General features: G+C 33.1%; 3 protein-coding genes across 19 annotated transcripts in view; 1 reads left to right on the top strand and 2 right to left on the bottom strand.

Annotated features, from left to right (window-relative positions):
• The first annotated feature begins 1,470 nt into the window (after positions 1-1,470).
• Positions 1,471-26,767, top strand: LOC148606647 (uncharacterized). Of its 7 annotated transcripts, XM_088545899.1 has the most exons (5): positions 1,471-1,589; positions 5,225-6,111; positions 22,661-22,783; positions 24,734-24,884; positions 25,957-26,767. In XM_088545899.1, exons 2-5 carry the CDS (start codon positions 5,230-5,232, stop codon positions 26,193-26,195), a joined length of 1,395 nt encoding a protein of 464 aa, XP_088402025.1. In that variant the 5' UTR covers positions 1,471-1,589; positions 5,225-5,229; the 3' UTR covers positions 26,196-26,767. The 7 variants fall into 7 exon arrangements, with proteins under 7 accessions (XP_088402025.1, XP_088402026.1, XP_088402020.1 ...); XM_088545900.1 differs by lacking the exons at positions 22,661-22,783; positions 24,734-24,884; positions 25,957-26,767 and adding exons at positions 6,963-7,011; positions 17,444-17,610; XM_088545894.1 differs by lacking the exons at positions 22,661-22,783; positions 24,734-24,884; positions 25,957-26,767 and adding exons at positions 6,963-7,011; positions 9,473-12,617.
• A 2,487-nt stretch (positions 26,768-29,254) lies between these two features.
• LOC148606648 (uncharacterized) lies at positions 29,255-46,237 on the bottom strand. 3 transcript variants are annotated; one of them, XM_088545891.1, is made up of 12 exons: positions 46,134-46,237; positions 42,984-43,101; positions 40,298-40,399; positions 39,347-39,445; positions 38,018-38,226; positions 37,102-37,456; positions 35,440-35,625; positions 34,621-34,892; positions 33,331-33,580; positions 32,502-32,853; positions 31,465-31,512; positions 29,255-30,583 (listed from the first exon to the last, which is right to left on the bottom strand). In XM_088545891.1, exons 2-12 carry the CDS (start codon positions 43,080-43,082, stop codon positions 30,294-30,296), a joined length of 2,262 nt encoding a protein of 753 aa, XP_088402017.1. In that variant the 5' UTR covers positions 43,083-43,101; positions 46,134-46,237; the 3' UTR covers positions 29,255-30,293. The 3 variants fall into 3 exon arrangements, with proteins under 3 accessions (XP_088402017.1, XP_088402018.1, XP_088402019.1); XM_088545892.1 differs by having other exon boundaries at positions 42,984-43,113; positions 46,134-46,217; XM_088545893.1 differs by lacking the exons at positions 40,298-40,399; positions 42,984-43,101; positions 46,134-46,237 and having other exon boundaries at positions 38,018-38,135; positions 39,347-39,446.
• Positions 46,238-69,608: 23,371 nt separating this feature from the next.
• LOC148606649 (uncharacterized) overlaps positions 69,609-72,089 on the bottom strand; it is a 20,134-nt gene continuing 17,653 nt past the window's right edge. For all 9 annotated transcript variants that reach the window (XM_088545889.1, XM_088545887.1, XM_088545882.1 and 6 more), the window contains one exon: positions 69,609-72,089. This exon is cut by the window's right edge and continues 390 nt beyond it. In XM_088545889.1, coding sequence (XP_088402015.1) covers positions 70,402-72,089 — 1,688 coding nt within the window. In that variant the 3' untranslated portion in view covers positions 69,609-70,401.

Here is a 72,089-nt window from a genome sequence, read left to right on the forward strand (position 1 = left end):
GTATATTTTTCATGTAAGGAATACAATATGATTGGTCAATATTCAGCCTCTTTGTCAAAAAGAAATTACCAAAGTTATATGCTTGAATAAGGTAACACCGTACTAAATCATTAAAACAGTCCATTTACTATGTTACATTACTTGAATAGGATAACTCCATATTATAAACTACCATGGTGTATTTAAAGTGTTACATTATTTGTAGAGAGTAACCCCATAACTTGTGTTAACATGGTATACCATATAGTCTATTGAGAAACATAACCCCACTAACATAAGTCTTTTTAATAGGATAACACGGGTTGCATCGGGTGGAAATTTAAGTAAAAAAATAGTTTTGTATATCTCATACATAGACATATTACCTTTTATCTACCGCTTTGAATATGAGCGAAATTTATATAAAATCTGACTTATATCAGTAGATTTGAAAGAAAATAGTTAGTTTTTATAAATGAAGTCTGAAATCTCTGAGTTTTTTAATACTGAAAAATTAGAGAGAAATTTTGGACGATTTCGGAAGCTGTAAATGTATCTTTCCGGTCAAGATTTGGATTGTTACCAATACTTCACATGACAAACTTTGATATCATCTGATAGAAAATTTAGATGTTTTTTTTTATTTTTCGAATGCGTAAATTATTTTTGACCGAACATTTTTTAATTTGTAAAATTTGAGGACAAAGAAAATTTTTTGCCGACGCCGTACTCTGATAGGGCACCCTTCCGGTCAAGATTGTGTTTTAAGCCAATAATTTTGTAAAAATAAATTTTTTCAAGGAGATAGAATATAAAATTATCTTTCAGGATTTTTAAATGGTTGTTGACCAGGGCTTTTATAAAATTGTGAAAATTGAGATCGTATTAAAAAAAATTACCAACGCTGGACTCTGATAGGACACTTTCCCTTGAAGATTGTGGTTTACGCCAATAAATCTGTAATATAAACTTAAAACAGTCAGATAGGGAACAATATGGTCTTTCAGAATATGTAAATGTTTATTGACTGGGGCGTATGAATTTTAATAAGATAAAGATCAAAGTCAAAATTTTGTTCGCCGTCCGAGCGAAATTCAAACCCTTTTGGTCAACCTTTTAGTATACTCTTATATTTGTTACACGATAGATATATATACATATATGACCAAATCATATGCGAATTCGTTTCAATTTTGATTCCAGGTATAGCACTTTTTAGTCTTTGAAATGACAAAAAAAAAAAACTTCCGCGTTATTAACTCCTCCGTGTTTTAGGCCTTCCCACTTTTTAGTATCTTTTTAAAGCATGTTAAGGATATTTATTTCTAATCATTTAGACATGCACATATAAATACTCTTCCGATTCCGTTTAGATTTTGGTTCTAGGTACAGTGCTTTTTTTTTTAGATATAACCTAAAAAACCTTCCGTGTTGTTAACCCGGTAGGACCCTCTCTCGAATAAACGTATTTAAATTGGAACTTTCAAAAGTTCTGAGGAATATTACCTCCCTTGTTTTCAATGCCCATTGATTTTTTTCTTACCTCAATCGGCTTAGGCAGCGAAAAGCAAGAAGAACAAGACACATATATGTTATAAAAGACTCCCATTGTATGTATTAGGTGCATATATACAGGGAGTGTATTTTCCCGGGATGCAGATTAAGAATATTATATACCTTCAATATTTGTTTTGTGATATGTGCCATAATGTGGTCCGAAAGTAGAAGGTCCGTTAATACGGTAATATGCTCTTAAATCATTAAGTGTTTAAAGATTGAATTGTGAATTTGAATCCATAAAAACTGAGAAAACATTAGAACTTTTGAAAATACTTGCATTAAAAAGGTAAAGTAATCACATTTATTTTACGTAAAAGTTATATACTTATAGATATATTCTGTTCAATTTGTACTTAATGAAAGAGTAATGAAGGGAACCGAGATTCTAGTGAAATCTAAAGAATGTAATCCAGGGACAAAAACCAGACATGGAAAACAGACAAACACATATAACATAAAACATACAAATAAAATAAAAACGAAAAACTGGGAGCATGGACCAGAGGTGCACCACTAGGATAAGCATCATCATGTTTGTCGTATAGTTTGGTCAATAGTTTTCCTTCACCATTTATCATCTGAATATGGCTGAAATACTGGTGCTCAGACGTTAAACCCCAACAATCAATCCTATACTATCAATCTCAAAGTTTAGGTCCAGATATGAGGCCGACTTAACAGTGTCTAAAAATACATACGGGAAAGTGTTACCCGTGCCAGGACGTACCAACTTTCCACATACTCAAGTACTATTTTGCCAATTTCTTCATTATTATGTGATATTTCCAGCAGATAAGTTGTACACATTAACAAAATGATATGATGGCTATAGGTTAGAATCAATGAATTGTTTTTCGAAATTTTGATTTTTTTTCCAGATTTTCAGTTTTCAAAAGTACTGAAAATGTGTAACCCAAAATTTCCATACCCAAAATCAATCTCCGGTATTTTTGCTGTTGGTACAATTTTATTATATATTTCACATTAGAACACTATATTATTGAAATATTCATGGCAATAAATTAAAATCGCAATAGGTTATATTTATTAGACTCTTTTTCATTCTTGATAATATTGTATCCATTCTTTGCTTGTATGGAGTGGAATTAAAACTTCTACGTTTCTTTTCAAATCAAAATTAAATCTTTCAAATGTCATCCAAAGTCTTAAAGTGAAGTTTTGACCTCTGAATGTTACAGAAAAAGTAGAATTTGGATTGGAAAGTGAGAAATGATCAATCATTGACACCCACTCATTGGTAGAATCATATTGCAGTTTTTGAATGTCTGATATCATACAGAATTTTTTTAATCAGAAAATTTATTTGAACACATTCTAGACCCATCAAAATACAGTGTAAGCCAGACGGCCTGACCTGATGGAATCATATTGCAGTTTTTGAATGTCTGATATCATACAGAATTTTCTTAATCAGAAAATTTATTTGAACACATTCCAAACCCATCAAAATACGCCGGACCGCCTGACCTGTCTGGTGAAAATTCATTCGGTCTAATAGAAAATTTGGGATTCAGCCTGGTGACCCTAAAATGATTTTCAATGGGTCTAATATTCTCAGCGATCAAAATATTTATGGCATCATTGGCATGCATCAATGTTGCAGCAAATATTTATTTCTCATATCCTGGAACTCTTGATATTTATTTTTAAAAAAGTCAAATTTTGGGTGGATATCACTGGAAAGACGAAGGATCATTAATAATACATGTATAATAATTACCGGTAAATTCTTTGTGTATTACCCTCAAACATATCGACATTTATATCGAGATCAGAAATTTTGTTAATTATCCAGTTTTGTGATAAAAACCATCTCCTTATCTAAGCAAAATACATGTAGTTTACAAATAACAATGAACCTACATGTATTTAGAAACTATGGAATTCTCAGATTCCTATTGTTTGTGATGTTCCTGATATGTCAAGATGTATTTTACGAGCAAACTGCGACAGTGCAAGGTTGTTTAAGGATGGAATTTGAATTTCTTAATTGGTCCAATCTCTACAGTTTTTGTTAAATGGTACATAATTGTTGACACCATTACAATGAGCTAATGTCACAAAAAGTTATCCTGAAACTTACATATTTCATTATGGTTTGAACAGTTTTTAAGTTGTTACAATTTGATATGGCCTAATGCCCCTGCACCTTGTGTGTAAAAAGGTTTGTTCCGGCATCTATTTAAGGCTTCAACATATACTGGTACAGTCAAAATGTAATCTTGATACAATCTTAAATTTGATAGGTACAACTAGTTAAGGCAAGCCCAAAAATTAATCATGGTTGTAGTTGATTAGCCTTTATGAACGGTGAGGAATTATTTTTGCAACAAGAGTCTTAAACTGCTCCCAGAAACAACAAATATATGAGATTTCACTTGACCCAAATGGTATAAACATATATATTTAAAGTCAGACAGGAAAAACAATGACTTTATGGTACTGTCTGGGCAGGGGCACGAAAATATGTTCCGTGGTTGAATCACGATTTGATGGGCTCGCTTACTAACTCTCCCCTACATCTAGCAAATTCATGATAACACACAATAATCATGATAATGTACAATTTCAATTTTTAACCACTGAACTGATTGGGATGAAATTTTATTGGAAGGTTAGACATTGTACATGTACATATAATGTAAATGTAAATTGAGAAAGATATGTATTAAAATTCTGAAAATACATGTACATGTTCATATGTCTAAATACATGTATAACTTACATATATATACAATGTACATACATGTATACAGTTGTATTTGCTATTGGCTTTTTCAAATACCCAGTAAGTTTATGGCTGTTGTGTTGTTAGAATGTTTGTTTCTTGATTAGTTTACACACACATGCATTGCATTGCATATCTGATATGGAGTCAGTGATTTTGTTACCCTTTTATTGCAGCCAAATATCAGCTGTTTCCCCTGGAGACTTTTACCATAATATTGAAAAATACTTTTCCCAAAGGGAGGAAAATTCCCAATTGTCAGGCATAGTGTTTTGAAAATCAGGTAAAGAACCCAGTAACATGTTCTTCCAGTACTTCTTTTCTAGGGAAGGTTTTTTTCTGGCAAGTCGTAACCTAATTAATATTGGGAGTACATATTTGTCAACTCGGTGTTAGTTTTCAGTTCTGGATGGACACTTTTCTGTCTTCATAAAATAGTTTTCCCAATGTGTGGAAAATACTACAAAAATTTCTAAAAAATAAAGAGTTGGGGCTGCTTTTAAAACAAGGAACAAAATCACTGGAAGTAGGCATTGCCTATAAATACAAGCATCATGAGTTTCCCCATACTTGAACTTTCATTTTACCTTCATGAGCAGCTATAGCAATATCATTTCCCCACTGAAGGCGGGAATTTTTAACGTATAAACTATGACATAAATAAATACACATCAACAATTTTGGCGCAAGGGATGGTCTATATCAAGAAGATAATAAATGTCTTTCCTATCTTAGAAAAATATATCATGTTTGTGTTAACGAGGGTTAAGTTTTGTAATAGATTATGTAAACAAAAACGGTCAATATTGTTATTTTTTTCAAACAGAGTTTACTAAAACTTCTTTGTTATTGAAGATTAGGACCATTTTGATATGAGGCATGCATACAGTAATTTCTTAAAATTAACCTGTTTATATGTTTTTAAATCATTTTCAGTAACTATGGGAACAATTATCTGGAAAGAAACAAAGTATGGATGTACCTTATTAACGGCTTTGTACCAGCTGCAGCAGGCAAATGTGATGTGTGATTTAGAAATCAAAAGCAAAAATTTAAACATACCTGTTCACAAGTTAGTATTGCAAGCATTCAATGGCACAATCTACTCAAACCAGTTGAACAAACCTAGCAACATTGAGGATTTGGTTGCTAAATGTGGTAAGTTTGATTCAAATACTGTCTTAGCTCTTATTCAATACTTATATACCGGGGAAGTCGTCATAGAGAAAAATGAAGTAGAAAGATTCTTCAAACTTTGTAAAGATTTCCAGTTAGACAATGTTGTTTCCAGTATACAAGAGGAATGTAGCAGATTGGAAAAATGTTTAAATCAAAGGCGATGCATTCCTTCTGCTCCTACCAGTGCTCATGATAGTGTTATAGATACGAAGGTAAATATGCCTGATATATCTGTCCAGTCAGCTGACCCATCACGTAGTTTAGAGGACTCTCTAATGGAACTGAACTCTACCCTTATGATGGTGGTCAAGGAGGAGCCAGTAGACAACTTTCTCTGTGAAAAGGACACGTCTGATAATTCCAATGGATTCATGGAAGAATCAAGTCCAAAGAAATCTAAAACAGAATTGTTAGAAAATGAACAAACACAAAAAGATGGTGCTATTAAACTTCGAATGTGCTGCATTTGTAGTAAGATATTTGAAAATGAAGATGAATATGTCAGTCACATGGAGGCTGAACATGAACTGTATACCTGTTCCAAGTGTGACTTTCAGGACCAGAAGAAATCAAATCTTATTATGCATATTGCAGAGAAGCATTCTGGAAATAGCGAGAGACCTACCAATGATAGCAGAGTTAAGGTAAGGATTAATAATTCATTAAACTTTAATTTTGTCAGACTAGACTACATGTACATGTAAATTGACAAAAGGGTAAAAATAAAAAAAAAAAAAAAAAAGAAAAAAAGAGTTGATTCATTTGTTTGTTTGAAATACACATATTAAATTATTATTTATGAGTAGGCATACATTGTGTACATTGCATGTTTAGTACATGTATGTACCCTACTGTCAACACTACATGTAATTATAATTATTCCACTCTTCATCATAGAAACTTTGCAAGTGAAGTCACAGCGTCTCCACCCAACACAGTGAAGTCACCTTTTTAAGACGTGCTTGTAGTTTAATTGTAGTTTAATTCTTCTGTTTACGTGACCAAATATGTTTGATGATCTAAAAAGTTGAAAAGCATTTGAGTTCTATACAGGAAAAATGAATGATAAGTGTTGGAATGAAGCAAGTTTTCTCGGTTTTAATTTTGATGGAAATATGGTGGAGCAGTGGAGTCCACTGTGAAGAGTGGAGAAATTAATTTGGTTGATGGTAGTGTACATGTACATGTATATTTACTTCTAAATAAATCTAGATATCATGAAAAATAGAAATGTCAAATATGGTTTTTAGATATTATATACATGTAAATGCTGTACATTTGTAATAAATGTTGATTTTTTATTGTACTATATATTTATAATAATTTTTGAGTGTCACGTCATGTACTGTACGATGTTCAGCAAATGTTTTTGTCAACGTGTTAGATTCTGTCGAGTAGTGTATTAATCTGTAAAATTTAACATTAGATTTGGTTGAGAACCATTTGTTTATTTGTAAAAATGAACATTGTACATGAAAATACAACTTATATACAGGTGAAATATAACAGAAATCAAGACATAAAAGAGCCTGTTAAGGTCAAAGGTATGTACATGTAACTTCAATCGAGATGGAAGCAAGCTTTTTGTTTTTCATAGGGGTCCAAGTGCTGCTGCTGTATTCAAATAATTATATTCCTAACAAACAGAATGTATTTATTTAATTTTTTTCTTTCATACCCTGTCACACAAAGTGCATCCTATCCATCTATCCATCCCCAAAAGGTTTCTAGATGAAAACTTTAGAAGATATTAGAGGATCTTTAACAAACTTTATTTGGGTATTATGATAAATAGATCAAGTTTGAATTTCAGTTTGATTCGATCATTTACGAAAAAAGTTACAGCCATTTAAAGTTGTTCCCCTCATCCCCCTTTCCATATTTTGGATGAATTTGAGTTACATGTATCTTTCCTTGAACATCAAAGATTCTTTATGGGTAATATAAATGTACATTTTTTTACATGTAGATTCTAGAAAGAGTATAAATTCATTTTTTAGTTCTTTTTTTCCCTGCCAATAATTATTTGTTTTGAAGATTTAGAATTTCTTTGTTCGAATATAAATATATGAATACATGTACATGTAGGTGAAATTATTTTTTCTCAATTATAAATTGGAGTTACAATATATGTTTCATGGAATGCTACTAGGAAGTGAAAGCTAGTTATTTTGAGGTTTTGGATTCTGGATAACCATTTTAATTTTGAATTTTGAATTTGATCTGTTGTTCCTGCTGTACATGCTTGTGAGGATTTGTAATTAAGCATGTGCCCAAAGATATTTAAAATGCAACACAATGTGACAGGGTTTCATTTAATGTCCAATGAAATTCCATATTTTTTGCAAATAAATTTTCTGCCCTTTCTGTTTTGATATGAACAATTGCATGAATTGTGTGTCATGTCAATATTTTGAAATCTGTCATACGAGTCTTTTTTGTTTCAAATTGGTCTGGATCTCAATAAAAATAAAAAGGTTGCTCCCAAAACAATAAAGCCAGAAACTGAATATTTGTTTTGTGTTTATAGTATTGAAGTGTTTATATACAGATGTGAGAACAGAAAAAGACATACTGTGACTGATCACTGTCATGGTAGTGTATCACTTTTACAGAGTTGTAGAGTGGAAACCAATATGATTTTAGTCTTTGAAGATATTTTATAATTTTTCTGCATTTAAAGTGGTAAATTTTACCACTCACAATACAAGAGAAAGTAACAACAAATCTATTATAAAAAGATATTTTATTTAGAAGGACCAAAAGTGGCACACCGCTATCTCATTGTGCAATCAAAGTATGTCACTTTCAACAAATTGTGTATTGAATCTTAAATACTGCATGTACATGTACAATCCCTGAACCGATCCATGCAGCCATTTAACAGATTGATTATCGATGACACATCTGATTGCAATTTTGTTGTGTTAAATGACAGATGTTCTGTTAAGAATAAAAGTATAATTTTATGTTTAAATCTACTGCATTGTGTAAATATGTGTAAAACTGACAAATAAAACATCAGAATCTATAAAATATATTGTTGCTCTGTGGTCATGTGATGCGTTCAATAGTTTAGTGGATCGGTGATCTATGACCGATCCCAATTTTTGTTGCACAGACCGGTTCAGGTACAATACATCAACCACTATAATATATATATATGTATTGTGGTTATAAAGCAATTTTATAATATGTATTTAAGTTCCAAATTTCCAATCCATTTAAAATTGAGAGGCTGTCTATTGTTAGAGATGATTCATAATGCAAAAAAGCACCAAACAAAATTTTTTTTTCAGTCTACAGATGTTACATTTTTATATGTACATGTATCTATATTCCTTTTTGTAGTAAGATCACGAAACCATAAAAAAACATGTATATTAGTCTTACTATAAATTATTTCTGTGCTGGTCTGGGTGTCCAAAGAATAGGCCTGCAACAGAGCTAAGACCTAGTCTTGGGCTAGGGCCCTCTGCCCACAGAGCAACTGGGTTGTGTGCCCAGGATGGTGGAATGGGATACCCCTGGCATGTTTCATGCTAGGGTCGTGGGGCCATAATACGAAAAACCTGACTGCAAACCATAATGGTCTAACGTGTAAGGAAAGATGCCATGTTCTTAGCAATTAGAGAACCCGTCTGTGGTATTCTCCTGGAGTAAGTACCATTGGGCTCAACCACAGGAGGCTAAATTGCCCTACCCTACCCATATCTCCCAATCAAAATTTGTCAACCCCATTAACCTTGTGTATAAGCTTTTCAAAAATTAGAAGCATTTCTTATGCATGTTATTTAATTTCCAAGGGATGACAGTTCAAATATTAATAATTGATTTATCATCAAATTGTTACATGTATTTTTTTTGGATTATACGATTCACAGAGTGCAGGCCAATCACATCATAGTACCAAGCCAGGTTATACAAAATAACCTGCTTTGCTTAAAGAGAATCAACCCATCAGAAAGCTTGTTACAATTCAAATTAAATTATAATGTCTTTCAGGAACAGCAAAATTGAAAACAACAACATTTTGCTGCTCAATATGTCCAAGGACTTACCAATTTAAAAGCAGCCTTGACAGACATCTCAAGTCACATGATCGCGAGAAATATCCCTTTCACTGTCGTCAGTGCTCTCAATATTTCTCAACAACTGATCAGTTTGACATACACAATAGGGAGTTTCATAGTGCCTTACCTCAGCAGTGTGATGTCTGTGCAAAATTTTTCACGACCTTAGGCGGGCTGAAGCAACATAGACTAATTCATAAAGAAATCAATGATGATGAAAATTATTTAAAGTGTCCTTTCAAGGGTTGTGATAAAAGGTTTTCCAACAAGTTATTGTATGAGGACCATATACATTATCATACTGGTGAGAAACCTCATGCTTGTACAGTTTGTGGGAGAAAATTTTCAAATAGATACAAAAAGACTTCTCATGAAAAGTTATGCCGTGGGGAAGTCACATATTTTTGCAGCTCATGTGCAAGTATGTTCACGGATAGAGGATCACTTAGGAAGCATGAGAAAGCACAACATGAAAAAATAATGCATACATGTACTGAGTGTGGAAAGTCATTTGCTTATCAGTGTTCACTGTACAGACACAAACAGACAAAAGGTCATTGAAGGCAGTCATTTCAGACACTAACAGTCACAAGGTCGTTGGAGACACTAACAGTTGAAAGGTCATTGTAGGCACTAGTAGTGAAAATGACATTGAAAACACTAACAGTCATAAGGACATACAATTCACTATCAGTCATAAGGACATTGAAGACCCGAACAGTCATAAGGACATTGAAGACACTAACAGTCATAAGGACACTGATATTACTAACAGTCAAAAATGCATTGGAGACACAAACAAAAAAAAAAACAGTGTAGAATCATGTGAAAGAATTAAGATGTGTATGGCATTCCTGACTGGGCAGTGTTACAAGGGGTAATGTGGGTCTTGCTAGCAGCTATTTATATACATGTACCGCTACATATCTATCAGTACAAGACTTTCTGAAAATTTTATCTGGAAAAAAAAGCCTAATTTTTAACTCACCTTGCTCAAAGGGCCTAGTTAGCTATTGCCATCACTTAGCATTTGTTGTCCTTTGACATTGACATTGTTGTTGTCGTCCATCATCTTTAACAACTTTTCAAAACTCTTCTCCTATGACAGTACTTGACCAATTAGAACCAAACTTGGTCCTTATGGTTTTTCACATATCACCAAAATCGCAAGGATAAGCCAAATTCTGACTGGGGTAAAAATGTTCAGCATGATGAGATCTATCTGTAGTGAAATTTTCGTTTTAATCTGTTATAAAATGTTGGATTTATTGTCCTTTTAATTTAATGAAGGTTGATATGATTGTTCTTAGGTATGAGCTTGAGGAATTTTTATTCAAGAGATTTTACAAAATAGAATGTTGCTTATCAAACGAGGTTAGCGAATCAGGCTCATTGAAGCCTCTAGTTTATTGTATGGTGCCACATAGAATCTGAAATAGGAAGTTGCAGCTGGTTTTCTTCTAAACTGTTCCATCCAGAGTATTAAATACAGTGAAACCTGTCTTTAGGAGGTTACTTAGGTAAGGGACACAACTCTTACACATCATTGGAATGTTTATATTCAGGCTCTATATCAATCTCATGTAAGCATCAAAGTAACTTTGATTGATTTCATTCTGTTTCAAAAGAAAACTGGAAAGGCGTTTTTGAAATTGAATATTGTACAAGCATATCACAAATTTCAAGAGTTATGTCCCTTACCCTACAGTACTTCTACGACCAAAACCCATTAGAACTTTAAATTGTTTCAGTTTAGTCAGGTTATCACTTTACCTAGGTTCAAAATACTTTTTAGCTGAGATAATGTATTCAGATTTTCATGGTTCGGTTTAGTTGAGTTAAATCTCTGTATTTTGTATTTTGGTGGTTAAAACTCTCCTATTAAGTTTTTATGAAGTATTAATAATAGTTTAATGTAAAAAGTCATGCAGAGAGAGATTCAGTACATGTATTCTATTTATCTAAATATAGCCTAGATGTACAATGTATTAAATAATGAAACCTTGAAATAATTCCTGTAAAGTAAGTTTCCTTTGTGATGTAATATATCATGATACAAGTTTTTACTGCTTATAATATTGTACTCTGTTCTTTTTGCGGCTGGAAATTTTACATTTTTTTCACAGTATAGTTAAGGAGGTAGACCAGGGGTAAGGAACATAACTCTTGAAATCAGTCATATGTTTATATCATATTTAATTTTACCAAAGCCTATCAAGCTTCCTTTTGAAACAGAATGAAATCAATCCAAGTTACTTTGATGCTTACAAGCGTTTTACGAGTTATGTCCCTTATCATTGGTCTACCTCCTGAAACCAAAACCTAGTAGTACATTTTGTAATACAACCCAGCTACAATGTATAACTGCCACATTCATCATTGCAAACATAATGTTGATTGAACATTCAGAAGGGTTCTATTCCAGATTAATTTTTGCTTGAGATTTAATGCATTAAGCACAATTGTATGCTTTTTTCATTATCTTAAGGTAGAACTGTATTTAAAGTACCAATCTATGTAAAATTCACCTTTTTAAAGTACATGAACTTGTATTTAAATCCATTTAACTATGTATGTTTGCCATGCTTGCATAAAAAGATTCTTAAACTATGACTGGATCAAGCGTCCGTACAGCGTTTGATGTTCCGAAGTCACTCAAGATGCTGTAGCCAGCCCTCTCAGAAAATGCAACAATCTTGTAAACTTGGAGAAAAAGTGAATGGTTTTAGGTGGTTAAACAACATTTTAATTTTATCATGTCTGAGAAATTGGAAAGGCCTGTCTGCAGTGGTAAGTACGAAGGGAAATGAATATCAGCCGCTGTGTGGAACTTGTAAGTGGATATTAAAAAAGGAACTTTGTCTTAAGAAATCAGGATTTACTTGTGATAAGTCTAGTCTGACAAAAGTGACATTGTTTATTATCATTACTTTAAATTCAATAATTTATGCATATGATTACATTATACATGTATTAATTAATTTGAAATAAATGCTGTAATCTGATTGGGTAAAATAATTTTGTTATATCTCAATGGATAAAAAATATTGACACACCCCTATTCAGTTAAATTTAGAGCTACTTTTCTCATGTTTAAAGATAAAAATATGTTTTAAAATTAATCTATAAGAATTGGCTATGATAAAAATTTTGTCTGTTGAAAAATAACATAAATTGTCCATGTGTTTATTTTGATTATTCCACTTCATATGGAAAATTTATGTTATTTTTCAATAGACAAAATTTTTATTATTGCCAATTCATAAAATAGATGTGAAATTGCAATCGATTTAATTATCATATCAAAACATTTGATTGGTGTTCTGTGGCACAATTTTGCAGTTTTTATTATATGGCTGCACAAAAATTGTGGTCAAATTATGATGTTATTGTTGTTGTTGTTATTTTGTTACTGTCTTATGTAAATCTACTCTACCGCCAACAATTTCTTAAATATTGGATACAAAATTATCCTTGAAAGCATCCTGAAAGCAGATCTTTGTACTGAAATTGAATTTCCAAATATTAGGCAACACTGTACCCAAACCAGTTGTTGAGTCCATAATGGACTGTATTTTAATTTATAAGTCCCTACAAGTATGTTTAAGTGTGTCAAATAGGATGCTTTCTCTAATTGAAAAGACCATTATTTGATGTATGCATGCCTGGCTTTGCTCAGAAATCTTTCAATATAAGGTTAGAAAATGAGGTTTTTGACAGAGTTATCTGCCCTTGAAATGATCAGTTTCAGTTCATTGCAATGAAATTGTAACTCAAAAGTCCAACATGGTATGGAAAATCTTGTCTGTTTTCCTTGATTCTGATGGTGCAAATAATCAAATTACACTATCAAAATGATGTTTTTTTATACCATGTTTCACCTAATGCCAGATTCGTTTTGTATTTCATGTCAAATAGGAAATGTTTTCCTATTTGTAAAGTTGACAAAATCAGGCTAGTGTGTAGTTGATCAATAATTATGTCCCAAATGTGAAGTATAGATGATTTATAAGCTTAAGTTATGCAATTATAGGTTTAACACTTTTTTTCAGCAAGTCAAACATCTATTTCCACGAATCATAGGGGGGGGGGTGCAATTTCACCTGTAAATGTACCTCAACTTTTAAGGCTGGGATATATTTCAACAAATAATTAACGACTAATTATATACAACTCTGTCTTATATTATACCCATACTACGCAGGAGAGTGGTATAATGTTTTACCCCTGTCTGTGTTTCCGTGGGTCCGTGTGTCCGTAACAATTGTTTTCCGTCACAGTTTTTTTCTGAAACTAATCACCGAAGCAGCTTGAATTTTTAACACATTGTTCCTGTATAGGTATCGAAAAAAATTTTACAACAACTTCCTGTTTACCGAGGACTTAGTGTAATTTCCTTATATATAATGATTGATAACGGGGGTATCACTAGTGAGTCATCCTTCACAGATTTCCTGGTCTATCTTGCATTGCATCCAATTGTCAATGTGCAGATTGTGGCAGTAATTTGTTTTACAAAAATGACAAATAATTAGAATGGCCACTTGTTACGAGACATACACTGTAATTATCGGAGTGCCAAGTGTACATTTATATACATGTACATTTTGTAGTCGTGGCTATTATAATGCGCCAAATATACATGTATACTATATTGGTTCAGCCACAGAAAGGTTCCTTTCCTACCATATACCAAATAAAGCAGTCCATATTGTTATTCACGATCCGGCGATTTCCGATGCAAATAAAATAAAATAGCTTTCAGCTTAAATAAGAATTTAGGAATGACCCGGTGAAATGGTAGCTTAAAGAGAATAGATACGTTCTATCATTTTTTGTCTGTAGTTTTATCATATCCAACAAGCAAAGTTTGAAGGCACATTAGAATCATAGAGTGACCGTTTGTATGTTGTAGCATCAGTTGTTTGCATGTTCCTGTACGATATGGATTTGCAGGACTTAGTACATTTATCTACACGTGTCCACATAGTGTATTGTCGAGGTCCTTGTCTGTGTTTGGGCATATATTTTTGAAATATTTTGCACATATACATTTACTAAATGCATGTATATCCTACATTTACCCGTGTATATAATACACGACAGAAGAGACAATAGCTTTTGCTATGGAAGAGTACCACAATACTGTCAGTTCTTTACTGTATCATTATAATGTGAAAAATATATAGACGATAATACACATACAGTAGACTTGCTACAAGTCCCTCTCTTTATAATCAAGAATATATGAAAAGGATTATTAATTGCATGTATCCCTCTGATAGCAAATTTACTAATTATTACAGTTTCACAGAAATTAGTAGTGATGTTATCAGAGAGGTTAATTACATAGATTTTATGTGTCTACACATACAGTAATCTTATGAAATTATAAATTTCAAACTGGTGTTTTCTGGCACTTTCGGCACTTTGTACATGTACATTTTTCGTGACCAGAATTACATGTATTCAAAATGTATGCAAGTTATTTATGCGAAGAAAGCTTGCTTAAATTACTGTTGACACCTGCAAGGCACATGAGGATAAAAAATTAGGATTTAAGATTTGTATTAATTGTTTTCATATACATGTACAACTTGTACTATTATTTTATATTAATTGGAATGGCGAATTAGACAAGAATGTACTGGTAGTATATAGGCTGAGTTATAGTAATCGATTTATTTAAAATTATGAAAAAAGAAACTTTTATTTCACAGTAGAAAACATTGTAAATGTAATACCAAAAGTTCAAACCAATATTCTCATGAACAGGTATACAACTAATGATTCAGAAGTATTAACTTGACTCAGACACCAAAGTTTCTATGACTATGCTTTTCATTTTGATTTGATAGGCATGAATTGCCAAATGACCTGACCTTTTATTGAATTTTAAAAATTAATACGCAAATGGTAATAATTTTGACAAATAACCTTGATTTGGTTGTACAAATTTTCAAAAAATTGTCGAAAAAGTATCACTTGTTCCCAATCCATATCATGCTCGGTTTACGACCAAGCTGCGATATTTTACATGCATTATCAATCTTTTCATGATCATGTGTATGTATGTACTCGCGTTGAATTTGACAAATAAATGTTCAAACGACCGCAACATTGTTTTTCGGTCGTATAATGGTATCGACCTGTCGATGGCGTCTGTTAATTTAAGCTTGCTGTTACTATAAGTGTACATGGCTCATATTCAAAACAATTATTTAATTCGTCGCAATAACCGCCACGTGTATTTCTACGAATATGTGCCAGAACATTCGTATATGTGAAAAAAAGTAATCAAGGGAACCAAGGTTATATCGGTAATCAAAAGAATGTATTTCAGGGACAAAGACCAGACATGGACCACAGACATACACAACAAATAACATAAAGTAACTAAAATCATACATACAAAGTAACAAAAGTAAATGAGCAACTAGGTTTGATGAATATTAGAGTAACAACAACAAATGTGGAATGGTTATAAATCCTCAATACGGACTAGTTATTATATATACAATCTATGTAATTCAACATTGATGACACAGACTAGTACATTGTGTACAATCATAACTTGGGTTGTTTCAATAGAACCGTAAGCACACTTCATACTCGGAAAACAGAAAACTGTATTTTATTGTAATATGTTTTTCGCCTACAGCTTTCAAACAAGGATCCGTATTTTGCTATATAATCACGGGCAGATCCAAGATGATTTTGAAAAGGGGTAACCAGAAAAAAGAGGGTCCCGGCTTTAATTTGCTCATTTATGTAACCAAAGTTGCTAATTAAAACCTAGATTTCTTTCATCAAAAGAGGGTTCAAACCTTAGACCTCCTTCCCCTAGATCCGACACTGCCATTTATTGTCCTTTCCGCCATTAACTTGTCGCACTGTTAAACAAGTGAATTTCTTCAATCAAAGTGAAAGACAATCATATAGTTTTTATATGACCGCAAAAACGTTTGTCTTCGTATGTTACAGCGCAGTCGTCGTCGTCGATGGACACTTCGTTTCTGAGCAATAATTTTAGTTTTGGTTTACCAGTTATTATGAAATTTTGACTTGATTTTAGTAACCAGTAAAGAAATGTTCCTATTTAATTTGGATTTTGTGCCCTACCATTTGAAAATTAGGGGCGAAAAAGTGTTAAAATAGTTTATTTCTACTAAAACACGTGTAGAATGTTTGTTTTTCTTCCGATTTTGATTATTCCTTCCATTGTGTTCCTTATTTGATTCCAATAGACAGGTTTGATGCGTTTTGGACCGGTTTCTAATTATAAGTGGTCATTGTGGCCACACCCCATAAAAATCGACTATTTTGGGTCCGATTTCGAAATTTTCTTAATGGATTCCTAATGAAATTCTCTACCTGCGTTTTTCAATCAGGTTTCAGATATCTCTTATTGTTTCCGAGTTCAAAGGTGTGAAAGGAGCTAAACCCCAAAAATTGACATTTTTTTTTAATTTTTGGTCCGATTTCGAAATTTTTTATTTTTATTAGATTCCATATGAAAATCCCTGTCTGGGTTTTTCAATCAGATTTCAGATATCTCTGGATTCATTAATATAAATAGATATTGCCACACTACCCCAAGAGCATCGATACAGAGAAGGAAGTTGAAGATGATGCAAAATTTGACATGTCGTGTTCATTATATCATATATTTTAACTATACTTCAAGTGAGTTCCGAGTAGGGGTGAGATATAACACTAGGAATGTGATGTTACAATAGAGTATGCGATATAGGTCTAGGAATGTGATCTAGGGTATGCGAAATAGATCTGGGATTATGATATATGATATGCGATATTGGATTTTAAACAGTATAGGGTTATACTGAATAAAACATGATATTCATGACTGTATTTTTATAAAATCAATGTTTGAATGTTTCAGATAAACGAACATTCGTTTGAACTTTCCGGAAAGGAGACAATATTTTATGAAGATACCGCCAAAACAGTATTCAGGTGCAATTTTCCATCATGCAACTTTCACACTGTGCATCCACGCAGTCTTAGGAGACATGCAGATACTATTCATAAATCTATTACCGTACAGTCCGTTTCCAGTACCAATGATAGGCAGAAGTATTACTGCCACCAGTGTTGTCGGTCTTTTTTTACAAAATGTGGTCTGATAAGGCACGAGAAGAGCAAACACCTGTTAGAATTAGCATACAAATGTGCTATTTGCAAGAAAGGTTTTATGGAAAAACGCACGTTCAAGGGTCATATGGCTGGACACATCCCCGATCTGAAACTAAAATGTAACCATTGCAGCAAAAAATACCAACAGAAAAAAGATCTGCAAATCCATATTAAGACAAAACACACCAAGGAACTACATCAATTTGCTTGCAATTTATGTAGTAAAACTTTTATTCAAAAACAATTTCTAGCCCAACACAAGAAAGGGGTTCACGAAGAGAAAAAGCATAACTGCAAATTTTGTGGAAGAGAATTCAAGTGGCGATCAAGTTTAAAGTACCACAGAATGAAATGCAATAAACCAAATTTGTAAGAGTTAGCCATTCTGTTCGATTCCAGCTAATAAAAGCCTATAGCCATTGAAAATAGTTGTTTATATGTCATTATTGCGCAAATAAAACTATGGTAGCTCTAATTACTCGCAGACATGTCACTCTTAACTTTGCATATGCAGTTAACATTGTGAATATGTGTATATCAATTCCCATTCGAATGTGAGGCAGAATTTTGGCTTCGTTGCATTCGTAGTGGTTGTTGGCCTCTACTAGTGTATGGTAATTACACAGTTTTCCTCAAGATAGTTTGTTTAAAGGCTGATCGAAGTCGTAATACTTGCATAATACTTACAAAAGTATAGGGATATAATGTGAATGAAATGTGGTCGAAACACGAGTCCATATTATCATTTATATTTGTTTCATTCATTGACTATTTCGTACGCGTTAATTTTCTTATGTATTCTGAACAGGAAGCAGGAAAGCCATTTTGCTTTGTGTTAATTTCTATAATATATATATTATACTAATTATGTGACTTAAAGGTGGAATGGTTTCTGAATACTCAGTAATTACAGCTGTAATATTTTCAGTCCAGGGGCGGATCCAGATACCTTGAAGGGGAGGGGTGCTAGGACATTATTTGCTTCCAATAAAAAGGGGGTGCTAATCCCTGGATCCGCCACTGCTGTCTATATGGAGAAAAAAACACATAACCACATATACGTGGTTAAGCAGTGTACCACAGGTGGTGGTGTTATTTTGACAACAATTACATTTTATTCAAATACAAAGTACATACAGATAATGACTTTGAACAACAGACGAAATCTGTTGTCGTGCATTTAAATTTTATATGAATGTCTAATATATGGGGACTTTAGTGTGAATCTTTCTTTAATTTCAAGTGCGTTTTCCCCAAAACGCCTCATTCCCATTAGAGTTTTGTTTATATGATCAATTGAAATTGTTTTGAAAAGTACCAAAATTGTTCAGGATTCAACACAGTCAATTCCTCACGATCAAGCTGCACTACAATGTACTTGACATTCTTTATCGCAATCTGCATATTCACACGACCATTAATGTAACTCGACATTAATTTTGTTTCAGCCGTTTTAACGACTTCAGCAATACTAGAGGTTGTTTTGCAATCTTGTTGGTGACTTGGGGTATGGAGGAACGGAACTTCTTACCATGTAGGAGTTCCCTTTAATGAGGTAGACCTTGGTTAAGGGACGTAACTTTTGAAATCATTGATCTTTGTATTGTATTCGATTTCACCAAAGCCTCTTAAACTTTCCTTGAAACAGAATGAAATCAGTACAAGTTACTTTAATGCTTACATGAGATTGATGTAAAAAGGTGAATACAAACGTTTGAATGATTTGTAAGAGTTGTGTCCCTTACCCTAGGTCTACCACCTTAAATATTCATGTTCTATAGACTTCTGTATTCACTTGTTTCTAACGCATCGTAAATTAAAACACGTACTGTCTTTAAAAAATTTTTCTACATTTCATTTAAGAAATAACACATGGCATGCAATTTCAATTTCCGATACAGTTTTTTGAACGTCACTAAGTTACCAGTATTTGGCCAATTCGGAAGCAGAATTTCGATCAGGTGACTTTTGTTTCCATCGAACAGCGTCTTTAAGATAAAAGGGTATAAAGCGAAACTTTACCGACTGTGTCGGAATAACTATCAAGCATGTTGCTCAAAAGTTCATAAAATTAGACCTGTTATGTTGCTTAGACTGACTTGAGGCAGAAACGAAGTTTTACATGTTAAAATCGCAAATAATTCAATGCATTACTGATTTGTAAGTTGTATCTGAAGTATTGTAAGTATACGGTCTATATATTCACATCCAAGATGACATAGTCCACGCAAATACTGAATCTTTAAGTACAAGACTCGTGAAGCACACAATGATGCCCAATCTAATATTCCCCTTGCTACTCAGGAGCAATTATAATTTTAGCCGTCTTATTATCCAGCATAATTGACAATAGTCCAACACGAGGGTAATACCAAAGAAAACAATGCAAAAAGTGGTAATCTTAAAAAAAGTCATTATTGAATAATGATAAAAATATTTACCCTACCGGTACCATTAATTGGTTATATCTAAATAATCGGGCTTATTCGTTATCTTGAATTTTCTAATATTCATTTTAGTCATTCGATATTATGTCTTTCTTTGCTTTGTTTTTGATTGTCACCACGTCTTTCGCGTGTTGCATTGGCGGTTTCGGGGGAGTGAGGGAGATTCCAGAGGACAAGACTCCCTCTTAAATTCGAAAGTTTTATCAATTTCGTGCACTTTAACAAATGAAATTATACAAATGTTATAACCTTGGAGCCCCTTTTAGTACCTTTTTTTCACAGTCTCTGGAACCGGGTCTGTAATCCGCCGCATTAATTTTTTCTTGATTTTGCTTTTATCAATATACTAATAGAAGTTTCAATCATTGATTATGTTTGTGTATTTATAGCAAATGTATATTAAGGGTGAGATTCGGTCATATTCCGATGATTCAGAACCAACAGAACCGAATAATAAAAAGAACCACCCGGTGAAAACTTACGAATGTTCAAAATGCATGTTCACAACCAAGTGGAGATCTGCTTATTTCCGTCATAAGAAATACTGTGAAGGAAACTGTCAGTACGAGTGCGAAGATTGTGGCGCGAAATTCCACGATAGATATTCACGGGAAAAACACCATGAATCTAAGCATGGGCTGGGCCTGTTGTGTAGTCACTGTTCTAGGACCTTCAATAGTAGACAAGGGCTAGAGTACCACATGGAAGTAGTGAGAGGCGATTTCAAATTCCAGCGCGATGAGTGTGGGAAAACCTTCCTTTCAAAACAACATTACGAGGGACATGTCAACAGACATCGCAAAACTTCACCGTACGAATGTGAAGTTTGTGGAAAACGTTTTACTTATAAAGCTAACTTACATCAGCATTCACATTCTTCCGGTTGTGTGTCGACTAAATAATTTAAATGTTTTGAGTGTGGCAAAGTGTTTGATACAAATGCAACATTGAAGAACCACAGAAAAAGAAAACATGGAAACAAAATCTATCACTGTGTGATTTGTAGTAAATGGTACCAGTGGTCCGCTAGCTATTATAGACACTTACGAACGCATAAATAGACGTAGAGCGCATAAACTTTATACAATAACCCGAGAACGCATAAACACACTTAATTAAAAATTTAAATATGAAACGAAAATGTTATATTTAGACTTTATAATTCAACCCAATGACACATAATTAAACTTGAAAAATGTCTTTATTGTGAGAAGTATAATAGAACAAATAGACGGACTTGAGAAAATTTCGCTATTGTATTGTAAAAACAAGTTAAAAATACAAGTTTATGAAAAATTGTTGTGGGGCTTGGCAAATAAATACTTTAAATTTATGTACATCTAGATTGCTATTTGGGAGAATATGTCAGAATGAATATGCCTCATTGCATGATCCATATGTACACTTAGAGATCGATGGTAAAGGAAAACTATTGACCAAACTTTAGGACAAACGTGATGACTTCGCTCATGGCTCATACGTTATGCCAGAGCTTGCCGTAACTACGCAGACTTTTTGTTTTGTATCGAGCTAGACTTCTTACAATAAGGCTTCTGGAACAGAGTTATGTTGCTCCAAGATTGAAGTTATCAATACAGAAGTTTTATGTTCGTCATCATGAAACTCGTTGGTCGTTACGGCGTATTCATCTGCACCATGAAAACTGATTTGTTCAAAGTGTCATAGTTTTCCTTTCTTCTTTCGTCTACCCCAGGCTTGACTTTTTATTACCAACTCGGCGGGTGTTTTTAGAAATGCAGAGGACGCATACCCTACCGGCGCACCTGGTCCATGCTCCCAGTTTTAGTGGGGGAGTCCGAGATGCTCGTTTACTTTTGTTAACTTGTATGTATTAATTTAGGTACTTTATGTTCTATGTTGTGTATGTCTGTTTTCCATGTCTGGTCTTTGCCACTGGAATACATTCTTTTGATTACCTCTATAACCTTGGTTCCCTTGATTACTCTTCAATGTCTGGTCTTTGTCCTTGGAATACATTCTTTTGATTTCCGCTAGAATCTTGGTTCCCTTAATGACAATTTAATTATTAATCGCTCCAGGAATTCTTTTTTTAATGCGTGTTCACTTTCAGGTAGACAATAATTTGGGCTTGTGACCCTCTGCATAACTCTTACTTGGAGCTGTATATAATTCTTAAAACTATCAGTCATATAGAGCGATAAAAAAAAGGCCCATTTCAAAGAAGGGTCATAAAAAGCCTCTTCTACTAGAAGGATCATTATAAAAAAATCCCTTCTCCTGCAAGATACATGACAATGGCATCTTCTATTACTAAAGGATATGTTAAAAGTCCTGCCTAGCACAAGGGTCATGTCAAAAGCAGTTGTTCTACATTAAAAATTAAAAAATGAAGTACATTGTAAAAAAATCTTGATTCAAGAAAAGTGTGGGTTCGCATTTTGAATTCCTCTTTATACGATGTTCAATAATGTATAAATAAAGACGACTTGCATGTCTGCGTGATTTGAAAAATATATTTAAAACTTTTTTTTCAGAGGAATAAACTATACCAATACAAATGCCCTGCTCCAGGATGTCCTGAAATATTCCGATCCAGAAATGGGCTATGGTGCCATAAACGAAGGGTACATCCAGAAAAAGATCAAAAAACGATTCAGGTTTGTACAATTCATCCAGGTTAATAAGATTGCATGACTTACATTTTAGGAACCCAAGTGGTTTTCAATTCAGGGTAAATAACTTTCCTCAGTAAGTACCCTTACAAATGTACATGTATCTCAATTTTTGATTTAATCAGAATGTATGTGAGATGTATTCAATGAAACTAAGCAGTTTGTGATGAAGCAAGCTATAAAATATTTACGTTTCCCACCTTTAGATTGAAATGAAAACAAACACAAAAAAAAAACGCAACATCACTTGACACCAACTTTTATGTGATCGAAAGGTTTAAAAAAGAGTACATCACAAGTTTGATTGATGAAAGATAAAAACTTAGTTATATGTTTTTGGAATTAAAGTATCTGCGAATTCCTGTTTCTTAAAACTACATGTAATTGCTGAAATGAGATCTAGAGGAACAGTAGGTAGCTATATACAAATACTATAAGCTTAGTCCTTGTGTGTTGCTTAACTCTCCATATTTGTATACCCCATTCTACGAGTGGGTGGTATATTGAAATGACCTTGTTTTCGTCCGAATTTGGTCGCAGTTATCTCGTCTCCCAATGGACGGATTGATTTCAAATTTGGTGTGTGGCTTTATTTATATACCCTGTTACCGATGTGGGTGTTGTCCGATATCAACTTCCTTTTTTTATGATACTTTGCCTTTTTGTCTCGTATTGAGTAATAAAAAAAGTCGTTACAAAAATATCGGCTTCTAAATTGTGTATTAAACAAAAAAAAAATGATGTGTGGGTTTATATAGAAATGGCGATTTTTAGTGCTGTTCGGTATCAACTTCCTGTACAAGTAGGGTATATCTAATATCACAACGCGAGCAGCTTTATGTTGGGCATTGACAATGACATATATATAAAGTAAATATATTGATTATCTTTTAAAGGGACAAGCAACACCTAAGGGAAATAACTCAAAGCAATTTAATGCTTGATGAAGGTACTATGTGTTCATTGAAATTATTGTCATGAAATATGTGGATAAATTTCTTGAAATTTATACACTTTGCTTCTTTTATCAAAGTGGAACACTGAATAAACTTTCAAGAAATTTAAACGAGCCAAATAAATTTTAGGGTAGATTTAAGGTATCCCATTAAAAAACCTTTAAAGGGTTGAAAATGAAAGTTGAATTTAAGTTTTTTATCATACATTGAATTTTTAGTAAAGTCACGTCTCTGTATGTATGTACATGTATGATTGATTGATTATTGGGGTTAAAGCCCGGGCAGCAATTAATATTTCAGCTATATATTCAGGCGATGAACATGAAATGGATGATAAAATGAGTGTGAAATGATGATGAAATGAAATAAGGGATGGGACACAAGTATAATAAGGGTCAACAAATTTGGTTGCCACTTGAAAAAGGGAGGGATGGGTAGGATCGGTCAATTTAGCCTCCTGTGGCGGAGCGCAAAGGTTCTTACTCCTATCGAATACCATAGCAGGGTTCCTTAACGTGCTAGGAACGTATCATCTTTCCCAAAACGGTGCACCACTATGGTTTACGGTCAGGTTTTCCGTATTATAGCCTGACAACCCCAGCATGTTACACGCCAGGGGTACCCCATTCCACCACCTGGGGCACACATCCCAGTTGCTCAGAGGGCAGAGCGCCCTAGCCCCCGGCTAGGGTTCTGAGCTCTATTTAGTCGCTTTTTTTTTCGACAAGTTTAGCGCTGCTGCGGGCCTATTCTTTGGCACCCGGGCCTGCATTTAATGGATATTAAAGGAATTTAAGATACACTGCATAATCACATGCGACACCAATATATACTGTAACAATGTAGCAAAGCTAAGATCAAACTACAACTATAAAAATAATACTGGTTTTAACTCACTCATTCATGTACATTTTGAATCTAAAATTGTAATTTTTAAGTTTTGAACACTTTAAATCATATTAATCTTTAATTACTTTAGTGTGAGGAATGTGGTAAGACTTTCGGAATGAAAAGTCACCTGGTTGAGCACATGGCACGCCATAATAATTCACACAACTATACATGTGATAAGTGTGGTAAAGCAATGAAATACAGACACAGTTTAGTTCGCCATTTGCAGATGTGTGTGGGTAAGTATATAATATGTGTATTAAAGACGTATTTTACTGTTTAAAATCAATCCAAAAAAATCATTGCACAGCTAATACTAGATGTGATACTACGGAAAATATGTTTCTCCGGACCACTTAAGCCATAATTTATTTATTAAATGTACATGTATATGTATAATCTTTTCTGTGTACAGATCCGTATTTTATTTTGTATAACCACGCATCAACCAAATCAAGAGCAGTAACTCTTGTAAAATGCCCGCGCAATATTTATATCTTTATTTCGAAAGTGCAACAAAGGGGAGACTAATTAACAGTGGTTACATTTGTAATTTGAAACTATTGAATAGAAAATTAAATAAAGTGAATTTTGAAGATTTTTGGATTCTTTAATTGCATGAATCACCAACTGTCTGATTTTTCGAAAGACTGCCTCTTAAATTATAAGATGCGATTCTAAAATGGGAAGGCAATGTAGCAACTCATACTTGCCGAAAGGAAAAAAAAAGATATATAAAAACGTTATGAGCAAAGACCAGGTGAACTGGTAGTGTAAGCATCCCTGAGAAAACCAGCAAGAGTTGCATATTAATGTATCATATCTCAAGAGGTGAGTGAAATCATTTTACTAAGAGGTTTATGAATATTACGGTTCACTAGTCTTCATTTATTATTAAGTAGCAGTCTTTACAAAAAGCATGCGGAAGGTGATTCATGCATATCAAAAACCCATCGAATTCTTTTATTTCTTGTTCAGAAACAGTTATGGATCACATGACCTGTCTTAGTTTTTCATTTGGCTGTTGCGCTTTTGAGATAAAAAATATATATAGATTGTACATGAAATTGGCATTTTGCAAGAGTTGCCCCACGTTAGGTGATTGAATTTTCTTCTGAATATAACTGAAATATTGCTGCTCGGACGTTAAACCCCAACAAAAAAAACAAACGAACGTTCCTGATTTGGTTTGATTTGGTTGATTTTAGTGGTTGATAAATGTATTAATTGTTTTCTAAAAAGTGCAGATCTGAAAGCAGAAATGAAATCTACTATATATCTTTTGAAAAAAAACTCACTTTCTTATTCCAGGTGTAAAAGTTAAGGAAGCGAAACCGAAAGTGAAATGTTCTGTTTGTGACCTTGAACTTAAAAATGACTATATTTACCGCCAACATTATAAACAGAAGCATGGTGATGCCAAGTGGCTTTGTGCCACATGTGGTGGGGTCTTTAAATGGGGAAGTAGTTTTAGCAGACATGTGAACTCAAATAGATGTAAAAAGAAGAAAGACAACCAAGGAAATGAGCCACAGAAATTAGAGATTTGATATGTTGTCTTTTAAATTTGATAAGTTTTTGTAAGAATTCGACTGAATGGGAAAAATTATTAAACATGCATGACAAAACACACTAATCTGACAATATAATTTCGCCCAAGAATGCTTTCTCTATTTGGTAAGACCATTATTTGATCTCTGCTTCAATCAGTGAATTTGCTCAGGACAATTTTAATAGAATGTTAGAAACAATGATTGTTTTGACAGTGTTATCTGCCCTTGAAATGTTAATTTTCAGTGTATTTCAATGAAATTATCACCAATTTACTAAAATGATAAGGGAAATTTTATCTTTTTTGCTTGATTCTAATGGTGTAATTAGTCAAATTAAACTTTCAAAATATTTCACCCACTGCCTGATTCTTACACAGACTGCCACTTTCACTATTTTTAATGTTGTCTCTTTGTTATTATGTAGCAGAATGTAGTATCTGTTCTCTATCTATACTTTTGTAATATTGAATAAACAATAAATTAACGGAAGAAAAAAGTTTGTCTCAACAGGCGTCTTTTATCCTGTACTTTGCCTTCAGTTGTGGTGGCGTAATCAATGCATTTGCTACCGATTAAAAAAAAACTCCTCTTGAAGTTGTGTTATGGTTTCGATGAGAAACTTTTCTTAAGAATGCAGCTTCAGTATTTTCTGAAACCTGCCAATATAGACATAGTTCTAATATGAAAGGAAAAGATCATGATATTGTGCAAGTCATAAATATCGAAACTAATCTGTTAAATATTCATGAAAATTAAATTGGAACAAATTAATTTCCTTTTCTTAATTAATAAATCGAGATTTATAATTAGGAAATTTGAATTTCCCGCGCCTATGGGCGCCACCATGACCGGTTGAACTGTGACGTCACGAAATCGGTTTGTAAAGTGAAAGTAAATAGGTAATTGATTACGATGTCCGAAGAAATCGCAAATTTGGAACTGTTCCCCTATAATTTCAACCCAAATAAAATAGAAGAAGAGATTGAGGCACAACATGTATAAGCAAATGTCAGACATCATTGACGAACAACTGGATTTGCAGCCAGATGACTAGTATTTGTTAGGAAAATCTTATGGCTACTTCCGAAGAATGTTCGTGTGGCTGGTAAAAACAAACTTTTAGAACATTTCTCTTTTATCATTCGTGCAATCGTAAGCTTGGCAAGTCATCGTGTTTTTTTGGTGATTAGATAAACATGATCCTAGAAATATTTACGGAATATTCTTTCTTTCCATATTGTTTGCCGTACTTGTATGAGTACCAAACCGACTTAGTGACGTCACGAGCCAATCGGAAGCTATCGGTAAAAATGAATAAAATCTGGCTTCCTTCGGATAGGAGAGTTCTGCAAGATGGCGATCCACTTATATTTCAAGGATTTCGAACTTTGCATAGCCTTGAGCATTTTCTAAAAGCGCATTTTGCGTTATTTATTTTTGTTTACGTTGGTATGATTTATCACAAGAGCCTAACTTAATGCAAAGGTGGTCTTTCCTTTTAAGGAATTAATGTTTAACCTGCGAACTTAAATAAGTGTGGGAAAAGAGAGATAATCCTGATGAATTTCATTGAACAAACATAATTTTGGTGTAGTTCATTGAGCTAGCATTTAATGTTAATGTTCGTACGTTACGACAATAAATGGCAATTTTTTAATGAATACATTGCGGTGTTCTTATTTTCATTATTTTTGCGGTGGAAAGAAAACTGCGAATAATTAACACTATGTACAATGTAACACTTAATATTTTTTTGAAACCGCGAAAATAGATACCAGTAAATATGTTCACTTGATACAATCCGCGAAAATTAATACGTTTACAATGTACTAATGACCATGGTTAGTGTTAACTTGAGCCAAAAATGAGATTCAGAGTACTTTGTACTCATACTTAATTTCAGAACGCAATAAACAAAACCATCGACCACCCCACAGTTAGCACAAAAGGATCTTTTAGTATAGACAAGATGAACACAATGCATTGAAATTCTCATCGCCGGCTAAGTTCACACATGGATCACATCAAGCGTTGCACTAGCCCAGATGTTTGCAGTATCTGGTGTTGAATATCAATTTGAGACAAAAATTCTAATATCACATGAAAAAAAAACAAAAAAAAAAAACAGGCTAGTATGTGGTTACATGTGAGCAGTGTGGAAGTTTTTTTCACTACGAAGGTCACGTGAACAAACTTAATTTAAATATCAATATTTGCCGACATGATGGTTTTCTTACCGTGGTTCTCTGGTACCAGACAAACGGCGATAACGAAATGTATTTAACGAAATCGAAACCTAGAGAAAAAAAAGGATTTATTTGTGACCAGGTTTAGGTGACCATCAACAAGCTGATAGATCAAATATCAAAGGAAGAGAACATGTATAGAATGAATAAAAATGCTGAGAATGTAATCGTGTCAATACTCTCAGTATGAAAAGAATGACATGTCAAAATAAGTGTTTTAAATCTATTTAACATGTATAGATTTAATCATGTCAACAAATTGTACACGTGTTTAAACAAGTGTTAAAAAAATTGGTGTTTAGCTTTGTGCTTATAGATTCCAAACACGATTTTTACAGTGTAGAGGCAAAGCATTCTTATAAGGTCTACTCATTACAAGTACGTGACTGTACCCGGCTGTGGGAAAGCGTATTCGTAGAACCCCGACACCGAGTGTAGAATAAGCCATCAGAGCTCACATTAAAAGTGTTAAATCCGCTATACTAGACTCAGTTCTACTACAATCTTGTATTTATCAAATCTCATCCTAAAATTGCTAAATCCCGTATACTACACTCAAGTCGACTGCAATGTATTTATAATATATAATGTTTTATTCTAGTCAATGTTAAAGTTTATTCTCGAAGTTTTAAATACTCCTCCTTATACATGTTTATACATGTGTCAATAGCACTGGTAATCCAATCGAAACTACTCGCCCATTTCCGCTATACTAAAAAAATAACCTCTGATGCAGAAAGGAGAATTTCTTCTTTAACAAGTTGCCGGAATCATACGCGATTCAAAGTAATTCTATCCACCAGGTGGCGCTATTTTTTTTTGTTGGATAGCACGAGAAATAAAGAACAACTCTACCAAGAATTTTGGCGCGAAGCGAGTAGCTAAGAAAAAAGTAATGGTAAAAATTTAACTAGGTTAACTATAATTTTAGAATCGGATCGATCAAATTCCGGACAGATCTATCCGCCTAGTGCCTCGGAGGTTTTTCTTGTATGTAACAAGAAAGGCTGAGGCGTTCTGATTTATTGGTAATCTTGTTTAGATTTTTTTCTAGCTGCTTAACAATATGTAAAAGCTGGTGTTCGACCCTTCAGATTGTAATTAAAGTTTGTTACATCTTTATTAAAAGAAACACCGACCTCATCAGCGATTTCTGTTCTTTGGTTCCGCTGAACAGTACTTATTTATCTCCTACCTAAATCATCCAAATCAGGAAATATAACCTGCAAACATATATAATTTCAAACTCCGATATATTGGTGACGTTGCGATGAAAACTTACACATTGACAAGTCGCAATTAGCCGTTGTTTCGGAGTTTGATATAATCTACTGGATACAAGAGGGCAATTATTCACAATGCAATTTCCGTATGGGGGGTCCTCACTTCAACTAAAATCTAAAAATAGATCCGGATGAAATTTCTCTAATCTAACGCAATGTTGCTAAAATACACCCATATAGCTTTTAAATTTTTAAATAAAAACCACCATGTCATGCGGCGTTTCTGCCCGTAAATTAAGGTTCAAAAGGGGGATACTTTTTCAAACATCAATTTTTCAGTAGCCATCCTAAGCCTTAAGTGTTCCATAAAATACACATATCACATATATGGGCTGCTAGCTTTCAAATTCGATACTTTGGGTTCCTTACTGTTTGTACAATTTTTTCATGAAATGTTTTTTTTATTATCCACCAATCGTGAACGTTTCTGACAGAAATGTTAATCCTGACAGTATGAACAGCAATTCATTTGTTCTGCCACTATTACAAAAATAATAGTTTGTTTTATAATTGTCTAAAGTGTCCACCACTTTACTTAAAAGACCTGCTTCTTTATCCTTGATATTTCAGCCTTCCATGTATTCCTCGTTATATCTAAAACCGTCTTCTACATCGTCAGCTTCATCATCTTTCTGAATGTGGCGCAGGGCGTCTACCAGATGTTTTACTTGGTTCTCGTTGGGCCTTGCTAGCCTCCATTTTCGGTACCAATTCTTCCGGAAAGCCTTTTCGCTTTGTAGAGTTGAAATGACTTGTTCATTCAGTCTCATGAACCTCACTAAAGCCAGACATTCTCCCTCTGATAGACGGCCTGTAAGTCTCTTTAAGGAATTCCAACGTAAAACTGGTATAGTGCCTAAATGAAAAGATTGAATTTACAACAACCTGTACTAATTAAGTATCTATTATGTAGAAGTGTTAAATATATACAAGAAAGCAGTGATTTATCGAATATTCCCTGTGTCAAAAAGTCGATAGTTCACACTGTAAAATAAATTGGTAATTTCTCCCTCCAAAACGTCGTCACGTACGCCGACTAAAAATTTCACTCTTTCCAATAAATTATCCTATTATTAATTTGCGTGCTTAGTCATGTAATGGATTTTTATTTAATCAACATCGATTGTAACGATATATTTTAAACTATTGGAATAAAAACAAAAGAAGCATTCTACATCAGCGGAAAAAAACTTTTTACCGAAAAGAAACGTGAATCCCGGCGTGCCGTGTTTTTACTTTAAAAATTTAACGAGACCTATTCATATCTGACACTGCTTCACAATGTACATCCAGGTATCCCCTAAGCGTAACGCGCGGTCGGATCTGCTATCATCATTGGTGACACGTGCAGGTATTGACCGCGTATTATATAAACGAGAACTACAATTGTGCACTGCAAAATGTAGTATCTGAAGCATGTGTAATCCGAAAACCTGTTTTGGACAAAATCTGAAGTCACTAAAATTATCCTGAACCTCGTAAAAATCAAAACACCTGACTGTACCGAAATGTTCAGTTTGGACACGTAAGCACCGATATCAGATCGGAAGATGAAACATTGATAGATGTATTTCATGTTAAATATAAAACACGTTTTATTTATACATTTTATATTAAGTACGTACAGGTGTAATAAGGGAATAACCTTACAGTTTGTTAATTTTTATTCATGTGAAATGGCAGGTCAAAATTTTATCAGATTTACATGTCTTTGTGGCTTGCTATATAAAATCTTACACTGAGGGTCACTAGGATCAACCTTGGCCTCTGAGACTGTATATGCAGCTGAAAGGAGAAATCTTAAGTTTACAATGGATTTTTTTTTTATCGTAGGACAATAATTACTTCACTTAGAAGTACAATGAAGTTAAAACCAAATAAACTTAAAAAGTGTATTCAATTTTCCTTAACAATTCAGTATAAAGTTCCACATTGAAATCAGAACTTGAAAATTAACTTTTCATGAGGTTGACAGGGGGGATCCAGGTTGTAACGTTAGTGATGCGGGCGTTTCTAGAATTATACGCAGATTAAAACGAGGCAAGAACAATTTTTATTTTGAATTTATGAAAAAAACGAGATTTCGTGCAAACAAAACAATAATAAATAAATGAATTTAATGGTGGGTGTACGTCCGGAACGCTCGTATACTTGAATGCGCGCCTGGTTGAAATGTGTGTCATATTACATATCGTAGAAAGGCACATAGAAACGAACTAGCACAGACAGCTGTTACAACACATCACATTTATTCCTGCTGAAATGCACAAAATATTTACCATACATGTAGGAAGTTCAATCACAATTTATCAATCATATTGTGTACTATTTCATTCCTTTTTCTTTTTGTAGTGATTTTCAAATGTTCTTTAATAATAATTCAGTAGTTTAAAGATCCATAAATAAATTGAATAAAAAGCTTGGAACAGAAATCGACACTTGAAAATAAAATTTCCATGTTTAAAAAAATGAAAAAAAAGTAAGTACTAAAATAAAGAAACCATCGCCAAAATATCTGTGGTAGTAGGCTTGTGTTTAAACGACACTTGAAAAAATAAAAAAAAAATGGTAGCACTTTCCAAATTCATTATTGCTTGACTTCTTTTGCCCGTTTCAATACAAGCTTTTTATATAAATATTGTCTATAATATATTGAAGCACATAACTGTCAATCATGTTCGTGCATACACTGTGGCTTGGAAGGGGATATTTCTGAAGATTACCCATTGACATTTTTATACAGTTGGTAAATATTAAAAATATGATTTACTTACTTGTGGTATCTGTGTCAATTGCTAAAGACACCATTTTTTCAAACTTCAGAGCAACCTGTCCATGTTTCCTGCGAGGAAGAGGTTGTTTTGGTTGGGTAGTAGTACATAAACAAGAGAAACAGTTCCTAACACGGCGAGATGGTTTTACCGCCACTAAGTGATCAGGCTGGTCGTTGGTCGAATTCGGGTTGTTTTCTTGCCTCACATTTTTCCCTATTTTAACCTTGCCTTTTAAAGGTGAATCGGATGTGTTGTTGAGATGAAATGTTCTATAACATTTGGCCTTCCCAAGCGTCTTGAATGTTAAACTCTCTTTTCTTACTTCCGATTCAATGTTTCCGCTAAATTTTATCTAATTTATAAAAGAGCGGTTTTTTTTTCATAGCAAGTACATTTTATCTTAACAGCCTTATTATATGAAGGAATTCCTTATAATTAGAAATTATAATTTAACGTTAAAATCATAAAAAAACAATCATGATGATGTCACTGTCAAATTCTAAAATCTGTATGAGACAAATTCATTCGTCCAATCCGTTAACATGTTAATTCTGAATTCCAATTAACAATTTTTAAACTTGATTTTGCTACGATGAGGAAAAAAAATCGCCCTTGAAAATTTTCAAATATTGTATTTACAATCATGGAAATGGCCCTTAAAATATGCAAAACTGAGATTGTTTCCACTCTTCATAGTTTTTTTTCTGTATATATGTATCACCGGACGTATATGTGTAAAATTACCAAAAGGCCTTCACCAGTCTAAACCAAGTAATTTATCCCCTGCTTACTAATAAAATACTGACATTCGTGAGTGATATATACATACCGTGTACTTTGTATTTTCCTTCATAACGGAGTCATGATACGCTACTGCATGCGAGTCAAATCCTTTCCTTCGCCAATGCCGTCTCCGGTTTTTACCCTTCCTTTTCAGTGCTATCTCTACGACGATCAGATATTTCCCTGCTGAATCAATCTTGGTCATAGCAAAACATTCCACTCTGTGCTCCTTTTTACACGCCTGTGTTGCAAGCTGCTTGGACTTTTTTACATCTCGATTATTCGTTGCAACATATCTACAAGTATTACATATGATGTATATATATTATATAGATGTCACTGTGACAGCGGTACGAGTTCGAGTCTCGCGGAGGAAAAGACCAAAAATTTGCTTCGCACATTTGACAGTTCTAACATCGTTGGAAATTTTTCAGCTTCTATATATGTAAAGATAAGAACTGATATAATCTAATATACATGTACGGTTGTTATTAAGACTGATAAACATTGAAACAAAAGGCCCCCTACATCATTGAAATACACACGACGTGATATTTTCTTCTCTTTATGAAGATACACACTAGGAATGATGCTTATAATATTTTTCATTGGAAAAATTGTATTAAATGAATATCACAATAAATGTAAATATTATAGAGCATATTATTATACATGTACCTTTGGTAATAAGGCATCTGTGTTGAATTTTAGAAAAGAAACACTCTTACATCACAATGACAATTTTCGAAGCGAGGAACCCCCACATTTGGGATCCCTTTTGTATAGGTTATATACTAGTGAAGCTACATACTAGATAATGGGAGCAAACCCTTGTGTTCCCTACTGCAAGTTTTGTTTTACTTCTGTCTAAATTGTTTTGGTATTGTTTAATAAGTTAACAATATGAATTAAATATCTGGTGTTTGTTGTAAAATAGGTTCACCTGTCTTTATTTTAATTTGTTTTATTTTATGTGACATATACTTATATGTATGCACGTTTAACGAATCGTTCGGCATTACTTTGTTTTAGCCCCACACCGATTTCATTGTGCTAGCCCACAGAAGCAAAGCTCGGACACACTCTGCTGTTTCAGAGCTAACCCGTCATTGCTCTTAGACTGTCTTCTTTGAGGGAAATTGTAAATACAATTTTAAAACTTGAAATTGATTGACATGGCCAGGAATCAAACACGCAACCATGACACTTAAAAGGCACCCCTTTATTTAGCATTTAATTTAAGTCTGTACATGCGCACTCGAATTTGAAGTCTCCTTTGACCAGTATCAAACATTATGACAGTAAACGCATAATCTCGGTTATTATCGATACTTACACAGAAAAATGACTTGCGTCGACAACCACGTGATCCGATGTCTTACTTTTTAAATTTAAGACCTCCCAGTCATCATCATTCTCAAAATCATCACCAGCAGCTAAAATAATAACTCCATCACCCTTTTCAACAGGTGTGTGGATTGGCAGCTTTAATGTAACTGCCTGTCCAGGTTGTTGACCATTGGTCATGGTCAAATCCATAGCATTTGTAAATAGATACATGTTACTGTCTTCAATGTCTTCATAGTTCCATTCTTTTGTTTCTGATACCTAAATCATATTTGATATAACGTGTAATGGGCATATACAATCTATGTTTGTTAACAAAAACCTCTTACAAGAAGTTATTGAGCTTTGATAATTTAGTTTAACCCGTACGCTAACAGTGCCACAGGTCGTAAATTTGTACAATGTAGATTATACAACCGATCGAATGTTACTTCAACACCTTACCGAATAGCTAATCGATTGGAAAAATAAAAAACATTAATGATATTCATGATGAGGTTAGATATATTACCTGTTTTACAATACAGATTCAGTTGAGTTCAATTACGCTAAACAATGAAAAATAGTACTGTACACGTTCGTCATTTTTAATGATATCGTCCATTTTAAAAGTGCAGCATTTTTTTTTTTGGAAATATACATTGCTTTGTTTGTTTTTTGTTTGTTTGGTGGTTTGTTAGTTTTTGTTTTGTTTTGTTTTGTTCTTGTTTTGTTTTTGTTTCGTTTGTTTTGTTTTGTAATGCTTAAATCACTCAAGACATGCACAAAGAAAATATTTAAAAAAAAACCATATCTTTCAAGCATTTACATTTATATTAAGCTTTCCTCCACCGGTAAATGCTCCCTTCGGAATGCTGACTTCCGCATTTGGTTCCATTTCCAGTTTTATGTTTAGAGAGTGACTTCCAACATCGAATGTTTCAATTTTTTCCTTCACCCCAATAAAGAACCTTGCATCTGTTTTAAGATTCACATCCATACTCATATACATAGACTGTAATACGAAGAACGATCACATTTCATAAACATATATCTATGTCAACGTATTTTTTCGTAAAATTTTTTTTTGTCTCTTTTAGAGTCTAACGAACTGGGGTTTGGATCCCATAACCCACTTATTCCGCCACTGTAACTTTTTTTGCAAGTACGATAATGATGAAATATTTTATTGTATGAGTGATAATTTATGCACTAATTTATCTACATGTTCCGAAAAAGGGCGATAAATGAGCAAAGAGCGACGAAAAACAGATATTGTTTACACATTAACGATGGCTCCATATGCCGAACACCGGGAAGAAAACATAAGTTTAGCATTAATGTATGTATCATGCTCCGAGTTAAAACTTTTTTTATGATGAATTACAGACGCTTACCCTTCTAGAAAACTCTGTTTCATACTTTTAAAATCTGGTGTAAATCATACACGTATGTGTAACTATTTTCATGCTTTGTTTCAAGTTAAAACATACTTTTTCAAAAAAAAATATCTATATTAGTTGTTTTTTTGTCGGCCGTTTGCATGCTAACTACTTCTTTTTTCCGACCCTACCGATGAACCTGAAAACTGCTCCTAGTTTTTAGCGGAGTCCGGGTAACTCATTTACTTTTGTTTCTTTGTTCGCGCTATTTTATTTTTTTTATTTCAAGTGCTTTGTTGTGTTTCTGGTTTTCCTATCTAGTCTTTATTTTGAAATATTTTCGCTCTAATCTTGGTTTTGATTAACTCTTAGTTGCAAATCTATGAAATAGCGTTTACAGTTTTGGACAGATGTTGGTAACTACCTTAATTATGCAGATCATACAAGAGATCCTTATTTCCAAAAGGGGTGGTGCAAAAACATCCCAAAATTTTATCATATCCCTAGAAACAGTTTGTTAAAGTTTCAAAAAGATCGGATAAGTTTTACTCAAGATATCGTAAATAAACTAATTAGTGGACGCCAAAAAAGACGCCGCCGCCGCCGCCGCCGCCGCCGCCGCCGCCGCCGCCGCCGCCGCTGCCGACGACGACAACGACGACAGGGTGATACATGTACCATTCTACGACCGAAAAAAAAAATTGCGGTGGTATAAAAATTGTTAAGTGTGAGTGTTTTTAAGAATCAGGCAAAATGGGGAAAATCATAATTAAACATGCATGTCAAAACCCCACCGATCTGACAATGTAATATCACTCAAGGATGCTTTTCTTATTTGAAAAGACCATTACTTGATCTCTGCCTCATTGGATTTGCTCAGAATTTTTTCAATAGAATCTTAGAAAAATGAGGTTTTTAAAAATGAGGTTTTGACAAGGGTTATCTGCCCTTGAAATTTTCATTTTCAGTGCATTCCAATGAAATTGTAACTCAATGGTCTAGCGTAATACACTTATCAAAATGATGTTTTTTTTATACCATGTTTCACCTCCTGCCTGATTCTTACAGGGACTGACACTTAAATTCGATTCATATTGCATATAGTGTACCTCCTCCTTTACTTCCGCTGTATTTTGGGACTTTTCTGTAATTTCTTTTCCTTTGACCTCCCCGTCAATTGGTTCTATATATAACTGTTCATTACATCTCAGGCTTCCTTTGATCTTTAATGTAAACTTTATCGTATCGGGAACATTACCCCAAGCGCGGACTTCGTAGACGTCACTGAAATGCTTGACATTGTCCAAATTTTCATTCATTCCTCCTGTGACATCTTTAGACTCTTTGGAAATCGACAGAAAGAAATTAGGCATACCATTGTTAAGTTCCAGTTTTATATCTACTTCCGAAAAATAGTTCCTTTCTTTGTCTGTTTCAATATAATACACAGGATTGACAATGGATCTACAACAGAAAAATACATTTTGCATCTTTTGAAATAGGAAGAATATATCTAAGTTCAGAATATGTTTCAGGGCACAGTAAGGGAAGAGTTAAAATATTTTGAACAACTTACCAAATAAGCTGAAAAAAAAACATCTTAGTGAACCAAAAAAAGGTAAGAAATATAATTTCTTAATGTCGAAAACGTAAAAGCTTCCGAAATAAAAGAAAGACGATTCCTTTCAGCTCGATCACCTAAGAAAACAGAAATTTAACTCAACAGGATAAGTTTCGCTTAGAAAAGAACCTTATATACATCGGAGCTTCCCAAAAAATAAAAAGACAGATGCTCATTTCCTTTTAATTAGCTCATCCAAAGTGATAATAACTTTCACCTCAGCCAGAATCACCAATACGTTTCCGCTTACATATATTCAAAAGAAAATTAAATACATCGTACATGTAGCTTACCAAGAAAGCGTACAGTAAATCAAAGACACCATGCATAAGAGGATAATAATATACATCTTAGATCTTAAAGTGGAAGATATTTTAATGTATTCGGGATAAAAGACAACCTACTCATATTCAATATTAATTAGTCTTTCATTTTGCTGGATGACCATGTTCATTATGTTGTAGTCTTTCTCGCCTAGTGAGAGGAGGTAATCTTCATCCATGGTCGCTATAACCCAATCATCTAAAACAACAGCACAACCAAAGTAACAAAGTAAATCGACTATGTCTTGATCTTTGTTACGTATTGCAGTTTCTAGTGGGCTCATATTATCCTATAATGAGAGAAAATCATAAGTTTGTATTACAAATAATTGATTATCGTGTTAATATATGTACATGCAAGTTTTTTTTCATGACGAGGCTATTTCGAGCAATATCGAAAGTAAAATTTCGAGATATTATTTTGAAAGCCGTTAGTTAATGAAAGACGTCACAGAGCATGACATACAAAATCTCTATAATCTGAAAAGAAATAATTTTCCAAGAAAGATTAAACACATTAACTAAAGGTGTATGTTATATAATAACTGTGGCATCAATTAAAAATGTTCAATCTTATACCCAATCGGTACATTCTCGGCGAATCCCGGGAGTCCTCGGAATCAACGAAATTTGCCGAGAAGTTGCGATTTTCCTATACCTTTGGTAAAACGAAATGACATGTTTTCATATAAGTCATTTTTGTACTAAACGTTGAAAGGGTTTAATATTACAGACCGAAAAAGATAATAATAAAACAAAAACAGCAAATTTAAAAGAACACGTCGACGGAATAAAACTCGATATTGTTGTTCTTAATTACACAATTACTTGGGATCAGGTTTTTTTCCCTCTAAAAAATATCATTAAATCATTTTGTTTCCATATTTGAGTTATTATGCATGTTCTCTGACATGTCCGCTTACTATTTATTGCTGTTTATACTATGCCTAGTTTTCATCTATACGAATTCGGCACGAATAGGAAAAAACGCTCAGCGAGCCTCGCGTTTTAGACCGATTCTAAACCTCGTCCGTATATTGCTTTTATTTCTAGTTAATATACAATTATTTTCTTTCTACTATAATCCTTCTCATTTTTATATATGACGTGTTATTTCTCATTTCTTTCCTACTTGTGGCCCCATAGTGACGCTACGATAAACAGGTATTTCATGCAGAAGTAGAAAGGTTGGCGGGGCCAAAGTGGTATATACTGTCACTGACCGTATATCACAAATAAAAATACAGTAAACCAGAACGATTGCAGTATAAATGTAAACATGTTGGGAACTTGACTGTTCATATTTCTGTTTCTTTATTTTACAGTTCTTTGAAACGTGGAATTATTTACTATGTCTTATAATTTCAATACTTAGCTCATTTCATACCAAGTCTTTCTCACATTACTTACAGCATCTAAAGGGTTCAGATTCGCTTCAAATGTAACCAGAGCAACAAGAGCGTTACGCTTTCCACTTTCTACAGCCCTATGCAAGGCAGTACGTCCTTGCTGTAAGTAATATTATATATATTTTTTTAAACTAATCGATTTTAACGAAACACGGAAGAAAAAAAAAGAATGGGCACAGAGTGTTTAAAACACATAACGTTCAGTTAGTTATCATGGTAGACAGTGGCCTAATATTGCATAAGTGATAACATGAATAAAAAAATCATTACTTCAGACAATTTATGACAGCCATTAGTCTTAGAAATAAAAGCAGGATACATATTTTACCTAGCTATTTCCTTTTTAATCTCTTTCTTTTTTCGTTTCTCCCGGATGTGACATTTTATCAGCAATTCAGTTAGTGTTACTAGCAACACAGAGGAGGCTTACCCTACCGGTGCACCTGGTCCATACTCCTTTTTTTATGGCGGATTCCGGGATGCTAATTTACTTCGTATGTGCTATTTTGGTTATCTCATATTCTTTGTTTTGTGTTTCTGGTTTTCCTGTCTAACCTTAATCGACAGAATATTGTCTTTTGATTTCCGCTCTACTGTTGGTTTTGATTTACTCTTTGTTGCAAATCTATGATATTGTGATTGTAAACTATATATCGCTGTAATACATTATTTTAATGTCCTCTCGATTCTTGGTTCCTTTAAAAACTTTTTCATAGTTTAAGACAGATTTGTAAATTTGTAGATTTGCGGTTTAATGTGGTGTTGTTTCTAATCATTTCGTCTTGGAGCAGGTCATCTAGTTACTGCTTACTTGAGGTAGTTTTTGACGAACGAGGAAGTCGGGGAAAATCTGTAGAATAATAATCGATGGAACATTAAACATGAAAATCGATAAAAGTCACGATTACATGTTCGTTTTAGAAGTTTGCTTTATTCACTTGTGTATCATTACCCCATCGACAAGCTCTAGAACATTTCTGTCTTTCTTCAGAATGGATACAATTAGGTCAACCATATCCTGGTCACATGCCAAATGTAAGGGCGTTGATTGGCTCTAAAATGTAACATTTACATCGATATTGAATATCATATGTTTTTATATCACATTTGAATTATTTAACCAGAGAGCTTTTTCGAGGGTTTATATAGGATTTAGGGGCGTTAATACTGATGCATTTAATATGAAAACAAACATCTTTATCTTATTAAGTTTACCTTACATGGTTGTGTATATGTTTCCAAACTTTCACTGATATAACTCCTACATGCATATGTCTTGTACATATAATTTATGATAATTATGAAATTTATTTTTTTCTACTGATCTTTGGTTTCGATTGTTATGGAGGAGTGATCAAGGGAACCAAGGTTATAGCGGTAATCAAAAGAATGTAATCCAGGGACAAAGACCAGACATGGAAAACAGACATACACAACAAAGAACATAGAGTAACTAAAATCATACATACAAACTAACAAAAGCAAATGAGCAACTCGGACTCCACTAAAAACTGGGAGCGTGGACCAGGTGCATCGGTATGGTAAGCGTCCTCTGCTTTTCTAGAAACCCGCCGAGTTGCCCATAAAAAGTCAAGTCTGGGGTAGACAAACGAGGAAAGGAAAACCATGACCCGTTGAATAAATCAGTTTTCATGGTGCAGATGGATACACCATAACGATCAAGGAGTTCATGGTCATGGGTAGAAACCTGCTTATCTGTCCATGCTGGAAACTTATGAAAATTGGAAACATACATATACAAATATTTTCAACGTAAATTAAAATGTGGATCGAACTTCACATTACATTAACGCGAACTCCACATTCTACTAATGTGATTTTCACGTGAAATTCACTTAACGCGAATTTCATATGAACATTCCATGTGCATTTCACGTGAAGACTCGATTCATCCGAATTTTACGTGAACTCTGAAAAATTATTTGCTCAGTTCAGGTGAAAATTATGATAAATATTTTTGCCTGTGTATCAGTAGTCATTTACTTAAAGTCACTAGTTTGGTCTGTCTAGTAGATATCTGTCCAGTCTAACCTGCTGGATACCAGACAGCTGTTATGGATGCCTGGAGTGTATTTAATCTTCATCAAATCTGAACTTCTGTTAGGGATATGATAAAGTATATATAATGAAACTTGTCTAAAACAAACCTCATGGGGCTGTACAATTTGGTATTATACGGGTGGTCGGTTTACCAAGGTTCAAAATATATTAAATTGATGTAAATGGACTTATAAAATATCTGGTTTAGACAGTTTTTTTTATTTTTCAGGGTTCGGTTTAGGCAGGTTTTACTGCAATGCACTGTCATAGCAAAAGTTGCATGGAATAGTAATTTTGAAACATATTATTCTTTCCGACTTATATGTTACTAAGTCATGGGCGCAGGAACCGATACGGTTGTTACTGCTCCGACCGTACTAATAATTTTGACAGGTACGGTATGCCGTGCCAATAATTTTCACACTTTCGCGGCCTCGTGTCTCTATATAAAAACATCACCAAAAGTTTTTGCTTCCTACGTCTATTTAAGTACAATCATTTACAATGTTCTATTTCGATACATACGATTCCTAACGTTAGCAATTCTCGGTTTTTCGATATAGTCCATGGGCTGGGAGGGTCCACTGTGCACCCCACCCCCTTACTCATCAACACTATGGTAATTTTTAGGTACCTTTATACCTCCCATAACCGAATCAATTTGTCGCCAAAGAATATTCTCGGATTCTTTTTCAGTATAAGCCTATATTTGTACCGCTCTTGGTTAAAAAGACAAGATTTTTGTGACTCAATTGTTTGAGAGTCTTAGCCTTCCTGGGATAGCATGTGTGAATAAACTAAACAAATACAAGTATTATCGTATAGCCCAATGTCTCAGCTTTACGATAGTACCAAGAAAGTTGCAGTAACACTTAGGGTTCTGCGGTAATTGAAACTAAACTTACACTGAATGTATTTTTGCGGGTTAGACACGTATATGTCATACCACTTAGATGGAATGGCAGAATAAAGAAGTTGTAAGTGTATGAAATTATAGTTTATATGTCCTTGTCTCATCCCCTGCACTTATATCATGGTTGACTGTTTTGTTACTTTTTTATTGTTACCATCAATTAATGTTAAATTACGGAACAATGAATTGTGAAGTAGATGTGAGTATTACTCAATACAAAAGGAAAATTGCTCATGCTGTATTGCTGTCTTTATCATTCAATAAAAGCAGCCACTTGACATTACATGTACCATTATTTTCTGCCATTTTCATTTCTGCCATCGTCAGTACTTTATGCAAATATATCAGTTCATCATTAACAGGTCCGATGATTTGCAATGAGAAGTGCTCATGATCAATGAAATAGACCCCTTTGTGGTAAGTTGATGAGCTTGCTCATCATCTTTTCTGCCAGGTAGGGCATGGGTAGAATAACAGAATTTTCCTCGCGGAAGTGTATATTGAGCATGCTCATCGACTACCCGACAGTCAGCACAAAAAAGGTCTATTGCATATTCTGTATTGCAGAGACTACATGTAGATGAGTAATACGTATTTAATCCGGAAGCAGTAATTAGGTTTGCGGACGAGATTTAAATTTTCGCATTTTAACATAAGTACTTACTTCATCAGTTGCTGTTACATCAAAGCCCCCCTCAACTAAACAGATTGCATCCTTTTCCCGCTTCTTTTTAATCGCTGGGAATAACTGTATTCCTTCCATGGCTTTTCTAGTGAATTACCTACAAAAAATTCTACAAGAATATTTCAAAACGATGCACGCTAACTTGATACCCCTCTTCCTCCATTCAATAATATACACCATGTGACCTCGAAATTGATAGATCCAGTTGAAGGACCAGAATCTAAAATAGGAGGTGTGTGACCAAAAAAAAGCCATTTATTTATTAGATATTATTTGCAGATTATCAAAATACTCAAATATGTCACATGATAACCATTTATTTGGTTTGAAGTCGGAAACATCATTGGAAATAACCACTATACACTTGCGGTTGTAACAGTTTCTGGGCGCTTTCGAAGAGGTTCACGCTTTTGGCAGCAATTTATTCTAAACATGGTACTGTCCGTGCGAGACCCGGCAGGGTATCCTATGACGTTAAAAATCCACTTAGTAGTGCTAAATTTGGTCGGGAGGTCTTCTACCCTCAGTTCTAATGACTGTTTCAAAAAGGAACCGATTAATTTTACTTGCTCCTTAGAGGAGGGATTACTTAGTTTAGATACAGTCATGTCTTCAAATTTCCAATTTAAATCTTTCAGAAGTTTACGTCTTAAGTTTTCATATAGATAACATTGTAAAAGGAAGTCTTCCACAGTTTCAATAACATTGCAATGCTTACATAGTCGGTTTTTCATAGGGATTTTTGGATTTTAAAATACCCCCTCACTATTTGAAGATTGTGGTCGCTTAATCGTTAATATCTGTAAAATATTTTCTTAGGTAGAAGTTATGAAAATTTGATTAAATTATATATCAGGGCTTAATGTTATATTTTTATATTGTGAAAGTTTGCTATTTTCATCATAGCTTTTTAATTTATTTCCCATAAGTAAACATGTAATATCACCAGGATTTATTAAAATATCCATTTAAATTCAAAAATAACATATTATTTGCCTACATAAATCATTGCGATTTAAACATTCGTAGCCCCAGTAAGGTTAATCATTTCATAATTTGAATTTTTACTTCCGCATACGTGATTTAAGGTTAATCAAGGTCAAAGTTATAACAACCAACCAAACAAACAAATAAACAAAGGCATATCAAAACAGAAATAAATCAATCTAAATAAGATATAAAATGATAAAAAAGCTTTACTTACTATTCTGCCAAATCAATATTTTTGTTTTCAGTCAATAAACAGCATATAACTCACAAAACTCAAAAAGATAAAACAAATGACAAATTTAACAAAACAACTTCAAATTCCCTGCTTGTTGTAAATTGTTGTAAATGTCTCCATATTAAGATTTAAGTAACCTCAGTCTTTTATGATTTTTATATACACTTAAAAAGCACTCCAGATAAGAATCGTGTAAAATGTGATTATCTAATTCATGGAAAATAGCAGAAAACTCTACCACTATTCAATTAAAAAAGAATGATATTAAGAAAATATATTGATTTATCTTTCCATTGACATATAATACAGCCGTATACCCTCTAGGCCCATTTAAGTTCGAAAAATCCCTAGCCGTCCGCAGCACAATTAAGCATTCAGCTCTACCGAATATTTATGAAACTAAATAAACAATAAATTGACAGTATTTTAAATCAAGATCTGAAAGTTATTTCGAAACACTGAAAATACTGGTTTTTTTTTTTTTTGTTTTGTTTTGTTTTTGTTTATATCTTTATTTTTTTTTTGGTTTTGTTTTGTTTTGTTTTGTTTGTTTCTTTTGTGTGTGTGTGTGTGTGTGTGTGTGTGTTTTGTTTTTTCTCTCTCGAATATTCGGATTTTCATTCTTTCGTGGACATGTTTTAATCCATACATGTATGAACATTCAAAATTCATATCCTTGCATAGATTGTAAAGAAGTACTATCTTTAAAAAATACAGACGACGCAGATGAACTTTTTTTCACTTATTATTTTCTACATTTCATTCAAGAAATAACACATGAAAATGTCAATTTTCGATATAGTTTTTTTTCGTACACCCCTAAGTTATCAGTATTTGACCAATCGGAAAACAGAATTCCGATCAGGTGACTTGCGATTCCATGGAAGAGCGTCTTTAAGGTCAAAGGGTAAAAAGCAATAATATACCGACTGCGTCGATGAAAAAACCTATGTACTATTACTCCTTTAATTGCATTTTAATGTACATTTTCTACTTTTCTTAGATAAAACATATGATATCAAATTCTAAAATGGAAATCATTACTACTAATTAATACATATCATCAAATGAGATCTGAAGTCAGACGCTTAAAAAACTTAATGTCATTACTGATTTTTCGTATATACGTATACACATGCAACAACATTAGATATTATTTAAAATGTCTATTTCCAATCAAGGTAAATAAACTGAAGCTGTCTTGCTTACTGTTGCGTAAAATGGCTTGTTTTAAAGTTGTTATGTTTTTTCTTTTCTATTTAGATATCGATCTGTTGTGGTCGTTATTATTCATTTAGAAATATTTCAACTAGAACTTATATTCCATCTTGCTAGAACACTGGAAATTGACATGTTTTTTTTTCTAGAAACTTAGAGGACGTTTACCCTACCGGTGCACCTGGTCCATGCTTGAAGTTTTTAGTGGACTCTGAGTTGCTCATTTGCTTTTGTTACTTTGTATGTATGATTTTAGTTACTTTATGTTCTTTGTTGTGTATGTCTGTTATCCATGTCTGGTCTTTGTCACTTGATTACATTCTTTTGATTACTGCTATAACATTGGCTCCCTTGGTCACTTTCTCTAATATTTTAAATTCAGCAAACCTTAAAGCAAAATACATCGCTACAAGCTTAGTGTACATCGGGCACTGTGATGATATATGTAAATGTAGTAAAATTAGACGACTACATCGAAAAAGATAAGTTGAATAATGTCTATTAACACAAATGCTGACGTTCTTCCGATCACAACCTGTCAATTAAGCAACACTACTATCAAGCTATAGTTCTCATGTTACGATATAGTCAAAATAATTTATAAAGCATTTCTCCCGGTATGGAACTTCCTTGACTTCCTAACATGAGTTTACGAGAAAGACAATTAAAGAAAAATAAATACTTACTTTTATAATCTCTTGCATTTATCCTACTAACATTTAACGTTTTATGGATGGTTAAATATGCTTAGATGCATGTGTCATAACGTAAATAGTAACATTGAAGAAAAAGTTCAATAACAGTAAATTTATAATTTTACACTCTAATTGACTACAATTTCATTTATGGTATAAAAAGTCAGGGTATTTAAATTTTGCTAAAGGCAATCGATCAGTTGTCAGGTATATATATTTAATCTTTCTGCAGTCACTGTACATTTAAACACCTACAAATCATGTATTTTATTTCTTTATCATTTGAATTAGTTCCAGACGTAGAAATGTCGATATAAATTAATGAAATTCTGACAAAACATTTGTGTCGTTTTAATTCGTACTCAGTGTGAACAGAATTTTAACGTAATTTAATAAATTCAGACTCAAAAAGCCATCGATGCAATCAGGAAGTACAGGTTACTTAACAAATCAATTCTAACAACACAGTTTAATAAAGAACTAAAATCTTTAAAAATAAAAATAGCCAACGCAGTAAAATTTGTTTCTTTCACTTATGATTTTCTACATTTTTTTCCGGAAACAACACATGGCACACAATTTTAAAGCTGCATTAGCTGTCATTTTTGTAAATTTTTGTTTCTGTTGAAATAGGCCTTAGCTTAATTATTATCACTAAATTGTACTTTTCTTGTACAGTTTCATTTGATATTTACAAATAAAATTCATGAAATAGGTGCTTTAATATTTATTGTCTTGCAAGACAAAAAAATCGACCTAGATAAGTTCGTATGCATGTGACTTCTGGTGACCTTAATACGCGCATGTATTATAAGGATCACTTCTTTAACAACAAATATGATTGCAAAGCGAAAGTTGTTATTCAACGGCAAGGAAGACCGACGGACTCAAGCCGTAAGAGGAAAAAAAAGATCGAATATAACGCAAGAATCCTTTTGAAATTTACGTATTGTGATATAATGCAACTCAAATAAGATCATTATTTATTTGAAAAAGAATCAAGAAATAGATGAAATGAAATTGAAAAAAAGACACGTGCTTACCTCTGTATCCGTTATTTTTATATTTTGTCACTGGTCAATGTATTTTTAACCCTGGTGAATGTCCTGTCGGCAATCTTCGGAAGTAATGGCGAAAAATAATTAGGTCAGACCTATCGATCTTCTCTGATTTAAACAAAAACGTTGTTTTCACAATATTCTGTAGGTATTATCAACATTAATTGCTTCAATTGCATTACTACAAACTTATTTCATTTTATCAGCAAAATTCAGTAGAATTAAAACTGAACAAATTTGGCAGCTAATGCAGCTTTAATTTTCGATACAGTTTTTTTCGAACACCACTAAGTAATTAGTATTTGGCCAATCGGGAAACAAAATTGCGATCAGGTGACTTGCGTTTCCATGGAAGAGCGTCTTTAAGGACAAAGGGTAAAAAGCGAAACTATACCGACTGCGTCGGAAAAAATACAGTACTAAATACATGATTCAGATAAAAATCAGAAATATTTTAATCGTTAATTGTTATACAGTGAATCCTGTCTTAAAAGAGCCTTGATAAAATCCTGAAAACTGTCTAAACCAGACACTATCAAAGTCCCTAGATATCAATATAATGATTTTTGCTGCTATATTCCAGAATAACAAGGATTTCAAAGGGTTCTTTCAATGACATGCTTGAACAATATATGAGATATAAGCATTTTAAATTTTGGCGGGAAAAGGATTTCTCTAGATTTTCAATAAGTTTTTTTTTCTATTATCTATTAAAACATTGAAAAAATAAGAAGGTTTCATAAAAAAAACTTCCCAAACAACATTTAAAGGTGTATATAATGAAATTATAAAAAGAAAAGTGGGGATAACTGATAAACAATGATGGTGTAAAATGGATAAAACCAAGAGAGTCTGAAAATCTGATAAAAAGGGCTGAACATGACTAGGGAAAATCCTTAAATATATGTTGATCCTATATAAACCAGACATCCGTTTATACCGAACATATTTCAAAGTCCAAAGAGAGTTCGATGTATACAGGTTTTACTGTACTTTTACCGAACTAAGGATGCTACAACATTGACGTCATCAGTAATGACGCTTTATGGTTGTCATCGTTGTGGATTATGTGTATCCATCTTGCGCCATGAAAGCCGACTTGTTCAACGTGTCATAGTTTTTCTTTCCTCTTTTGTCTACCCCGAACTTGACTTTTTATGAGCAACTCGATGGTAATTTCTAGAAAAGCAGAGAACGGTTACCCTACCGGTGTACCTGGTCGATGCTCTCCGTTCTTTGTGGAGTCCATGTTTTCTGTGGTCTTTGTCCCTGTATTTCGTGCCCTTAATTTCTGCTAGAATCTTGGTGCCTTAATTTGTTCTTAGTGCCATAAAACTACAGTTTTGGTTGTTAATAATCTTTATCTATAGTGGGATGCCCATGTCATTGTAAGCTGCCATCAACTGCCTTGTTTATATATATATATATATATATATATATATATATATATATATATATATATATATATATATATATATATTTGTTTACTTTTTTTAATGTGCTCTAAATATCGCTATAATATCTTAAAATCTGCATTTAAGATAAATATACCATAACAAATATAAAGAAAAACAAATGTTTGACCATTGTATTTATATGATATAACATATATAAAATGCATAAATATAATGTAAGAACCAGAAGACGTCACAAATGATGTTAAAAATACAGTCAGTTTTGCAAATTCTAATTCTGCAGCTCGCATTTTATTTCGCATTTAGTTCTGGATTTTTGCACACATTACAATAAAAACATTGTTTTCAATCATATGTATACAATAGGTGAACGTAAGATAATCATTTTCGGACAGTTTACGCATTTGATATTGGAAAGTGGATATGAATAAGCGAAACTGATTGCAACTATACAGGGTCAAAATAATAATAATAAGAATAATAATAACAAAAACACTTTTCTTTCATTCTAGAGTAAGACTTAACCTTCGAACATACTTTAATCTACTTAAGGATAATTTGGGCCTCCAAGTTTTGTATCCGAAAAATTACGTCTAAGGAAAAAAGACATCCGTCTCCAATGCATTTACTTACTCTGTTAATGTTAAATAAAACGAGGGCAATAACTCTAACAAGGAGTTGTCCGATAATTATGACTCCATTAAGACTTTGGTGGCACTTATCATAAGGATTATTTCATCAATTGAAAGTTCCATTCTACTTATTATAGTTTTCAAGATATTGACCGAAAACGGATTAAATCGTATATCTTGGCCTTTCAAAGACAATAACTATTACATGGAGTTGCCTGACCCCTGGAAATCTTTGCAGGCCTTGTAATAAGAGTCATTTCAGCAATTGAAAGATATTAACGATTTTGGAGATATTTGCAAAATTGCAAAACAAAACCTCCTGTCTGACCCTTATGTTCTGTTTTTAGAAACGGCGGCCATGATTTAACAGAACAAAAATCCTAACAGTCGTTTTGTTGAGGATACCATTAACCAACAAAATACAAACTTTCATTGAATTCTGTAAAATATTTTCTGAGGAGTGGATATTTTTAAAAGTAATTATATATATATATAAAAACAGTAAACAAAAACCCTAAAAACGGACAATTACCCCAAAACGGATCAACAAATTTTCACCAAAATTTGACCACATATAGACCTTATAATTCTTTTAACCTATGTCAGAATTCGGTTTTGGTTCTATTTTTAGTATCGGTGGTCTTCATGTTTGTCAACTGATAAAAAATCAAAACGGTCATTTTGTTTAGATTACCTTAAAAATAAAGAAACAACTTTTATTGAATTCTGTTTAGTAGTTTCTGAGGAGAAGATTTTTTTAAAGTAAAAACATCAAAAATAACAAAAACATCCAAAACGGGCAGTCAAACTATCAAAGTCTGTAAACACAAACGCAAAGTCAAGAAAAACAATAATATCTTTTCAAGAGCCGATCCTGTCGGATTCAAACTGATTTGTCTCCACTTTGATACATGATAGGATATTCGATTATCATTTCGTTAAAATCCAAGGATGCCCATTAAACTAGTTTCCAAAAGAACTCCATAGCTATTAGAAATGAAAGGATGGTTTGTGTTCTGTAAAAAAAAATCGTACGTAGATCTGGTTTTGTACGATTGGAAAAATATTGCAGAGTTGTTTCTAGCAATAAAGTTTTTGAGATTTTTTAGCCTGCTTTGATGTATGAACCGTTCACATGATCAAATAAATATTGTGCGAAAAAAGCAAAAAAATAAAACTTTCGAAACTTGTACTAAAACAAACTAACACAATGTTTTGAAAACCGAGGTTTTTTTTTCAGTCATTTCATAAAGCAAAGTAAACAAGTGTTCGAGTTTGTTTTTTAATACATTTGTCCCGACTTACTATTTCATTTCATTTTAACTCCTATGGTATGTGAAAAACCATAACGCGACATTTGTCATGTTCTTGGGAACTTTAGTCTACATTAGTTAAAAGGTTTTTTTTTGTCAGGTTAAACAAACACGGAATATGTCTTAAATCTCATACTTTAATCGAGTCACATAGATAACATCACAATATAAATTATTGTTTTTATTATGGTTATATATATATCTCACTTATAAGTACTTTGTGTTATTGTCTCAGTATGAAAACGCAGTAAGTATATGTCTTAGTTTAACAATTCGATTCGAGTTAACTAACGTCAGCACAAGGCCAGTTTGAAACTACAAAAAGATTTTTCATCATCGAACATTTGTGTACTTGATCAAGCTTGGTCACGGTTTGTTCAATAGATTTGTAAAATACATGGTGTCGCGATCGCCCTATAGGCGGGAATTATAAAAGAATACATGATTATTAAGGAAACTCTCTCAAATTATAATATCAATGGTATCAGTTTTAAAATGAAGATATATTTATTAAGATAAAAGGAATAAATACAAACAAGTACCTTACAAAAAATGAATATCGATCACGAAGAAATCCAATGTATATTGTAGTCGTCATCGTCGTCGTTGTTATTGCTTTTTCAAACCCTCTCTCCTTTGACACCACTAGACCAATTAAAACCAAACTTGGTATGAATGTTTCTTGGGGTATCCTGCATAGAAAAAATGTAGGGATTTTTGATCTGTCGAAAAAATGGCCGCCGTTACTAAAAATAGAACACAGGGGTCACACAGTAGTTTTTCGCATATGTATCCAAAACCGTCAGGTTGAGCCAAATTCTGACTAGGGTAAAAGGGTTCAGCATGACGAGGTCTATCTGTGGTCAGATTTCCATTTTAATCTGTTGAGCAATGTTGGAGTTATAGCCCTTTTTCGACCTTTTTTTTTTGCTATTTTAGATGTTATTTTTTTTTCACAAATCTTCTCCTCTGACACCACTTGACTGATTGGAACCAAACTTTGCATGAATGGGCCTTGTTTTATCCTGCATAGAATTGATGTGGGGATTTCTGATCCGTCAAAAACATGGCCGCCGTTCCTAAAAATAGAACATTTTGGATCAGACAGCAGTTTTTCGCACATATCTCCAAAACCGTTTAGCATAATTATTTCAATGGCTGAAATGACCCTTGTATTAAGTCTTTCAAAAGTTTTCAGGGCACAAAGTTGTCATACGACTCCTTGTAAGAGTTATTGCCCTTTAAAAATGAAAAATGACTTTTTTAAAAACTTTAACAAGGTGAGCAATTCAGGCTCATGGGAGCCTCTTGTTCGGTATGTATGTTATGTACACATTTTTTCTGTTCCCTAGGTTTTCTTTAATATGTCTACTGACAATCAAAAGAGATGTCCCGTGACCATTAAAAATGGTTAAAGAAGGATTCAATCAAGCTGGAGTTCACTATGGAAGGTAATGATGAGCTAAGGCGCATGGTGCTCGGGGTCACATGTTAATATACGAACCGGTTACTCGCAACAAAAATATTATATGGACCGAAATGTAGCTCAGGTCTAATGAAACTGTTAAGGCAGCAATGGGTCCATGTATTCCAATTTGGAATGGCAGTGTTATTTCCCTTTGAAAAGAACAATACAGTTCTTCCACCGAATGGACTGTTTTAATATGTCGGGTTTCCTTTAACCTACTATAAAGTAGTATATTATAGGTAACGTAGTATTTCAGAGACTAGATGTCTCAGAAAGAGTAATCAACGGAACCAAAATTCTAGCGGAAATCAAAAGAATGTAACCCAGAGACAAAGACCAGACATGGAAAACACAACAAAAGAACAACAAAAAAATACGTACAAAGCGAAAGAGGAAATGAGTTTCTAAAAACTCACTAAAACTGGGGACATAGACCAGGTGCATCGGTAGGGTAAGCGTCATCTGCTTTTCTAGAAACACCCACTAGAGTTATCCATAAAAAGTTAAATCCAGATAGACGAAAGAGTAAGGAAGGAAACCAAGGTTACAGCGGTTTTTAAAAGTATGTAATCTTGAGACAAAGACCAGACATAGAAAACAGACAAACACCACAAAGAACAGAAAGTAACTAAAATCATGTTTACAAAGTAACAAAAACATGAATAAGCAACTCGGACTCCACTAAAAACTGGGAGTATGGACCAGGTGCACCGGTAGGAAACTATGACACGTTAAACAAATCAGTTTTCATAGCACAGATGGATACACCGTAACGATCAACGAGTTCATGATGACGACCATAAAACGTCTGTAGTGTTGACTTCAATACTGTAGCAACATAACCCTGTTCCAGTTGAAGTATATTTGTTAGAATTCTAGCACGATACAAATGTCTGTGTAGTTTCGGCAAGCTCTGGCATAACATATGAGTTGTGATCAAGAGGAAAATAAGCTATGACATGTTGAACAAATCGGTTTTAATGGTGCAGATGGATAAGCTGTAACGATCCACGAGCTTGGTGTTCCGATAACTAGGTATCCAAAAAATAGACAAGATGTTGCCACTATGGTTTGAAGATTAAAGTAAATAGATATATAAGTTTATTAGTGGGTATAACTCCGAAATTTCATTTGAATAGAAAATATGGTTATTTTTACTTTGTATATTAAACATGAGTATTGAAGAGTATAAAAAAGTATAGATACCAACGACAAAAAATGATATAAACAAACCCAATTCACAATAACTACTAAATAGTTTGCAAATCAATTGGTACAGGTTATACATATATCAATTCCCAAATAACGTCACAATGCTAGAGTGTCCTTAGAAATGGTATACGTGTAGTTTTTCATAACAGGTTGGTTATTCATTTTAGAAATTAGGTACGAGTAATATCATTAATAGTATTTAGCTAAAAACACAAGCAATAATATGATAAATATTTATTTTACAGTGAATCTTCAAATATTTTCAATCTGAACTAATCTTTCAAATAAACTCCTTATGAGTTTTACACCGAGCCAAACCCCAACGCCGAAAAAAAAACATAAATATACTTCTGATCATCGAGGTTTATTTTGTTTAACGTTTTTACTATTATTATTTTAATTTCTTGTTTTCTTGTTGTAGGCGACATGAATGATGTATATGGAGGTTCATTCGATCATCATTATTGTTGTTCCTATGAATGCAAATGGAAGAAATGTACGGACAATGAAGATAGATAATTAAAAAAATTGAATTAAATTTGCTGAACCACAAATAACTCTAGAATCAAATGGAAACACCTACTTGAAACATTAATTCATTGAAATGTCAGCACTTTGGTTTAATAATAGGACCAAATAAAAAAAAAAACAGTCATCAAATATTTCGTTTCCGTCGACCATTATCCGTGAAAATCGGGATGCATGTAATATGTTGTAGGCATGTGCATTGTGATTTCTCATTTTTAACCCGACGAGCAGTTTTAGCTTATCCTTTGTAAGTTTTAGGTTGTCTGATTCCTCATATATGCAAATTCCGGAGAAATATTGGTTCAGAAGGGATTTTTTTTACAAATAACGTGTGTCGTAAACAACTGCATATCTGAGTGACACATCAGATTCAAAGAATACTCGCCTTACCTGTCTAAAAAGGCTTTGCTCCAACTTGAATAATACTGTCGGGGTTATATTTTTACCAAGGCGGGTTATGTTCTTAAACAACAGATGGTACTGTGGACAAAGGTTTGAATTTACGCTCGTCCGTACATGCTTTTTCCCGACATGTCCATGAATATTGGATGATTCGGAAAAAAGGATAAGGAATGCATTAAAGACTAGTGTATATTTTCTATGACAAAAAAGGTTTCTGATGACTGCTGAACGTATTTTGGTTAGACTAATAGATATCATTGGGAAAATCTTAATTAAAAAGATGTAATTTTCACGTATATATATGTTGATCATTGCGCTTAATTTGAGCTTGCTACAATACAAGAAAACAATTTGACTGATTTCTACCAAATTTCGAGGATTTAGTCATACAAGAGTGTGCAACGAGAGGCCATTTAAGATACATTTTTTACCCGTAAAAGTTCAAATGCAAAATGTTTTATTCCGTAATTTTCTCTATACTTCTGTCACACGAAACTGCAAAATAATACATACAAAGTAACAAAAGTAAATGAGCAACTCGAACTCCACTAAAGACTGAGAGCATAAACCATGTGCACCGATAGGGTAATCATCCTCTGCTTTTCTAGAAACACCCATCAAGTTGCTCATAAAAAGTCAAATCTGGGTAGACGAAAGAGGAAAGGAACACTTTGACACGTTGAACAAATCAGTTTTCATGTTGCAGATTTATACATCATAACGACCCACGAGTTCATGATGACGACCATAAAACTTCTGTATAGTGATTACTTCAAACTTGTAGTAACATAACACTGTTCCAGAAGCCTTATTGTAAATAAAGTCTAGCGCAAACAAAAATTCTGCGTAATTACGGCAACTTCTGGCAAGTGTAGGTCACAATATAGGTTGATTTCACATGTCTGTAGTATCCTTTATTTCGAGCTCTTTGGGGGAGATGCGATGTATCAAATCCCTAAAATTCGGATTGTTTAACAATGATATGTCATCTTTATAGCAGAAAATGAGATTAAAGGGTCTAAATAAACGATGTTCTTTCTTCCATATCATGTCAGCCATAAAGTCAGTCTCATAACAGTGAAGGAATAGGTCAGCAAGTAGAGGAATACAATTTGTTCCAATTGGAATGCCCACCGTTTGTTGAAAAAACGCGTCCACCACAGTGGACAAATTTGTTGTCGATCAAAAAGTGCAATATTCTGAAAATATCTTCGGTATATTTGAAACATGATTTGGAATTTGTTTTGTTTTAAAGTATAAAAATACGTATCAAAATATGATAATTCGCATAACATTGGGTAGAAAAACCGTTATAAACCAAGAGCGATGTAAACATAAAAACATTTTTCTTCAACTATTACTTCCAATAATTTAGTTGACACGTGCATACTATCATTGAAAGAGCAATCAAGGGAACCAAAGGTTCTAGCGGTAATAAAAAGAATGTAATCCAGGGACAAAAACTAGACAGGGAAAACAGACATACACATCAACGAACATAAAGTAACTAAAATAATACATACAAAGTAACATAAGCAAATCAGCAACTCGGACTCCACTACAAACTGGGAGCATGGACCAGGTGCATCGGTAGGGTTAGCATGTTGAGTAAAAAGTTGTGTATCGCCCCTTTCTACATTTTAAAATTGTGTTTAACTATAATTGTAGGTAGACCAGGACAATTTATCAATGGTAAATAAGAAACTATTGTTGTCTTCGAGAACTCCAGCTAAATGATGTGCTTCTTACAATAAATCTTTCTTTTTTTACCTTTTATGTTCAGCATATTGACTTGTATATGATTTATGTAGTCATGTATATATCTGAATTGATCTTAAATATTCATTTGCATTTTTTGTAAAAAAAAATCTGTTATTTTACGAGAAAAATCTCAAATACTGGAATAACTTTCGTTCAACTGAAGGAAAATAGTAAAAAAATTACATCGTAAAAACATAACCCACTGTTCTATGATATAATGAGAATGGAAATGGTCAAATAGACAACAAACCAACCGAGATGTGTTAGCTTAAGGCCACCCATGGGTCTTCAATGTTAGACGAGGAAACCCTCACACTACAAAGGCAGACTACAGCTTCCCCCCCCCCAAAAAAAAAAAAAAAAAAAAACAAAGCAAAACAAAAAATAAAATTTATACACTTGGTACAGCGAAATAGTTACCACTATATACTCTAGAACAACAAAGTAAACTGTAAGGGAAAAAGAAAACCATATATATACAGAGGCCAGAAATTAAAACAAAAAAAAACATATTAGATGACTATACTCACCTAAAAATGAGTTCAAGTAAAATTAATTGTAAAGATACTACAGTGTAAACAGGGAAATTATCGAAATGTACGAAAGATAGAGTTATTTAGCAAAATTTATTTAGTGATTTATTTTTCTAGTTTATCGTCGATCTTGGCTCTTTTTTCATTTATCTAAAGGCATCTGCAATCTCGGCGATGGTACAGAAAACCAAGCTATTATCTTCGTGGAGTGTAAAGGTAACTTTTTTTTCTTCTTTTTCTTGCACGTACCACTAATCTCTCTTTAATTTAAACATATTGAATTTAATGTAAATGTGGATATTCTTGACTAAATAATGTAGAGTGATTAGTTAACCGGGTCCTGACATTTGTCAGGTGCCTTAATTATTTTTACTCATTTGTATATGATTGGTGATTGTTTGAAAAGAAGAAATTGTATACGGCCATGTATGAGAATACGTGTAGTATGGTTTGCAACACATAATTACAATGTATCGAGCATGATATCATAAAATATTTTTCAGTTAATGTATGAATATCGCATGATTATCATATGATCAAATAATAATCAAATGTTTTTACAAATGTATGATTATCATATCTTACCAAGCCAAAATTATAATACTAAAATGAGGTTGATATAATAATTATATGACTATCATATGTAAATAATCAAATGATTATAATGTGATTACCGTATAATTATCATATGAATTAATGACATTTAAATGTCAGATGTGTTACTTTTGGCTGTATAAATGTACAGTCCCTGAACCGATCCGCGCAACTATTTGACGGATCAATGATCGCCGGCTGAAAGATCACTGACGGATCAATAACCGATGACCAATGACCGATCTGATCGCGGACTTTTTTTATTTAAAAAGACCGCCTTATGTACATTTTAAATATTTGATTTAAACGAATTCAGTATAACACCGTATTGATGATTTTTTTAACATTAAGCCATCAAATTCACATACTGTTATGTTCCAAATAAAACAATATTAGTTAAAAGTAATCAATTTGTGTTTAGAGGGACACTAACATTTTTTTTTACAATTAATTTGGCAAAGTTTAATTCCTAAAATTCATTTGAAATTCAATTCAAAGTTTTAATATAATAAAAGAGTAATCAAAAGAACCAAGATTTTGTCAGCATTGAGAGAATGGACCAGGTGCACCAGTATGGTATGCATTCTCTGCTTTTCTAGAAACAAACGCCGACTTTCTCATACAAATTCAAGTCCAGGGTAGACGACGGAGGAAAAGGAGAACAATTATACACTGATGATATCAGTTTTCATGGTGCAGTTGGGTACACCGTAACGATCCACGAGTTCGTGATGACGACCACAAATCTTCAAATCTTCTGTAGTAATGACTCTAGCAGCAACGTAACCCGTAAGCCTAAGTATAAGAAGTCTAGCGCGATGCAAAAGGTTTGCGTAGTTACAGCAGCTCTGACATAACGTATGAATTGTGATATGAAAACTCCAAATGCCGGTTGCCACAGATGGAAGGAAAGTTGATAATACGGAATGAAAAAAACATCGAATTTTTTAGGTGTGTGGATCCTACTTCTTGCATTATTACAGCATTACTGCTAATTAGATGAAAGAAGAAGACTGTCTGTAATAGATGCTGGGTATCTGTAAATGGATAGTCACAATTGACGAAACAGTTTAGGTGGATATTTGGAAATTTTTCTGAGTTGCTATTTAACCCTATTGACAGCATATCATTGTACCATAAATTTCTGGAACGTTCATATTCCCTATACTGAATACTCTGTCTAAGTTTTAAGCAGCGCGTTTCTGTTGAGGAACAACAAAATCAATCTCATGTTTGTATTTGATAAAAGGTTAAAAACTTTAACATGTAGGTAAACTAAAGTGCATTTTGTGCCTTTTTTAAAAATAGCCTGAAATCATTATTTTCAGTTATTTTGTTGTCATGGCAGAGTTACGGTAACCAAATCACGTAAAAGCCATGAACTTTTGAATAATAAATCATCTCAAACTTTCCATCACCTTCTTACAAATCAGATCATGAATTTATGTACTTATTTTATTAATAAATATTCTGAAGGTTTTCCATAAGTGACTTTAACCAATTGATTTAACAAAAATGAACAAAATTATATGAGATAACCTCGTATTTTTAATCAATAGCTATGTATGCATTTTGCTTACTAACCTAACAGTAAAACAATTGACTCTTTGAACACAAGCACAAGGCATGTATAACTTTTTTATTATTATCATTTTATTGCAGAGGAGGAAAATGAATTGGAAGTGCAAGATCTGAAGAAAAACGTCTTGTTTTATCTAAAATATGACGAAAATAAATTTGGAAAAAATAAGAAAAATATTCAAAATAGCAGCAGAATTGGGTTTCATCTTGGATCATTACAAAGAAGGTATACCAACTGAAACTGATAAAGTTCTGCAAACGATGTGAACGGTATTAAATTCACGTGTATCACTAGGATAATTATTATTATTGTATGACTTCTATTTAAAAGGTCATTGTTTTCAATTTTCTGCACAAGACTAAACTAACATGAATATAAATGAAAAAAAATCGCATTTTTACGTCATTGCTATTTTTATAGATGGTTAATCTACTTGTAAGTTTTCAAGGTTTCAGTTAAGTAATAATCGTAACATACCCGAATTTAATGTGAATGAAGAAAGAAATGGTTAGTCTTTAAAATTCAAATTGAATATTTCTCCACCGAAGGAGATACTGTTTGCCGGTCTTTTTGTACAATGTATGTATTATGTGATAGTACAAAAACAGTATTTTGTATTTGTTTACTTTTTTAACGAAATCAAAATTTTTTTACCCCTAAAATTCTTGTAAAAAACTATATAACCACTTAAAAAGCAGAAAAAGGCGCATAGAAAACCAGTCATCAAAACCTTTACGCTAAATACAACCAAACACAAATAAGTTAACCTTATGAAATAAAACATCGAAATTACTGCGTTACATTCTCTCTGAATTTAATTAATTACGGTAAACGCGGTATACTTGTAATGACAATAAAGCCAGATTCCTTGAAATGTTCTCTAATAAAATTTATCTAGGGTCCTCTCCATACGAACATCAGATGTTAGATTGTTTATCTCAATTCCCTCATTTAAAGACTAAAATGTTCTTTTATCAGATACACATAACGGAAGTGAGTTTCCAGATTGGAAAATCATGCATATCTTCTGACTTGTAAGTAGTTTTAATAATGGACATTATTTATATATAGAAAGGTCTGAAAAATTCCCCACGATGTTAGAACTGTCAAATTTGCGATGCAAATTTTTGGTCGTTCCCTCCGTGGGACTCGAACTCGTACCGCTGTGACATCTATGGCAATACCGCCTGCACAAAGTCCAATTTTGTGCAAATTTGACAGTTCCAACATCGTTGGGAATTTTTCAGACCTTTCTATACGTTTACATATATTCCCTGTATCAATTTGATCCGGTGGAGCAGTGTAGTGAATAGAGTCGTCACATTCTGAGACGTTTATATATATATGTAATCAAAATTGCTGATGCAATAATCACGATTCGTGTTTTACTAACAATACACGGAAAATATTTTTTTCAATGACTAAAGAGATATTTTTTTCAATGACTAAAGAGATATTTTTTTCAATCAAAACCTATAACATTTAATGCACGTGTATGTATACTATTAGCCGTTTTCTGTCTATCTTTCTCACTTCGAACAATAACTTAATAACGCTTCAAGCATGTCCAAATTGATATTTGGTGATTGGCCCAATTTTAATAGTTACCCATTAATATTCAGGTTTGGGACTTATATTAATGCGATGATTACCGATTTTCGGACGAAAAAAAATAGGAGACTCCAGTTAAGAGTAAATTTGCATTTACACGATGAATACAGGTCGAAAAGTTACGAGCTTATTGGGTGCGAATTACCATCATATAAACGTTATTCGTATTTCAGACATTTCTGAATTAAACAGAATACAAAAAATAGTTATTGGAGTCGCCTTATTTGGCTACATCATATTTGAAGAAAAACGGCCAAGAAATACTTACTTCACATGTGTCAGATGTTTTTGTCGTTGTGATTGTATTGAACGTGTAAAAGACTGTTATAGTTTTATTCAACGTAACAGTAAATGTTTTATGATTCTTTTTACATTACTATTCGTTAGTTTTATGTATGCTTTTATGTACACCATCGGTGGTTTATAAATAAAAATATATTTCATCATCCACCAATAGACATGTTAATAAAAGTTGTTAATAATTTAAGTACTTCTCCGTCTAAGAATCGGGCAAATTGTATATAAGGTGTGGCACATGAAGGAAAAAAAAACAGAGATTTTATTGCATTTACCAATTAATTATACGTGATAACCATCAGAAATAACCACCAAAGTGGTTGTAAAATTTGCCTTTTTAATATAATGATTGATCAAATTTAGTTGAAATGTACTATGGAAAAAATTCCCGCACTTTTTTATATAAGCAGTAAAAAGATAACTATATTACAGATGCTTAAGGATAAACTTAAATATTTCTTGTGTTTTACAGATGTACTAAATATATTTCAGACCCGTGCAGGTCCGGGTGTCAAAAGAATAGGCCTGCAGCAGCGCTAAGCTTGTCGTAAAAGGCGACTAAATAGTGCTCAGAACCCAGGCCGGGGGCTAGGGCGCTCTGCCAACAGAACAACTGGGATGTGTGCCCCAGGTGGTGGAATGGGTACCCCAGGCGTGTTTCATGCTGGGGTTGTCAAGCTATAATACGGAAAACCTGACCGCAAACCATAGTGGTGCACCGTGTTGGGAAAGATGCCACGTTCCTCGCACGTAAAAGAACCCTACTGTGGTATTCTCCCGGAGTAGGAACCATAGGGCTCCGCCACAGGAGGCTAATTTGCCAGACCCTACCCACCTCTCCCTATTTCTAGTGGCAATCAAAATTTGTCGACCCCATTGTCCTTGTGTCCCATCCCTTTTTCATTTCATTATTAATTTCGTGTTCATCGTCTGAATATAGCTGAAATATTGCTGTTCGGACGTTAAACCCCAACAAACAAACAAACAAACAGACAAAAATGACTTGATTGGGAAAAATAATGTGCAACCAATCGCCTCATTCGTACACAGAATGGTACTTTATATCCTTATTTGTACCCCAACGATTCTTGTCCCTTTGTTTGACTTTCTACCATAAGGGTTGTTATGTTTTTCATGTATTTAAGTATTAGCCTTTCTAAGAATCATGCAAAAAAGCTACATATTTTTATTTTTGTTATTAAGTTGCTTTAATAGTTAATTTATAATATAAAATGTATAATAATTCATTCTAATCTGTCTACTCTTAGGAGATAATCCATAGGGAAACCCAACAGTTTCTTCTAAATTTAGTGTTATATACAGTGTTATCCCCCTTATTTTGAATTCTATATTACATTCCATATTTCTATATATATATATATAAATATATATATATATATATATATATATATATATATATATATATATATATATATATATATATATATATATATATATATATATATATATATATATATATATATAATTTATATCTCTTATGAACAATGATAATTTAAAAAGACATATGTTACTGTCTGTTTATTTAATCATTTTAAACAAAATATCAAGAATAAAAATATGTAGCTTTCCAACCATAAATCATAGTTTGTATGATTCTTACGTGGAGTGCTATTTAAACAGATCCATTATATTGTTGAAAACATTATTTTAGGAATATTCTTTATTTCTACAAACTTTTCCAAACGTCCTACAAAATGAGATGTAACCAATTAAAGAACAGGCATAAAAAAACTACTCTTTACAAAAACGCCACCAAACATAAACAGGTTATAAGGAATAAATACTTTCTATAGTTCTGAGAACAGCTTGACATGATACCAAGCGCCACTGATTCATAGAAAAAAAAGTAGAATCATCATTGTGTAAACGTTGCAGGACAACACCAACCCATTAAAATAAAATATATGCAGTGAAGATAGTTGATCTTTCTATACAATTCACAATTATTGATAGTCATATGTCACACATAATTGATACTTAAATGATTGTGGTATAACAAACGCAAGATATCATTGCCTTGCAATCCCGTTGATGAACATAAATATTTGGATTATGGAACATTAGCAATCTACAATTTAAACTGCATTATTCTTTTACAGTACCTATTGTACGATTGAAATAAAAAAAAAACAGCTTTGTTGAAGAGCACTCTAAACCAGTTTAAATAGAAATTGAGTTTTCAACATTTAAACTGTTATTCTTAATTAAATTTGATATATTTTATTACATCAATAACTATATTAAAAAGTGATTTCTTCATCCACTGAATTAAGTTCCCCGTTCCCATTCCCTTCCAAATACCTCACCGCCCCTTCCCTAATATATACCATAAAATGGGAAATTAAACCGATACAAGTACTGTAGTCATGTTGGTGCTATGCCCTTATCATAAAATCACTTGGGTAAAGCGGATGACCGTAAATTCGGGTCAGGATGCTTTTTGTTTAGAAAGTTGTCTATTCTAGTTATTCAACAAACGGTCGGCATTCCAATGGGAACAAATTATTCTCCTTTACTTGTTGGCCTATTCCTTCACTTTTATGAGGCTGATTTTATAGCTGATCTCATCCGAAAGAAAGAATATCGTTTGGCTAGATCCTTTAATCTCAGTTTCCGTTATATAGATGACGTATTATCTTTAACAAATCCTAATTTCTGGGATTTAAAACATCGCATCTACCTCAAAGAACTTGAGATAAAGGATACTACATACACTGTGAAGTCAGCCTGATATCTTGACCTACACTTAGAAATCGATGGTAGAGGAAAACTATTGACCAAACTTGTCGACAATCGTGATGACTTTTCATTCAGAATTGTCAACTTTCTTTTCATCTGTGGCAACATCCCTTCAGCACCTGCGTATGGAGTGTTTATATCACAATTCATACGTTAGGCCAGAACTTACCAAACTACGCAGACTTTTTATGTCGCGCTAGAACTCTAACAAATTTGCCTCTTGAACAGAGTTATGTTGCCAAAAGATTGAAGTCATCACTACAGAAGTTTTATGGTCGTCGTCACGTACTCGTGTATCGTTATGGTGTACCCATCTGCGCCTTTAAAACTGATTTATTCAAAGGGTCATAGTTTTCCTTTCCTCGTTAGTCGACCCCGGACTTTATGAGCAACTCGGCAGGTGTTTCTAGAAAAGCAGAGGACGCTTACCCTACCGGTGCACCTGGTCCATGCTCCCAGGTTCTTGTGGTCCGAGTTGTTCATTTGCCTTTGTTACTTTGTATGTATGATTTTAGTTACTTTATGTTCTTTGTTGTGTATGTCAGTTTTCCATGTCTGGTCTTTGTTCCTGGATTACATTCGTTTGATTACCCCGCTATAACATTGGTTCCATTGATTACTCTTCCACAACATAAACATGAAAAATTGTCATTTATTAACTCTTTCAATTATAATTTTGGCAAATCCCCAAATCGCCATTTTTACAGTAAGTATATTATATTATACACCAAACTGTACGGAATTAAATTGGAAAAATATAATAATTTCATTGTGAAGATAGTAAACATATTCTTTATTTAAAAAAAAAAAACAAAAAAAATTGGAAAATGTAATCTAATAGGAAAACTTGATTTCCAATTGCAATATCGATTTTTCAATTGGAAATTCAATTTTTCAATTGGAAAACAATATTTCCAGTTGGAAAATCTCTTCCCATTGGAGAAAATGATTCCCGTTGGAAAATTGATTTTCCAATTGGAAAACAATATTATTCCAATGGGAATCATTTATCAATTAATTGGAAGAAGGTTCTCCGATAGGAATTTTCTTTTCCAATCGGAGTTTAAATTGTAAAATTGTACAAGGCAGCTGTTTAGTACTAACATAAAAAATACACATTCTGACCACATTTTATAATAAATATAAGTGTTGTACAGAACAATTGTCCTCTTTATTACAAATCAAAAACTTGAATTTTCGATGTAAGAGATCAAATGTGATACTAACAATATACAAAAAAGCCTTAAAGCATTTTTGAGTCATTGCCCAGTATTAACTAAAACCCTCCTTGTGATGAATATAGTTCAAAAATACTGATTTTCAAGCGATTAAATATAAAAGTAGAAAGGGCGATTTAATCATTTCACAAAACTTCACAAATATAACCGAAAACCCAGACTTGTACCGACATGTCAATGACACAGGGACAAAAACTGTATACCATTATACCCTGCTCATAATTAGCTTCTGTTGTTTCTTTCTAAATTAAACTCTACTTATTGTTTATCATTATTGAGAATTTCATAGTGATGAAGATTGCTAAAATCGTAAATATCATATATTATATATTTATGTATATTTTTTATGATTTCGACTGTAAAAAAAGAAATAATAAAATTAAGTTTATATGAAAGAGCTATAAAAGAGTACTTGAAGACACGAAGAAGAGGTAATACATTTTTGGTCAAATGAATATATAAGTAGTCCAAATTTTACAGTAGAATTTATTTTTTTATGACCCATTAAAAATGCTTTGCAGGGCACCGTCTGATAAAGCCACAGACTTTCAACCTTGAACCCTAACAGTTTGGGCAATTACTTAAACACTTCGAAGCATGTCAAGCTTGATACAATCTAGAATTGTGATTGTGATTAAACATTTGAGACACGATAAGAAGTTGACTAGAATGGTTTGCAACTTCTTTTAATTTCAAAAAAATCTATTCATTTATTGTTAAATTATTGTCATGAATTAGGAAAATGGTTGTTTCTGGCATAGTAAAAAAGATTTGGCCCTTTCAATCCTAAACTGTACAGGACCTAACACAAAAAAAATGAACACAACCCTACTTTTGTGGTATAAATATTGTGGAGCAATATCATAGAGAGCCATATATACAGTTAAAATATTTTTGGCCTTTAATTTCAAACCAGTTGGGGCCATAACCCCCAAAATTAATACCAACCCTTCTTTTGTAATTTGGAGACCTATCTTAAAACTTTAATATGATAAATGAACTTAAATATCAAAGTTGTTCCACAACAACCAAGAGTCTAAGGACAAAAATGACAGTACCATGCAATAAAATACTGCAAAATCTGGAGATTACACCACTATCATGGTCTTAGGAAAAACACTAAAAAAAACTTTTTGCTCCCAGTTTTTAGTGGAGTCCGAGTTGCTCATTTACTTTTGTTACTGTGTATGTATGATTTTAGTTACTTTATGTTCTTTGTTGTGTGTGTCTGTTTTCCATGTCTGGTCTTTGTCCCTGGATTGCATTCTTTTGATTATCGCTATAACATTGGTTCCCTTGATTACTCTTTAACCTTGTGATGCTTATGGGTGTTCCCGAATCTTAATTTTTAATTCCTGAATGGAATTTGGTGCTGTAGCTACAAATCATTTATGTGTAGTGGAGAGCAGCTAAAATAAAAGATACTTCAGGGTTTGACACTTCACAGAGGTCCGGTAGTCCTGTGCCAATATTCATGTATTTGAGCTAGGATAACCTTGAAAGTTAAATTGAGAGTCCTTCAGACACCCTAAATTAATTCTTATTTTTTTTTAGTCCTAAGGAGAGGATACCAAAACAATTGTGAGGACCACTTAGTTTACTTATCAAATAGGTCTATGGGCTACATAGCCAGAAAGGTTAAGTGTCAAACCCTGCTCTAATAAAGCTCTTACTGATGTCTCCAGTACTTATGCATATATCTCTGAAGTTACATTAGTTACAATAAATTTTCAAATTTTCAAGACTTGTGTGGTCTAGGTTTTCTATCAGTAGTTGTATGTGCATAATTATAATATCTATGTGGAAATAAAACTGTTCTTTAATTGGCCATAAAATGACTTAATTTTACCTCAGTATTAAATTAAATATGATAAGTGCGAAAAGTATTATTAAGATATTGCTCTTTAAAATCTAAGTCAGCGGTAGACGAAAGAGGAAAGGAAAACTATGACACGGTGAACCAATCGGTTCTCATGGTGCAGATAGAAACAGCGTAACGACTCACGAGTTCATGATGGCGACAATAAAACTCCTGTAGTGATAACTCAATTCTTGTAGCAAAAAGTCTGTGTATCATAGTTACGGCAAGCTCTAACGTATAAGTTGTGATTAGAAAACTCCAAACGCAGGGACTGAAGGGATGTTACACGAGATGAAAGGAAAGTTGATAATATAGTACGAACAGTCATCGCGTTTGGCTGATGCTAGTGTACTTGTAACTCAAGGTTCTCAAAGTTCTCTTCTGACCGTAGTATGAGGTAGCATGTGGAAGAAATGTGGAGAAATGCTTTAAAACTTAGAAATCACATACACTTGTACAAGTATATGTGTTTTTTTCAGTATTTATTTTCATTAAAATTTTGTAATTTGAAAATGCAGGTTTACTTTACATTTCATGACTTATACAAGCTATAGCACTAAAATCATTTTATATCATAAATATATGAAATAATGATGAAATTAAAGCTATCTTCAGAATCATATATTTTCCAATTTTTATCTTTAACTTGAGAATTATATCTTCCAATTGGAAAGTATACTTCCCATTGGAAATAAAAAAAATCCGTTGGGAAAATTTATTTTCTTATTGGAAAATAATTCTCCAATTGGATTTATTTCTCCAATTGGAAGTAATTTTCTCCAATGGGAAGAAATTTTTCCAATGGGAGGACTTGAGAAATCAAGTTTCCCTATTGGATCTAATAGTTTAAGTGTTTATCCACAGCTTAAAATAGACTGGGAAAACAGAAGAAACTACTTATACTTGTTGAAGTTAACATTTGATGTTTGTTTAAATTTAATATTAAAAAAAAAATCATCCTGTTTTTCTCTCTTTTGTTTGCTACATGTCTATCTCAGTATCAAATTAAGTGGAGTATTAGAGATGCATATTATAATTTTATTTAATAATTTATGTCATAGAGAAGGTATATAATGATAACATATGAAAAATGAATTCAATCGTAAACATAGTTGGCAGTTTATTCAAGTAAATTGTTCGCGATTCATGGAAGCCTCAACTGCCCTCTTCTCATTGTACACAGATATTATTCTGTTTGGAGGCCTAGAAAAAAAAACACTATTGTATAAGGTTTCATATAAAAAAATATAGTACTTAGGTAAAATCATTTTATATCGACACTTATTGGAGGTTTTCTTTTAAAAACGTTAATAGTGCTTAACTAAGAAATGATGGTTTAGCGGCATTTTATCAAAAATATCATAATAAATGTAGGGTAGGGTAGGCAAAAAAACTATTTCGTCGGTAATGTAACATTTAACAAACATTTGTTTTCTTTGCCATAAGATGCCATCAATGTTAATGAAAGTTTGCAATATATAATGACAATCTGAAAAAAATTGTGGAAAGTCAGCAATTTCAATTTTTATAGTATATATTATTACATGCATTCTGACACTTTGAACCAATAGATTTGTAGCAAGTCAATTAACCACATGAATCTGTTGAATCATAAAAAATCTCTACTACTTATTATTTTCATATCATTTGATATGATCAAATGTTTACCTCTTGTGTCTCTTTTCTTCTCATAGCTGTTTCTCATTTCTCTTATATGATCATATTTATAATACTTCACATCTCACATAAAATTATATTATGAAATTAGAAATTAGAAATATTTTGTTTGCCACTCATACACTCCCGGCAGTATACAAGCCAACAACATTGCCTACCGCATGCGGCAGCCATACATGTACATTATCAGGATGTTTCTGCATTACTTAACAAGGAGGTAATTTTTTACTTTGCTGTCAGGATTTTTGCTCCTCGGACAGATCAGGAAATTATTCAAAGATGTGATCGCGGAATCCATTGATTCAACTTGCTTATTTTTTCAGTGTTTTGTACAAAACACCGTTTGTAGTGAAAACCTTTTGGAATGAATTTATCAAGTACTAAGTATATCAATTTTAACATAATTCAGTGAAATATTTTGCCATTCAACGTTTGTCAGTATTGTAAAGTTCAACTCTTATCACGAAATATTTTTGTTTCTAATCTAACGGACATTTCTTGCCGCACGTTACAGTCATCCTAAAATAGAAGATAATTTATTACAGTCATCCCGCCAATATTTTTACCTTGTAATATCTCATATATCATACATTTTACCCATAAGCTTCCCGGCTCAAATATACAGCACTGATGAATGACTAATTATTTCTTATATTTGTTTTGTTGAATAACTTGACTAGACAACTTTATTAACACACCCTTCAGTCGTACTCTGCATTCGTTGAAATTGCAATAGTTTTCAGTTCTAAGAATCTGACTGGAATATGTTTATGCTTTTTGTTTTGATAAAAATGTTATTATCGAAACTACATTTCTTAGTTTTAATAATCAATAAGTTCTATTTTCTCATACGAGGGTTCGTATTTTATAAAAGTTCATGTTACACATATTAACCAGATGTTTCCTAAAAGGCCAAATATATCATCGATTCGTGACGTATTTAAATGCTTAAGTATGGCATTAACAGGAAACATTCGGTAAATCACTGCTATCAATATCAAGACAGGTATACATGACGTTTAAAAGATAACGAGAATACACACCTGTCAAAAGCACCAGTTTTAAATGTGTTTACTGTGCAATGCATCCTGAGCGGGTAGAAAAGAAAAACCAGGGCAACCACGGGAAATAAGATTCTAGCGAAAATCAAACGAATGCAATCCAAGGACAAAGACCTGACATGGAAAACAGACAAATACAACAAAGAACATAAAATAACCAAAATAATACACACAAAGTAACAAAAGTAAATGAGCAACTCGGACTTCACTAAAAACCGAGAGCATGGACCAGGTGCACTGATAGGGTAAGCGTCCTTTGCTTTTCTAGAAAGACCCACCGAGTTGCTAATAAAACGTATTTGAGATTGCAGATCTAGACTTCCTGAAAAAAAAACAAAGACATATGCGCTAAATATTATATCCACAGATTAAAAATAGCGTGTATGTGCCAGAAAGATGTAGAGAAAATTTCGTTCTCAGATCAATTATACTTCACATTATAGTTCACATTTTACAAAATTCAAAATGTTTAAACTTTATTTTCATTCTGATTATTTCATACAAAATAATGAGAGTTATTGAACTACTGTAAAAATATACAGTTTACATAGTGGTTCTAATAGTCATTACAGATACACAGTCAAAAATGTTTGAAATTCGAAATGCAGTTGACAAAATAAGTGGCGAAAGTTAACAATCAAAAGTTTCCTTTTGTTTCATAATTCAGTTGATACGCATTTATTGCCACGAAAAGGTACGCATTTTAAATATAAGGAATAAAAGACCTAGTTTGTACAGACAATTGTTTTGCATTGGTTTAGAATACAGTTTAATTCAATCTTGTGAATTATTACTAATACCACTTTACAAAACAAACAATTTTTAAAAACATAAAGTTCTTCTTATTTTGTATAGTTTCTTATTACAGTATTTGTGAAATTTTTAGTTTTATAGTTCAGTGTTCAAGATCAACACACAACGTCTGTCTATCACACATTGTTCAAGATCTTTATTAAATAATTAGGTAGTGAGTTATGTTCACAGACAATTTACTTTCATACTAACTCAGTTTATTTAAGGCACTGAAGAAGGCCATTTGTTAACTGAAAATTTTGCTTATTGTATATTTTATTATAGTGTATTAACATCTTTATCGATATTGTTATACAATCCTTTAGACTTACAAATTTTTGTTTGTTTGTGCTGCATCGTCATGAATCGATGATCCGATACACAGTAAGTTTGCTGGTTGGCAGATTCCTTTATACTTTATATATATGCATCAAATAATTCATGCAAAGTTAATGTGAAAACTTTTATTCTGCCGCTTTGTTTCTCAAATATTCTGCTACATGTTTATGGTTGTTTTTCAATGCAATTTCTAAAGGTGTTAATTCATTTTCTCCTTTCAAATTTGTCAACGCTCCTCTTTCTACTAAACATTTGACACATTCCAGATGGCCGTTTTTAGCAGCCCCAAACAAGGCGGAAATGTTTGAATTAAATTTTCGTTTATTTAAATCCTTACTTTTTTCAACAAGAACTTTTACTGTTTCTAAATGTCCTTCTTGTGCAGCAAGAATCAGAGGAGTTGTTCCGTGATCACAAAAAATGTCGGGATCTCCTCCGTACTCAAGTAATATTTTTACAACTTCGGTGTGACCTCTGTCAGCTGCTAGTAACATTGGGGAACCACCATGGTCTCTAACTATATCTGGATTGGCGTGGTTTTGTAATAGAAACTCTGCAACCTTTGGATGATTTTGGCGGGCGGCGTACAATAATGGAGTAAATCCAGAGTAAAACTCTCCGATTTTGTCACTACTCATAACTTTTAGAGATGATTTGACATTGACATCAACTCCTATATCTACAAGTTTCTTAACAATTTCCAAATGACCGTAGCCTGCTGCAAAGTGCAGAGGCGTAGTATTTCCTGGAAGTTGTTCAATAAAGACTTTTTTATCTCCTACCCTCCCAATTACAAAGTTGAAGACGTCAATAAGTCCTAACTTACATAACCAATGAAACGGTGTCGATGACAAAATTGCTATATCTAAGACAAACTTTGTATACTTAACAATAATACTAAGATCATTGTTTGCACTCGGTGGTTGCATATACATTAATGGTTTCAACTCTGAAAGACTTAAAGTCACTAAAGCATTTATAAAATATGGCTGAAAACTGATGTCGGATATGGAGGGATTAAGAAAAACGTCAACTTGATTCCCCTTTTCAATTTCTTGTTTGAATCGTTTTGCTAGTAATTCGCAATACTCTTCGCTTGTAATTTGAATACAAACACTCAAATCGTCTACATCAGTAGCAGATTTAGTTCTTACATACTCTCTCAAAAACCCTGAATCACTATACTCAAGAATATTATGAATATTTGATCCGCCGTACATCTCTGCAACGCAGTCTGTAATTGAATCATGACGAATTTTGTAGTAATATTTATCGTTGATGAAGAAAACTCCCTCTAAGTGCTCAAACGCATTTTTCATCTCAATGGAACAATCATTGCTTTTAAAATCTACGTTGCAGGATTTCATTATGTTGAATATTTTGGTTTGCAATTGTTTTCCGTCTTTCCCATAATCACGCTCGCATACTATCAGATTGTTAATGTCAAACATTGCATTTTTATTCAGCATGGCTAAAACAAGACTGCAATAATGATATGGGTTTGTGTCTCGAATATCTTTGACCATATTTCGTATTACATTTAAAGGAGAAAATATGTTTGAGATTGAATAGTAGTCTTTTCGTATTCCAATTTCGCTACTTACAACGTGGCACCACAGTGGATATCCAGGGAAATAACCCTGTTCTCTTATTTTTATCAAAAGATCGGAAGGTATTTCATTAACTGAGAGGCATTTTTTTAACAGTCCTATTTTTTCTTCTCCTGTAAGCTGATTCTCTGGTTTACTTAAATCAAAAATCGTTTCTGTCAACATCGTTTCGTTGATTCGTCTTTCATTTGCTCGATAAAGTG

Source organism: Perna viridis, chromosome 9 (assembly GCF_037379345.1).
Source record: "Perna viridis isolate PV_CMFRI_1.1 ecotype Kerala chromosome 9, ASM3737934v1, whole genome shotgun sequence".
Taxonomy (NCBI): Eukaryota; Metazoa; Mollusca; class Bivalvia; order Mytilida; family Mytilidae; genus Perna; species Perna viridis.

Coding starts and splice junctions, on each gene's coding strand:
- LOC148606647 (XM_088545894.1), top strand. CDS start 5,230: ATGGGAACAATTATCTGGAAAGAAACAAAGTATGGATGTACCTTATTA. Junction 6,112..6,962: donor CCAATGATAGCAGAGTTAAG/GTAAGGATTAAT, acceptor ACTTATATACAG/GTGAAATATAACAGAAATCA. Junction 7,012..9,472: donor AGAGCCTGTTAAGGTCAAAG/GTATGTACATGT, acceptor AATGTCTTTCAG/GAACAGCAAAATTGAAAACA.
- LOC148606648 (XM_088545891.1), bottom strand. CDS start 43,082: ATGGAAGGAATACAGTTATTCCCAGCGATTAAAAAGAAGCGGGAAAAG. Junction 40,400..42,983: donor ATGTAACAGCAACTGATGAA/GTAAGTACTTAT, acceptor GTTACATTTTAG/AGCCAATCAACGCCCTTACA. Junction 35,626..37,101: donor CAGCGGAAGTAAAGGAGGAG/GTACACTATATG, acceptor TTCGTATTACAG/TCTATGTATATGAGTATGGA.